This window comes from Electrophorus electricus, chromosome 2, assembly GCF_041902795.1.
Source record: "Electrophorus electricus isolate QZ-2024a chromosome 2, ASM4190279v1, whole genome shotgun sequence".
Taxonomy (NCBI): Eukaryota; Metazoa; Chordata; class Actinopteri; order Gymnotiformes; family Gymnotidae; genus Electrophorus; species Electrophorus electricus.
In genome coordinates, this window is record NC_137498.1 from 6,800,222 (window position 1) to 6,872,310 (window position 72,089).

The window sequence follows — 72,089 nt, forward strand, 5'->3', positions numbered from 1 at the left end:
TGTATAGGTTATATTTACTTTATTTATTTAGATTTTTTAATCTGAGCCTGATAAAATGATAGCATAAAGAGGGGGAAATTATTTTAAAATGTGATGGTGTGATTTCTGATATGAGACTATAATGTCATTTTAGCTGCACTTTTTTCATTGTTCTAAACAAGCACTGAACAGAATTTAGCGCTCGATTATGTCATAATTTGTGTCATTTTATTTCTGACCCCAGATCAGTTTATTGAGTGGATTTGCCGATGACGATCATTTTAGACAAAACATCAACAGAGACTACAAACAATTCTTCACGCATAAGAGGTACTGAGAAGCGAAAACAAAACGTAAGTAGAATTTAATTTTATCTACAAAGGCAGATACTAAATATTTGATAACGGAATCGTATTATAAACAAGTAGCCAATATGCGAATTTAAAATGAGAACACACATTTTAATGATGGAGAACTTTTGACTGAACGGAGAACTAATTAGTGGGCTGATAGTGAGCTCCCCGCCCCACTAGTCACGTGGTACGGCCCGCCGCCTGCAGTGGGAGTTCATGGTCTTGTGTGAAACCACGACTATGTAGTTACGCACACCTGCACCGGGTTATTCTCCTAATGTCTGTGTGTGTTTAAACCCCGGTTGGTGTGTGTATCCCTGTCGGTCTGTGTTCGCTAATGTTCACTTTATGTTTGTAAGCTGTGTTCAACGTTGCTCATGTTCATCTTGCCTGTTTCGTGTGAGCGCCACTGTGTTCGTCTAATAAACGTCTGTCAAGCGAGTTTGTGGGACCTGCGGCACTCGGGCCGTCACAGCTGTTTAATTTAACGGACCGCACAAATATTTTCAAATGCGGAATAAGTGAGTAGAGAATGAACTAACAAAAGGAAACCTTGATAAATAAAAGGGGACGTAGCTGAAAATATTCGGGTAACCGAACTCCATTAGATGAAATACGTTGACTGAGACAAGGGAAAGTGACTTCTGCGCTTGTTTTAGAAAAGCCTCTGTAAGACCACTAGTGTGGCCATTATGCACTGTCGGACAACAGGCAAACCTTGATTCACATTTATTAACATTTGTAGAAGAAATAGAGCTACGGGTGGCCATTTGTATATAAAACAATAAAGTCTACAGGCGTTGATTGCTCCTTTCCATATAGAGATATGAAACTGGGGTACAAACGTAATCCTGTGCACAAATGCAGCATGTAAAATAAGCCTTGTTTTGTAGAAAATTGTGTTGTAATCAAAGCCTAATTTTCAGTTCAAATTCAGTTACTTCTTAGAAATAAATCTTTAATTCTTAAAAATTCAAGTTTTTTTTTAAATGTCCAAAAACACATGCAAACTGTTACGACTTTTTAAAAGAAAGTAAACAGCTTTGTTATCGTTCAGTACAATAGAGCTTTCTTCTGCCCTTTCTAGATGCCAAGGGACAACTTCATTACTAATTTTATTACCAGAAGCCACAAGAGTCATAGAGACCCTGCTCCCATTGCTTGGTTTAAGCAACATTACTGTGCCAGTCTAGGAGAAAGTGTAAGTGTCTACATCTTTTTTACTGCATCCACAGTTTTATTTATTTTGCCTTCACATTTCCCTGACTTGTACACATGGCAATCCAAAATATGCTGTCCATTAGTGAGGTTTCAACTGCCCAGGTGTGGTCAATGGATGATTCATTTCCTTTACAATTCATCACTGATTATTTCTCATTTCTCACCCAAGAAACAGGAGGACTGTAAGGAGGTTCGTACCATCCGGAGCAGAACTGCTGAAGACTTTATGATCACAGAGTCAACGGAAGAGATTTGCTCTTTGGACCACAGCGCCCATGTAGAAGGTGCAGATGTACTTTCTTGCATAAATCTAGCTTTACATTAAGAACACACAGTAGGACATGATGTTTGCGCACTTTAAATATGTGCCTGTACTTTATTATGTAATTGCATTTTTATTGATTTTTTGGGAAAAAAAGCATCTGTAGATGTAAGAGAGGATCTGGGTGGAGTAGGGGAATCTATTAGTGGAGAAGTGGAGAACACCCCAGCTGGTGAGTAGCATCAAAGCACCACATCAATAATCAGAGTTTACATACATCCACTCCATGGACACAAGTTTAAAAATTCTACTTTTATTTCAAATATAAAGGCTCAGAATGCAAGAAGTTGAAGAGAGTACGCATCTTCTTCAGACGAGCATGGCAGGCTATAAAATTCACCTTGTCCTGTGCCAAGCGCTCCAACAAAATTAGTCCTACTCTTTAACTTTTCCCAGCTCTTTTTAGCAATTTATTTTGTATTTCTTTTTTCCCTTCATTTTCCCCAACCTGTCTTTTCATTTTCTGAAATAACATCTTTTGACTTTTTGATTTATTTTTGATTAATAAACTTTAATTCATGCAAAGATATAGTCTGTTTGCATTCTGGACCATTTAATCATCTTTTTCATTCTAAGACCAGCCAGGTTATGATTCTAATTTGGCCAAATAAATCTTGAATGATTCAACTCACTTTAATAACATTTTTAGATTATCACATATATGTACAGTTTCATGTCACTCACCTTTAGTGAGAGGAAGTACAGTAAAGAGAAAACACAAACTGAGCATCCTTGTCTCTATGGAAACACCACTGACCTCCCAGCACACACTGACAACTCTACACCCAGATCTCCACTACCACTGTGGACACACACTGACTCCAGAACTCTCACAGCATTACTTCAGTACTCCAGACCCTAATGTCCACCCAGCAGAGAGGAACTGGGAACAAATGAACTTGACCAGAGCTCTTATGTTTCTTTTCAAGTTCACATCACCAGCTTTACGGAGATATACAAACCCACACACAGTGCCATCATGTCCTTTGACCTGTGAGGACTCTGGTTGTTTCTTCCTTTGTGATGTATCCCACAACCCCACACTGACCAGGATGCTGCATCTGTGAAACCATATAGGAGACACACATGCTCATTATAAAGCAAAGGGGGTGGAGTCTGATCTAGAGGAGAGAAACAAACAGACATATTATCCCCTCACTCTTATTCTCAAACTCTTCTTTATAACTTTATAGTTTTAAAATTCAGTTTATAGAGTTAATCACCTCAAAGTTTGCGCTCATACAAATTTTTGCATTACTTTTTCATGGCTTGATATATTTTATGTTTGCACTGTCTTATGATGTCCTGTGTACTTAATATTTTATTCATTGTATCAAATTTGTTTTATTGGTAAATATACATTGAACTATTATGCACTGTCACTACAGAATGCTGTCTGCTATATGTCTCCAGAGACTATAAGCATGCAAACACACACACACACACACACACACACACACACACACACACACACACACACATTCAAGAATTTCTAGATAGTGAGAGGACCTGCTTTTTGTTTGGTTTTTCAGTTTCCACATCACATTGCTTATGCAGCAAAGTTTTTTAAGATTTTTTGTGAGTAATATGAAGTTCTGGATTTACTGAATGAGTCAAAAACAAACAACAAAAACCTGCCTTACTCACAATAAGAACTCACAGTTTGAACTTTGATAAATTCTATTAATCAGCCTTTGAACATAGACATGGTTTGGTAGTATATGAGCAGTCCCTTTTCTCAGTGAAGTACTGACATCTCTCCTCACAGTACACAATATTATGCAAATTATCAGTAACCATACCAGTCCTACTCATACTAAACCTGTTTTGTACTAAATTAAATTCAAACTGGACCTGCCATTGAGAACACATTGGAGCCTAGTCCTAGTTTTAGTCTGTGTTTAAAACATCATCCTTTATCCCAATTTCACATTAGATTAGACCCAGCAGTCAGAGTTGTGCTGTTTTGATTATTAAACTACACATTACAGAATAAATGTAGTATTTTGTACTATTTCTAACTAGAAACCACTGATAAGCCTGTCATGGCATAAGGCAAGAAATAGACTAGAAGGAAACTGAGCTTGTGAGTGTGTGACCACAGCTCAGCTGCAGAGGTGTCGAAGCAGCACCGTTGTCACTTCTGGTCTAAAATGGGCTTTAGATTCTGATCTGGTATCCGCTGCCCCCTGGTTGGAACTGTGAGAAATGAAACCGCAGCAGACGTCAGACATCCTGAGCTCTCAGACCAGAACAGTCTCCTCCTTTTTCTGGGGTGTTCATAAGGTGTTTTTTGACCAAAATGTTTATTGACTTTAAAAACTGCACATATTCACATTAAGATGCCATACACATATCAAATACTTTTCTACCACAATTTAGTCCACAAACCATATTTTTCTCACACCACTAATAGATTAAGAACACTGCTGTAAAAGTGGAGCCTGTATGTTATATTTGACATATTCACTGAGCTGAGTTATTTCATGACACAAGTATTTACATGAAAGTAGGGTCATACACTGACCATGACTGCAGACATTAGCATTAGGGTGTTTATACAGCAGGAGACAAACAGGGAATATCTGGGAACAATTAGTGGGAGGGGTAAGAGACAAAACTCACATGAGACACATGTCAAGGGGCAGAGCAGAGGAGGAGCTACAAACTAAAACATACAAAAGCACATGGAGACAAAGACATACTAAAGCAATAACATCTAATTGTCTTCTACTCTTTACTACAGATTTGGAAGATATTTGACAAGCCAGTTAAACAGAGCCCGAGTGATCAGTTATGATTAGACTCTGGCTTTGCTATGAGCCTTAAAACCACAAAGACCAAAACCACGACTAACAGCTCGCTCAGACCATTTGTTTCTTTTTAAGAACAGCTCAGCTAGCACAGAGGTTCTAAATCCAGTCATTGTGGCCCCCAGCAACATCATTATTTCTCATGTTCCTGTGCCTCATACACCTTCACTATGTCCCAATCACATTTCACCCCTTGACCCTACCACTTAGCCCTGCCCCTCCATATGCAGTGCTTGTGAGCAGGGGTAGTGTATCTGATAGAGGGCTAGGGTGAAGTGTTACGGCTTCATGTCCCTCTAAACAGAGGGTTTTCAGAGTCTCACTCCAAATTGAGCGTTAAGAGAAATTTCTCAGAATCCCTTGTGAATCATTGACAGAATGGATGCAGAAGCGAGGGGGAAGATTTCACCCACTACACCCACTACTAAGCTCTAAATCTAAGCATATAATGGTTTAAAAACATATTACTTTTAATATGCATAGTTTTAAATATGCCTATCTTTTACCTAATCATAGAGATATGTAATAAGGTTTAGAAATCTGTTACAGGACAAGTGTGTTTTCAGGTCCAGTGCAGACATTAAATCATACAAAATCAAATATACTTGAAAAATTAACTAAAATTCTTACTTTAGAAAGCACCAGCTTTAAAGAAACTAGATCACCTCTAAAATCCTCATTGTCAGACCTAGCTACCATATATTGTACATTCTTATATGGAGTAAAACATTTTGAAGTCTGACTCAGTTGCTCAAATGGACAAACGACAATTGCATACATATTTTTACAAATATGGCCCCTCCACTTACTGGCTTAGAAGCAGTGTTACTGTGATTCTTGTTACGTTCCAATCAGAGGGTTTTCAGTGTCACACTCCAAATGGAGCGTTAGGAGAAGTTTCTCAGAATCCCTTGTGAATCAATGACAAAATGGATGCAGAAGCAAGGGGGAAGAGTTCAATCACTACCCTTTGTAACTCAGATTCTTATTACTTTATTTGACACCAACCCAGAGGCAATACATCTAATTTGGACCCTAACAGACTCAGATGGGCCTGGATATTGCACCAACTGCTGTGATCAGATCATTAAAATGAGTGGACATACAAGACAACACACCGGGAATACACACCTCAGGACAAGACTAGGACCTCTAAAGTTGGACTAGACATTAATTGCTTTTTTTTAAATTTTTTTAAAAATGTATTTTTCTCTTTACATTGTTATTATTGTGGCGACCATTGTTGGCCAGAAGAGGATGTCCCCCTCCTCCCTTTGAGTCTCGGTTGTTCATGCTCTAGGAAGTTTTTCCTTGCCACTGTCACCCTTGGTTTGCTCACTGGGGGCTTGTACTTGGACATTTGTAAAGCTGCTTTTTGATATCATCTACTGTAAAAAGCGTTATATAAATATTGATTTGATTTGATCTGAAACAACTCCAAAACTCAGTCTCCGGTCAGTCAGAGAGTTTGGAGGTTAATGTACATTTGTCACATTGCCATGTCTGTTTTAGAATTATATAGTTCCACATGACTTACGTAATATGTGTATGAAACTGACAAAAATCAGCAACATCCCTAATGTCATAATTGCCCCTGATTTGTGTTAGAGACTGCAATGATTGGTTTGCCAAAACAAATGAAGACCCATTCAAATCTCACTCAAAACGTTTATTACCATTCAGATGAGTTTGTGTACATCTGTGTTCACTGTGCCGTCAGAAATAATCCAGCAGTCTGTTTCTTTTCTCATATCTGGTGTAAGTGAACTGGTCGAACTCTGAAAGCAGCATTTCATTTTTAGTTTGTTTATAGCTAAACAAAGTCCCTTCTGTATGTCTATTGCTGACTAAATTAGCACAACCTTTAGCCTTTAATTTCTTCTAGATAATACAGAGATGTGACTATATTTGTTGCTAATTGATATGAGAGAGAATTCAGTAGCACTCTCATCATACTACTGACTAGACTGTGTGGGAGACGTCTACGACTACACAGTGGGGTTGGTTATCTTTCCCATGAAGAGGATACTCCTGATGTTCTTCTCCACAATGAAGACTAGGAACGGTCTGCTGACTTCTGTTTTGAAAGGCAATGACGTGAAAATGATTTCAACAGTAGTGGCAGCTGCAGCCTGAGTGCCCTGCTCATCCACGCTGAGGACGGCCTTGTGCAGGACCTGTGGGGAAGGACCAATCTGGGCAGTCATTGATTGACACTTTAAAGTATTTAAGCAGTAGATGCATTAGCTTCTGAACATTCCTTAATGGACAGCAGTTGGAATTTGGCTGCGGCATCTCACCAGTGTGTTGACTGAATGTAAAATCATTGTGCAGTGTAAAGCGTCTTTGGGTACTGAGAAAGGCGCTGTATAAGTTTAACTTCATATCGTATCATATCAAGAGAGGCAAACCTAAAAATTCACTTTTTTATTTGAAACTGAGAGTGCAGTCTAAATTCTACTGGATATTTAAGATGGGCAGTCTCTGCCAAGATCCCACCAAATTTCCCATAATGGAAGAGAATGATCACATCAGTGTTCTTTCCAAAACAAACAGACATCAGAAAGCCATTGATTTTTTGCCCCAAAGACCCCCCAGACGTCTACTGAGAAGGTTTTAAACAATATTTCCCAAACTTATAATGTGACACTCTAGACATGACAGCAAATCTCTTAAAGGGTTTACCACATACCTTGGAAACTGCCAATTTGGCCCCTTTACTGATTCCAGAGAAGTCTGCGCTGTCTGAGAATGCATCAACCATTCCCATCTCCTTCAGTGTGTCCCCAAGACAGGAGGAAGCAGACACTGAGAACTTGGGCATATACAAGTCCAAAGTGCTGGAGAACAGAGATGATCAGTCAGGAAAACACACTCTTACATGGAATAGCATAAGCAAAAATATTTATTTAATACTTTTTTGCCATTGGTGACCTTGTCAGGGAGTAAAGGTTCTACTTTGTGGTAGTACTTAACATGTTTAAGTGAAATTCTATTTTTAAAAGCATTTTATGATACATTACGTTTTGTGGACTTTGTCCTTCCAGTACTTGAGGTGATCCTTGCTGATGTGTTTCTCCAACTCCTCCATTTTTCCCTGGTCAGGCAGGATGATCATCATGGAGGCGTTTCCATTATATGGCAGCATGATAACGGACGTAAAGTTGCCCTGGTCATAGTAGAAGTCATATTCACCATTTCTGTTCATCATATCCACAGACACTGTGGTGTTCTCATCCACATGAAAGTCACCTTTGCTGGTGTCCTCCACTTTAAAAGCCTCTTCCCATTTACCTGAGAGAATGAAATCCAAGACTGGTTACTGCAGATCAGGTGAAATACATGAAAAATTATTTTAATCTCTAGTGGGTTCTACTTGTCTACTCTTACCTTTGAAATACATATAGTTGATGAGCATCATCACAGTGGCAGCATCCAGACTCTTGACCATATCAGTGATCATGTCCTTGGTCTTTTTGGCAATTAACTTGTTGATCTCTTGCACAGCGACTTCAGGTGTGGAAAAGTCCACACTGAAGGCTTCACCTTTGTAGAAGTGCTGGATGTCTTTCAGAAACTTGTCTTCAGGCTTGAAGCCTTTTTGTACAGCTGCAGCTCCTCCTATCTCCAACACTAGGGCATCCTGGCTGTGGTCCAGCATGTGAAGAAGGTGCTCATAGCCTTCATTAACCTGATCAGCTGTGAGAGCACTGTAGTCCAGAGTGCTGAAGATTTGTGAGTGGGTATTGCTCTTGGCCCCCAGGGCCAGCATGGATAGAGCCATGGAGATACTTAGAGGAGAGAAAAAGATATTCTTGCCCTGGGTGTCAGGATGGCTGGCCAGCTTCTTGTAGAGGGAGAAGGCAAAGTCTGCATTGTGGGGTGAGAGTTTGTGGCAGGGTTTGTCTTCTCCATCGTGATGGGGGTGGGCTGCATCCTTGCCATGATGGAGATGTTGATGGTGATCTGCTGAATGGTCTTGATCATGATCCTGGTCCTTGATGCCTACAGTCCAGTCCACTGACAGTATGAGGACAACAATCAAACAGCACTGGACCTTTCCCCACATTTTAGCACCTGCAGAAGCACTGCACAGATTTGAAATGTATCACACGCAGGTTCATTTAAACACAACTGTTACATTAGAAAATAGTCAACACATGGATTTTCATAAGAGAGGTATATACGTGATAGCCTGCATGGAGACTACTTCTGAGTCTAGTCTTTCATTCTGTTTTTAGATTTTTAAAGATGTAATAGATCGCTGTTGAAGTGTTTGTCATTTAGTTCAAACAAGATCTGAGGAAAAAATTACTTGTATCTCCAGAATATCAGTCATCTTACAGTACATTTACTTACCATCCACGTCCTGTCAGCAGTAAACTATTGGGATTGAGTTCATACATTTTATAGTCTGTTTGGTGTAATCTGAGGTCAGTCCTTTAAACATTAACCACTGAGGGGCTGTTTCAAATAGAGCAGGAACATTGCACAGCATTTATCCTTTAGTTAACATTACTGATGCCAAAACCCTGTACGCTGGCATCGTTAGCTCTGGTATTGATTCCTGTGAGGCTGTGTAGTCTCATTCCAAACTCGGCTGCTGCGGTCTTCGAATACACTAACTGATCTTTGTACATAAGTGCAGTTCTTTTTATCAGCTATACAGGATGGCAGTCTTTTTTCATATTAGCTAACATGTACTCAGTACTTTCAGAGCTCTTTGTATTCTCGGTACCACTGACCTCTCTGAGAACCTTCACACAGCTTGAACGATTCCTCGGCATCGCAGCCAGTTTTGGAAGCTTTTTGAAAGTGCACATTTAGCCACACAGCACATTTCAGTCTCAGGTGTATGGATTTTTATTTTATTTATTTACCTCATATTTCAATTTAAGCTTGTATCATTAGCTCTGCTGTCATCATTTACCATCAGGGTCATCTGCAAGCTCCATCTCTGAGCCTTTATGTGGTTTAAATGCACAGAGTTAGCCACACTGCTAGCAATAATATCTGACTAAATTAGCTTAGCATTTCTCATCATGACGGTGGAGCAGATTGTGAAACATTTTATGTTTGCCTTTAAAAGTGGGGAAAAAAAACTTTAGATTCTATATTAGGACATTCCCCTGATTATAGGATCAGATTTTCTGTTTTATTAACTCCAAACATCTTTCACTGGTTAATGCTGGTTATTGTTTTTCTTCTTGAATAAAGAGCATAGATCTTGCTGCATTTCTAGAATCATGCAAGGCAGATGCATCATGCACCAAGCCCTCCACTGAGTCACCAATGTAAAGAGAAAGATCGAGACTTTACGGATCCACCTCGTTTGACACGAGGAATTCCTGATACGCCCAACGTAACTTAGCTTGTAAAACATACAGAAGGTTAGAGTGAAAATAGTAAGACATCTTAAATGACATCACATTAATATTAATCCAGATGGGGTGTAAAGGGAGATATGTTTTACAAGGGATTGGTTGTCCGCATGTATTTATTTTTTTTTCACTGGGAGATTTGCATCTCCTCACATCCCTCTTCAAATCAAGCCCAGAATATAGCTCTGGCTTTCAAAATATGACTAAACACATGCAGTCTAGATCCAGGGATGTTAAAATATATAGCACCAAGCAGGACAGACAAGCACTCCAAAGGGTAGTGCGTTCAGCAGAGCGCATCACTCACACGGAACTTCCTGACCTGCAGACCATCTACTACAAGCGGTGCCAGACCAAGGCCAGGAAAATTGTGAAGGACCCCACCCATCCCAACAATAGACTCTTCACTCTGTTGAGGTCAGGGAGGCGCTTCCGCTCCCTGAAGTCCAAGACAGAGAGGCTGAAGAGGAGCTTCTTCCCACAGGCCATTCGGGCCCTGAATGAGGGAAACTGATAAACTGTGGGGACCACCACCACCATGTAACATGACTGTATATCTGTACATCTGTATATATAGATTTATACTCAATTACCCTGTTACACAACTGTAGATATGTTACTATATAAAATGGATCTGTACATTCTGTAGATTGTGTACATATATACCCAACCATATACATTGTACATTGTGTATATAATCATAATATACATATATTGTACATACATTGTTAATATATTTTTGTACATACATAGAATATATATTTTTATCTGCATATATATATTTCTCTCTATGCACCCCTGTTCTTTTCCTCAGTTTGGACAGAGCACTCTCCACCATTTCACTGCACGTTATACTGTGTATGACTATGTATGTGACGAATAAACCGAACTTGAACTTGAACTATTGTGGATTTAATTTTAAAATTGAGAACAGCATTGTACACGCAGTGGTTTCATTTTCATTTCAGTTCCAACTCACATGTAATTAAACCCCTTATATGTTTTATTTAGTACATAATTATATTGATAAGGATATGAGGCTTGTCTCTTCAGTGCCTGACATGCCAGTATTACTGAGATTTCTTATGATCATGTTCTTAGCTAACCTACATACAAAGAGTCAAATGTTCAAATGTTGTGTCCACTGTTCAGTTGATCCCAAAATTAGCTAAAGAGTATTTGTACTTTTTCTGCTATCTTAAAAAGATCAGGCAAGCAGACCTAAGCTTGTGAGATTTTTTTTTTTTTGACTTTGGTTTGGCACAAGTTCAGGACAAGTTCAATAACCTGTTTTGTGAAACCTGATTTGGTCTGAGAGTTGGCACCGACTATTGTGGACCGTCCTTCATGGTCAGCCAGCATGCATGAAGAGCAAACAAACTGGAAGCTTGTGCCATTACATTTGTCTCCTTGCCATGTCTGTTTTGTACATTTTCCAGTTCCACAGGACTCAGTGATACATGTATGAAATGATTGATTAAGAATTTGAGCAGGAATGCTAATGTTACATGTGACTCTAATTTAAATATTACAGACTGTAATAATTATCAAATAATCATTTATTCAGTGGAACACAGTATTAACTGTGGTGAAAACAGCTGCTGCAGTGTCTTGCTCATCAATATCGAGGACCTCCCAGTGGAGCTGAGGACTGCCTGGTGGAGCTGATGCCTACCTGTTGGAGTTAAATTCTGCCTGGTGGAGTTATGGTGTACCTGGTGAAGATGAGGTCTGCCTGTTGGAGGTCCACCTGATGGAGATGAGGTACATATGGTGGATTTGAGGTGTATCTTAATACTACTTAATTGAAGCACACACACAGTGTCACAGCATGTTTATATTTCCCCCTAGGATAATGTAAGAGAGATTATAAACATTAACTTCCTGTCACACACTTCACCATTTAGTTAACTGTTGGAAAATCTACTTACATTGTAAAACATTCCTTGATGACACTAAGTAGGAATTTTTTTTTCCATCATGAAGGTTCACACTGTGAACTGTTTGTCGTTTTTTATAATTCACAGCCACAACCCACAGGAACATTTCCCCAGGACAATTTTAGCTTCAACAGTTTTCTAGGGAAGGATCAATCTGGCATTCTCTTGATTTTTGTTTAAGGTAACATTAGCTAATGTTACTCCCAGAGTGTCCTTTTTAGCAATATGAATCAAAATAATGATAACTCAGGATATGAATTTTATGTAGAATGTAACATATAGAATAAGAACTCTGAGTTGTGTTGATTGTGTAACACTGAATTTAGCTTGTTGAGATGTTGAGAGAGACAACTGGAGATAAATGTTAGCACTGAATATATGTTTAGCACGCATCTTTAGTAAATCCTTCATACAAAACTGGAAACTGAACAGCAACCTCAACAACAAAAAAAGGCTGTCTTTGGTGCTGAAACTAACTATAATTTAAGCACCATGGGCAGCATGCAGGCTGTCTAGGACTTCAGAACTCTCTCAGAAGTGCTTTGCTTTACTTAATAATACCTTTGTGCACAAGGGACTTTTTGTTACAGAGTAACTGTAAGGAGATTGAGGCCTCTGAGTGAGCCCATGGTCACACATAATTTCTTTAGTTCCGCTACACCTTTGTGGTTTCCCTGAATATATATAAATCTTGGCGGCGGTAACAGTACAGTACAATTTACATTAGTGCAATAGATCATTATGCCTTTGTAGGAATAGGCACTGTATTCACTCATAATTAAGAGAATAGAGTCAAAATGTGGGATAATCAACTGAGTTCTTATGAGTTTACATGTAAAAAAAAAAATTCAAACCACCAATTAAGTTACAATCCAGTAAAAACTGCAATTAACGTTTTACCACTAGGTGGACCCATGCTACAATTTTACGTAAATCATATGGCAACACTGGGATTATAAAATTACAAATGTCTTATTAAGACTGATAAATGATTTTTTAAAAGTCCAATTTTCCTTCTATAAAATTGATGTTTTTTATTGACATACATAATCCATACCTTTAGCCTGTGCATTATTGCATGGACGAAGAAAAGGCTTTTGATATGCAGAAGCTGAAAGCAACAGTACATTTGTGGTGTGAGTAGAGTTCACATCTCTAGTGGTGGAGTGACATTCTTACAAAGTGAAGACCAGTTTTTGACCAACAAACACGTTATTCCTGCAAACAAATTCCACATCAAATTTGAAAATGAATCACACAAGCTGAACATGTGCAATTAAAATACACCCTGTTTTATGTTTTATGCACTGTGAGTAAAAAATTAATGCTCTGAAATTAAATGCTCCTTTAAATATCTGTTCAAACAATTTGAAAGTCTCAGGTAGCCAGTACTGTGGCTGCTGTAATTCCACATGCTGTTGTAACAGATACAGTTGTACTGCGCCTTTAAGAGGGAGCTTTATGGTTATGTAGATTGAGTAACTGAGAGAGTGTGTGTGTGTGTGTGAGGGGAGAACTGTCACCTTTCTGTTCGTCTTCTCAACACTCCTTTTTCTTTGGTAACGCTGTACGGTGCTTTGTACTGTTTCCTTTACGTATAAGTACAATGATGGCTTGAAGTGGTCCAGGAGAGAATAAAAGTCTTTCAGATTGCCCACACCAGTGTGTGTGTCACTCCATGTTTACTCCACGCATCGCGGTTACCCCGTAGCACCTGTTTCTCACTCCAGGTAAGAAGCGTTACACTGTTTTCATTAATAAGCCTTTGAAGTACTTTGGGTGTCGTAGTGAAATGAACTGACCAAACAGCACTGAGGGAGGTTATGTTGGGTCTCACCCCCTGAGCTTCTACATCGTGTCTCTATGACAAAGGACGGAGCCACTTAACTAAGAATGAGACCGTCCTCACTGACAATGTGAGAATATCTGATAGATCACTGACTGATAAGGAAGAAAGAGGACGTACCACATGACAACTTACAAAACCTACCGCATTTCTATATTTGGTGTGTGTGTTGTGGTTAGTTTGTCAGTTTCATCTGAATACACTTCCTCTCCACTATAAGTGTTCTTGTGAAGTCATTCAGTAGACCGTATTGAAGAGTGTGTACGGTGTGTATCAGCAGTCCTGCTGTAGCTGTGTGTAGTGTGTGTGTAACTCAGTAAGAATGCAGGTGTGTGTTTATCTGCTCCTTGTGCTCCACGCTGCTGATGGTGAGTGTTACCTTCTCTCTACAGGTGTTGTCATCCTCATACATTCATTTGCACAAAGGTATTTATATCTGGGAGCAGCAGAGAGCAGCAACTCACCACTTATCCCAGATTCTGTCTATCGACCAAGAAATGTTTGAAGTCCAAATTTTGCCTCTTTATTTTAGAACAAAAGCTGTTAAATGCTAACAAACACTGGAGGTCAACAGAAACTCAAATATAGTCTTCGTAAATAGATACCCACAAACTTCTCTCAAGCCGGTCAAACCGCATCCAAGTGTTAATAAATGTCTCCCAGACTAGTCGGTGTGTCGTATAACTCACGGTGAACTAGACAAGTGAAGAAACACGTCACCGGGAAGCGACCTGGATGAGGTTTGAGGACATGTAGCTCGATATCTGACTTATTCACAAATCCTATTAGCTATCGTTGCTGTTGGCTTCCGGTGTTTGTTAGCAATATTAGCAGCGTTTTGTTTTAAAGGAGCGAAATATGGACTCCAAACATGTCTTGTCCACCCGAGTTAAGGGAGAATAAAGTAAATTTGATTCTTCGCCGACTTGTTCCGTTAAGTGGCACTGAAATCTGCGCTGTGGTTCGGTCCGGTAGAGAGGAACCGCTGCTAATTACTTGCTAATTGCTGATTAGTTACTTCAGACCAGCATAAGGTAGGAATTGTAGGGACTTTAGTAAGACTGACAAAATTGAGAAATAAGAAAAGTACAAGAGTATTGTGACTCTTACAAGGATAATTTTGCTCTATAAATCTGTACATTTATAAAAAACGTTTTTTATTATGGTGTGGTATGTGAAATGTGCTCACTTGTTTATTTCTGTTTGTGTTATTTATTCCTCACTTGTTCATTCTGTGTATGATGCAGCTCTTGTCCACTACCCACTTCTGTATCCAGCTGCCTGTGACAGAGGTCACACCTCATTGTAGTTGATTGTATATGTGGTACTGTCCTTTACATGTGGTGTATGATGTATGTGTTTGGTGCTTCTGTGTGTTTTCCCGAGTGTGGGTGGGGTTGGGGGAGAGACTACAGAGGATTCTGATCTCATGAATTTTGACATGCCCATCATATCCCTTATTGAGCTAGCAGTCAAACAAGACAGTACTACTCTATATTACCATGGAGACCAGAGGAGGGGCAGAGCTCACTCCCTGCGGGTTAAAGAGCTGGACTGGTACTGAATAAATCCATTTCAATCAGGAGGTCTGCCCCTCCTCTGGTCTCCATGGTAATATAGAGTAGTACTGACTTGTTTGACTGCTAGCCAGACAGCTGTCTCCCAATGTGAAGACAGTGTTTGTTTGTTTGTTTTAGCCTGTTTATATGGTTTACCCCCATGTTGCTCAGGGACACTTACTATAGTACTTCCTGACACTTCGTACAGTGTAGTGACTCAGATTAGGCTGGACCCCTGCTCAGCTTTCCTGAAACACAGCACATGCTTAACCATATGGTCAACCAAAGTGGCCCAAAGCTCATCTGTGATGGTTGCTCTTCCTCGTCCTCATCCTCTCTTTCCAATATTGGCCTCCATTGATATCCAACCAAGACATTGACCCTGTGGCCTCTTTATAGTGCTCAGGCTCTACAAATAGTGTAGTGCTCCATGTACAAATTAGTCATAATTGTCTTCACCTATGAGTACTGGGTTTGGTTAATTGATAAATGGATGCATCATTTGCATTTGAGGGTTTTCTATAAGAAATGATGTGTCCAATATAGAGAATTGTGTTTAGCGTATTGAAAAAAAATGTGTTTTAGAAATACAAAATGAGTGTAAATCAGAGAAGGTGCTTTTGGTTTAGTATAACAGGTCAGGAGCTGGGCTACATGAGTTAGTGGTTTCAATTATTGTCACATGTCCTTGTTTTTGTGTCTTGCAAAAAACTGTAATATCACAAAAACAGTACAGTTTCCCAGCAAGCACCTCTTCCTCCTAGCAAACTTGGAGCACTGTTTATCAGTTTAACAATACATAACTAATACTGTCTCTCTCTTTCTTTCTTTCTCTCTCTCTCTCTCTCTCTCTCTCTCTCTCTCTCTCTCTCTGGCTCACACACACACACACACACACACACACACACACACACACACACACACACACACACACACACACACACACAAAACATGCACAGCTGTTGCAGGATGGCCAGATCCACATCTGAAGGACTTGGAGAAAGACACTTTTACACACACAGTAAATGTACATTCAAAGTGATACTTGTAGATGCAAAAACACCCCCTCCCCCGCCCTGCCCTGCTCTCTCTCACACTCACACTCACACTCACTCTCTCTCTCTCTCTCTCTCTTTCTCTCTCTCTTCTTGTTGGGTGTTTGGGCTTCAAGTTCTCCTATGTTGTTCTTCTTATCCTAGAGGCTTAGAAAAATTTACAAATAAAAAATGAACAAATAAAAAAAAATTAAAACCATAAAGACAGTACAGTTTCCCAGTATGCACCTCTTCCTTCTCACATATGTATTGCTAAACTTGATGCACTTTAGCAATACATAAATAACACACACACACACACACACACACACACACACACAGACATGCATATGCGCATGCTTCCTTTTTGGGTTGGTGATCTTAAAATTCTGCTGTGCTGTTTCTCAGAGTGGTGTGTGAGCGAAATGTTTACTTCTTTCACTCACCCACGAAGATTGTCAAACAGTCTCCAAATCCTCATCAGTGTCAGTGATCTAGCTCTGGACTTCATGGTTTAATCAGTCACTCACTAACTGACTCTGGCAGCATAAATTCACTCCAGTGACTCCAGTTTAAAGACTTTTCTTATTTAGTCCCAAGTTATTCTGATGCCACCATAGTCATAGCTACCAGTTTACAGATGTGATAATTCCCAGTATGCACCTCTTCCTCCTGACATATTTATTGCTAATCTGGTTGCACTGGGTGCTACGTGGGAAATGTGCTCACTTGTTTATTTCTGTTTGTGTTATTTATTCCTCATTTGTTCATCAATTGGCCAGGAGGCTTAGACAGCCCATGCTGGGGGTTTTGTCTTTTTACAGTTTTAATTTTATTTTGTTGTTGTTGTTGTAACAGTGCAGTGCACACTAGCCTATAGCCTCAATTAGTTACTTTACAGATATCCACCATCATCAAACAGTTGTTAAACAGCTTTTGGCAGCTTTAACAACAAAAAGAACAAAGTAACTAAGAGAAAAGGTGAGAAAATGTTTCTACTTCCTGTGATAACTGTTGGGTTGTGATGACATTGTGCTGTCTACATCCAAAGTGGTCTTTACTTTCGTGACTCCTTTAGTGGTTCTGTGTTAGTGGGTGGATTTCACAGCTTCACTTAAGTAGTTTTTTCTTAATAGTATGAAAACTACAACATGATCATAGACTGCTGCATTTCACCTGTACTTTATGAATAATATGAATATCAGACCATCCTCATGTTTACCTGATTAAATGATCAATGTTTATTTTGATCAGCATGTAGTCTAGAGCTCTTCCTGTCTGATCTGTCTAATATTTGCTAAGCTACATTCAGTGCAGGAGTGAAATGATGTGACCAAACAGTGCTGAGGGGGATCATTGTGTAGCACTACTTCTTACTGCAGGATCACTTTACTGAGGATGGGGACTGAACACTGGGCAGCTCAGGAGGAAGTGATGACACTAGAAAGACACTGTTTCACTGTTAGATTTAGTCTGTATGTGAGAGAGAAAGAACTGGAGGAATAATTTATTTTGCACTTGAACACACGTCCCCTCTACTGTGGATATTAGTGGGTGGTGAATTTCTGTAGAGTTCTACTGAGAGAGTTGTAGAGTTCCAGGTCATAGTTGTGTGGTGATTCCCACAGACAGACTGTAGTCTGGGCTGCAGTTTTCAGAGTGTTCAGTACACTGTAGTTTTGTAGAGTGTATAAGATGTGTAGCAGCGTTACTGCTGTAGCTGTGTGTAGTGTGTTGTGGAATGCAGGTGTGTTTTTATCTGCAGATGTGTTTTTACTTCCTTTTTGGTAATGATGTGCAGACGAAGTCCTGTGAAGCGTTTGAGGTTCTTCCTTATTGTACTGCTGAAGGATTCGAAGCTTTGGAGCATTGAAAGCTGGTGACAAAACAGCGACACCTGGTGGTTCTCAGAAATTATAGCAGCCATGGATTCAAAACTGCGCAATACAACACTCCACCGCCTTCATATTTCATTAAAAAAATAATGATCAGTAATGATGTTTAGTAATTAAATTCTGCAATAATTAGTTTAGAATCATTGTTTCCCTTTTTATGTGAAAACATAATACAAAACTATACTGGGAGACAACAGGTTGACGTTATGAAACATTTACTCTCCCCTTTGGCTTCTATAATTTGCACATTTCCAATTTTTTAGTAAAAAGATAAAGCTTCTAAGTTATAGGAGAGTGCCAAACCTATGAAACAGTCTCAACCTCATCCTGTGTATCTGTGATGTTTGAAGATTCAAACAAGATTAGTCACATGTTATTAGTAACTTTAGTGGTAATGTTAGTGGTTATATTTACTTTAGTGGTTATAGTAACTTTAGTGGTAATAACTTTAGTGGGAGGGGAGAGGGAGAGAAGGAAGGAGGGAGGCAAAGACAATCAATAATCATTATAATCAGACATTTACATCTTATATCTTGATGGTCATGCATCCATCATACCAACATCTATTGGGAAATCTCTTAGTGATTTCCAGTACCATCATCAGTTGGCTGGTACCATCAGTACCATCAGGTGACTGGACCTGGAGCAATTAAGTATGTCATATATAATAGTTAAGTATGTCATATATAATAATAATGGAGTATGTGATATATAATAATAATTAAGTATGTCATATATAATAATAATAACAGAGTATGTCATATATAATAATAATAACCATTTTACATGTACATGTGCGGCCATGTTTAATACTGAAGGCCTTTATCTGGTGTGTTTCTGCAGGCTGCATGCTAGTAGGGAATCGGAGGACAGACTACATCACTGCATACACAGGAGACTCAGTACTGCTGCCCTGCTCCTGTATTGACCCACACGCCAAACCTGAGAATATTACCTGGAGGAAACACAACACAAACAGAAACTCATGGGACGTGATCACCAGTGAGAGTGAACAGTACAGAAACAGAGTTCAGATGGGTACTGCTCACTCTCCAGGAAATCTCTCTCTACTCATATCACACCTGACTGAAGAGGATAAGGGAGACTACAGGTGTTATCTTAACCAGTGGAACTATAAAGACATCAGACTCACTATTAAAGGTAAAACACTGTTTTTGATCCAAATCCAACTGCAAATGATAAATCCAGCTTTAAGGTTTTCTTATGTATCCACACTAGCAAAGTCTTGGTTGTCTGAGTTACTTGTAGACTTTCTGCTGTCATATTTGTTGTTGTGCTGTCATCTGTGCACATAACCAGTAATGTTTAGTTCAGTGATGGTCAAATACTCCTTTAATTGTAACAAATATCTTGTGCAGTTCAAGTAAGAATGTCTCAGGTTTTAACACACATGGCCTGTAAATCGTCACCTAGGCAGGTTTCAGCTCATCTTTCACCATCACCTCCTCCCTGACATCGCGGTTCCCATGGAGATGCTTTCCCGCGTGCTTTGTTTAAGTGTTCCTAGTTCTGTTCGTGCGTGTCCGGTGCTTCTTTGTTTTGGTTTTTCTGTTCCGACCCCTCGTTTGGTTTTCCTGTCACTGTTTTCATCTTTGTCTAGTTTGCATTCGTTAATCTTTGTATAAATATCCCTTGTTTTAGCGTCTTGGCTGTGGGTCTTTGAATGTGCGCTCTCTCGTCCTCCCGTGAGATTATTGTTGTTTGGTAACGTTATTCGCCTGCTCGTTATTCTAGTGTTTACTGTTTAACTTCCTTCTTGGTAATGATGTGCAGACGAAGTCCTGTGAAGCGTTTGAGGTTCTTCCTTATTGTACTGCTAAAGGATTCGAAGCTTTGGAGCATTGAAAGCTGGTGACAAAACAGCGACACCTGGTGGTTCTCAGAATTTATAGCAGCCATAGATTCAAAACTGCGCAGCACCATAAACAATACAACACTCCACCGCCTTCATATTTCATTAAAAAAAAATTGATAATCATTAATGTTTAGTAATTACACTCTGCAATAATTTGTTTAAAATCATTGTTTCCCTTTTTATGTAAAAACAACAGGTTGGCGTTATGAAACGTTTATTCTCCCTTTTGACTTCCACGTTATAGGACAGTGCCAAACTTATGAAACAGTCTCACCCTCATCCTGTGCTTCAATGACGTCTGAAGCTTCCACCATCAGTAGTCACGTGTTATTAGTAACTTTACTGGTAATAGTAACTTTAGTGGTAATAGTAACTTTGATACAAAAAGGGAAAAATGCGGGAAATCTGCTTACGGTAGTGAGTAATTTCATGTTGCACCCACTAATCTATATTATATAGATCTGTCATTTAGATCAATGTTTGTGTCAAATTCATGCAGTTGAAATTCACTAGAGGAAAACTAGAGGACTGGGCTTTACTTGCATCTTTCTGAAAGAAAAAAAAAAAGCTGCTATCTTTATACTCGTTTATAACACAATGTCTGAAAAACCAGACTAGCCAGACTGATTTTGCTCCACCCATGTGAAAACATTAGCGAGGTGGCAGTTAGATGTGACCGAAGTCTTAATAGGAATGTGATGGGAATGTAATTAGAATGCGAATCTAATTGGATCATCTCTGTAAGGTCCCATTTCTGTTAGAATGGATCCTACTCAGACCTTTGCCTGTATAGACAACACCAAACCCCTCACTAAACACAGACACTCAATGAGATGAGGTGGAAAACTGAACAAAGACGAGCACTGCAAGAATGTGATCAGTAGCATGTGTTGTATGTGGCACAATATATATATATATATATATATATATATATATATATATATATATATATATATATATATATATATATATATATATATATATATTGTCTGATCTTTCTGTGACTGGTAGAATGGCGTGGCATTAGAGATCAATCAACATTTTATTAGTAACAAAATAAAACACCTTATTTATAGACCAGGCCAGAACACTTTCAATACAGTGTCAGGACAATCATTGTCAAAGCGTTCATTTATAACAGAGCCATATGGGAGTTTTCATTTCAGCCTCTCCAGCCAGTGTCAAGAACAGGAAGGTACTACGTGGTTTGAGGTGTTCACATCTGCTCAGTTTTCCTAGTAACCTCATGTCCCACAACCGCCTTCAGTCCGTGATTGCAACTCCCGTCTTCCCCGGCACAACCTCACCAGATCCTCATCACCGGTTTACTAGTGCCACCTGTGTCTCATCTTTGCTACGCTATTTATTCTCTCTGGTTCCGTTCTTTCCCTGCCAAGTATTATTGCTGTTCTATTGCGTGTACTGAGCAATTCCCTGGCGTGTGTATATCTGGCCATTACCCACGCCTGTTTCGCTTTACAATTGTTGCTTATTCCGCTACAAATAAAACTCGGCTGTTCGCAAGCATCTGGCCTGTTCTAAGATGACACACCTCACTTGGTAAGCAACATCTAATCATTAATGTTATATGCTGGACATGCCAACCCGTTCTGTCTCTGCGGTCTGACGCTGTGGCGGTATTGATCATCAGCCCCGATTTTCTTCTGGGGGTATTGGGGTGGTTATAGTGGCTGTCCTCATTCCCAGCCAGCTCTGTCTCCTGGGGGGTCCAGTTATGTTATTTTAACTGCAAACATATTTAAAACTTGTAAAAAAAACAAAAACAAAAACAACCCAACAACAACAAAAAACCTATAGCCCTTGAAAGAAGTATGTCACCTAATCAACTGACAGTATTGTGTTGTTTGTGTTGTGAAGAGAAGACTGTATGACAGCTGTCTGTCAGAATCAGCCTTTATAAAAGTGTATTTAGGTTTGTGTTAGCTGTTATGAAGGATTTATGAAGAACACTCTTAAGAAATGTGTTAGTAAATTTGAAATGAAGATTTTGATCAAATATTAAAAAATTGTTACACTGGTACTTAACAAACAAAGCTCAAATTGTTACCTAAATGGAGCAACCAAATTGCTCAGTTATAACTATCATTGTTATAAGGAGAGTGAATGTCATTAGAACAATGCTAAAAATCATATAATATTAAAGTAAATATTTATTAATCTAACAAGCAAATGTGGTGGAGTCTGACAGTGGGGTGTGTTTCTATAGGTTGCGTATTGGAACACAACAGGGAGACAAAACGCATCAATGCACACACAGGAGACTCAGTACTGCTACCCTGCAGCTGCACAGACCTACACGCCAAAGCTGCAAATTTCACCTGGAAGAAATACAGCCCAAAAAGAAAAACATGGGATGTGATCTCCAGTGAGAATGAACAGTACAGAAACAGAGTTCAGCTAGGTACTGCTCACGCTCCAGGAAATCTCTCTCTACTCATATCACACCTGACGGATGAAGATGAGGGAGATTACGATTGTATGCATAAGGAATATGAACAACTATACATCAAACTCACTTTTACAGGTAAGTAACTTAGATCCATATTCTTAGTGCATTGATAGTCTCATAAATAAACTGAACTTTAGCAAACTAGTGTTACATTATACCTGTAGCACCTGTTACACCTAAAGAGCACTCTTAGACCATCAAAGGCTGATATACTGGACATAGTATGAATGCTACAGGTCACTTGGGTAGTGTTTTCTCACTGATGTGGCTTGGTGTGATGGGACAGGTAAGGCCAGATGCTCGCGGATGTAGAGAAAAATTTATTTTGTTTCGACTTTTGATGGGTGAACAGACCAGGGTCAAAACAAGGAAAGCCAAGGCAGGGCTAATCCAAATCATACAGGTAAACAGTCCGAGTCCAACAACCAAAGACCAATAACAAACCAAGCAAACTATACAAAAGGGGTAGGAAAAAAATCAGTAGTCTGGAGAACAAAAAACACAATCGAAACACAGGAAAGCAATCAAGGAAATAACGCTCGGTATGCACAGTCAAAACTAGTGGCAATACCTCGCAATGCTGGTGAGGTCTAAACAGGTTTATATACAGGTGGGAAGTAGAAAACAGGTGCTGTCAATATTCTGGTGATGAGGATCTGAATGAATGTGTATGATTGGATGAGTCCTTGACCTTGCGAGGAATGGCATGTTGGGTGTTGTAGTGTGCTTGGAGTTCGGTCGATGTGACACTTGGTATGTGTTTGTTTGCAAAAGGACAGCTAAAACAAGTCCAGGGTAAATATACATTTCATCCATTTTTATAGGGGTGTATTTGTGGTTAAAGTGCTCTTGTACTTTAAAAATACTTGACTGGGATTTAAATCATGACTTAATCTTCTGGAAACAATCCATAATGTCACTGACCCTCATTTTGTCTTTCATGTTATTTCTAAAGTGCATAGGTGGACTATGACAGTATCAATAAACTGCCAGTGTAAAATTATTTCCCAGCCACACTACATCTTATACACCCAAAGTGACAGAAATGTCATGTTTTTGATTCATTGCTTAGTACTAGATGTGTTCAGTTGTCCAAAGAACTATTTTATCTATTTTACCTCATAATGACATTTTTCTTAAAGAGTCATGCATCCTAACTATGACCATCCACAAACAGTAAGTAGGAACTGTGTGAACTGAAACCTCAAACTACTGAGGTTGGGGAAATACTGTTTTGCACTGGCACTTTGATATTGTCATAGTCAGGACATACAATTTTGATGTAAAATGTTTTACTTCACAATACTTCACAAAATGACAGAAATCCACTGTTTTTGACTTATCACCTTGTACAAGATGTGCTCCCAGTTGTCCAAATGTTTTACCTAAAAATGTTATATTTTTTTATAAACTTTCATGAGTCCAAAATCATGTCTCCTAAGAAAATACCAGCATAAAACTGTGTCTCAGTCACACTAGTTTGACAAAGGCTTTACCCAAAATGATAGAAGTGATCTGTTTTTGACTCCTTCCGTAGTACTAGATGTTTTCCCAATTGTCCAAAGACACATTTTACCTGAAAATGGCATTTTTCTTCATGTGTCCTGACTATGACACTGTCAATAAAATAATAAACTGTATTTCCCAACCACAGAAGTTTAATTACAGGCTATACACCCAAATTGACAGCTTTTTGGTCAACATACACAACAAATTTAAAATATATATTTTAAATACTTTTAATACTGCATTGGGGATTTTATTTTGACATAATTTGATTTGTTTTGTGGCCGTATCACGATGCTCAAGAGGGATAATTTCATTGCATTAGTGCTGACTCTAATAAAACATCATTACTTGGAAAGTCTTCATTATAAAATTAGTTTTTAAATAAACTTTTAAACATGCACTGATGAGCTTGTTCACCTGCCCCCCACTCAGGTGCAGTCACATGTCTACTAGTGTCACGAATGTAAACCACCCTGAATGTTCCTATACACATTTATAATGGGTCAGTACTGTAGCCAAACTTGCACCCACAAGTAGTACTAAAGCAGTACACCATCTTATGCTAACAAACACATCTCCCTCTCCAGGAATCTCAACAACAGAATTTACATCAAGATTTGATGTCAAAACAAGTGCAAAGGCTCCAGCTGACGCTTCCACTACTGACAGTGCAAAGACTCTGACTGACAGTAACATGCATTTACTGCATATCAACATGGTCTCCTAATATCTTAAAAAGCAATTAAAATGCATGCTGTGTAAAAACATAAACACTAACACGCACACAAATACACATAACATTTGTATAACGTTTGCCTTCAGATGTCCAAAACCCTGCTGGTGATCTATTATATATCCTCATGACTACTGCTGTGGGAGCTGTCCTCCTCCTGCTGCTGGGTCTCGTGGGGGTCTTGTACTGGAGATACAAAGGTACACACACACACGCACGCACGCACGCACATGCACACACGCACATGCACATGCACATGCATGCATGCAAGTTGTGGGTCACATAGTCTGGTTTTCTAATGTAGTCCAGAGACATGGACAAACGAGGCTAAGAAAGGGACAAACAGAAGAGAAGAGAGCGCAGGAGACACAGGTGAATGCTCACATACCATCCACTGTAACATAAGAAAAACAACCTCCACATCATTACTGGCACATGTCCTTCAAGGTCAAATCTTCCATGGTGTGTGTGTGTGTGTGTTTACAGGATTGTTCTGCTGTGCTTTGTCCACCTGTTCAAGTGAGTGCTACTTTGTATCTGAATACTGAGGGGGGGGGGGTTCAGATGATACAATGCAATTAGTACAATACAGTTCAAATAAGGGATCACATATCACATACATTACATACATTACACACATCACATACAGCACATACATCACTTTTTTCATTTTTTATTTTTTTTTAAGTTAAACCATCTTTGGGAAAACACAGGTTGTGAAGTTCAGGTTTTGTTGAAGCAGTACCAAATACCTGAGCAGAGGGTTTTATACAGATAGTGTGTGGGGTTCCCTAGTTGTGTGGGGTCCATGTTGAGTTTCTAATATAAAGAGCTCCTGACACACTGATGAATGTTTTTTATGATGGCTGTTGTGATTTCCAGTTTGAAATCAGTGGAGATGGTGGTGTGTAGAAAGCTCAGACTCCACATCACTTACTGTACTGAGTTACAAAGGGAGATGGACAGTTGTCTTATTTCAGAAATGTATCATCCATCTCTACTGTTTTTTGCATGTTGACCTCCAAGTTGTGTTCAGTGCACCACAAAGCCAGACGAGCCACTTGACTCCACTAGCAGTCCCGTCAGTGTTGCTAACGAGTCCTGTTAGGGTCATTTGCTTGATGATAGCTGGAGATGCACTTGTTGGTGTAGCAGGAGAAGAGGAGGGCTGAGAGTGTCCAGCCTTGAGGAACCCCAGTGCTGATGGATAGGGGCTCTGACAGATAAGGTTCCAGGCACACAAGTTACTTTCTATCTGACAGGTAGTTGAAAATGCCCTGACAGACACAGGGTTCCACTCTCAGTTGTGTTGAAAACCGAGCTGAAGTCTACAAACATGACTCTGTCATAGGATCCTAGAAGGTCCAGATGAGTACAGACATAGTGTTGATTGTGACTGTGCATAGTGCAGATTGCTCTGTAAAACTATATCAGTCCAAGGAGGTGGGAGTGATGGACTTGACGTAAAACAGAACCAACTTCTCGAAGCATTTCATGACTACTGATGTTAAAGCTTCTGACCTGTAGGTATTAAGGCTGGTTATATTGTCCTTCTTTGGACAAGGATTATTTACCATTAAATTCTACCTGTGTTTCACTTCACCTGTGTCCTTATGGAGCACAGCTCTTATCACTGCATTCATATGAAAACGGGTCTTCTGGACATGTACCAGTGATTTCACACCACATATAGCATATTGTTGTTGCCTTTTGCATGATGGTCACAGGTGCATAAAGGTTATTGGTGCATTTGAATTGTGCATTTGTGTGCATGTATAGACTCTTATATACAGTATTTTTTCGAAAGTGTGCTTTAGTGTTTACACAAGTTTGCTAATTTTTCATTTCTGTGTTTCTACAGGAAGATTCGAGTGTCCTATACGCAGCTGTAAATCGAAAAGCGAAATGCAAAACAGCACAAGAACAGGTGTGCATCATACTGAATGTGTCTTTTGTAAACGTGTGTGTGTGTGTGTGTGTGTGTGTGTGTGTGTGTGTGTTATAACAATTGTTAATGTGTTATTCCTGCAGGATGATGTCACTTACTCCACTGTAGTACACAGTCAGACAACCAAACCAGCATCCACTCCAATGGATAATGCAGATTATACAGAATATGCCAGCATCAAATTAAATTCAAATTAAGCACACGCTCTCACTCACACACACACACACACACACACACACACACACACACACACACACACACACACACACACACACAAACAAATGCAATCAAGCAAATGGACAAAAAATAAACATACAAAAACATGTACCGCCAGTAAATAGCATGTATTTTATTTGTTTCTTCACTGTAAATGCCTCATTAGAGGTTAATTTGCTGAAAGATGATTTGAATACTTCTGTGAATTATTAGCTTTTTTGCATGTAATTTATTAGTAGTAGTGCTTTTGGCTTTAATGAAAAAAAAAAATATGTGTAAATGGTCACGGTACGGCCCCTCCTCCCAGACGTCTTTCTCTGTGTGGGTCTCTGTGTGTGTGTGTGTGTGTGTGTGTGTGTGTGTGTGTGTATTCATTCATATGGCCACGCCCTCCCTGTGTTTCACACCTGCTCCTCATTTTGTGTCATTACTGTGCGTGTATATAACTCTCCTGTTTAGTAGTGGATGTTGTCGGTGATTGACCATGTATTGGCCTATGTGCTACATTGTCTGTTGTCTGATGTTAATAAACGGAACTTTTGTCGGCTCGTTCGTGCATCCTGCCTAGCCTCTGTCGTTACATAAATGTGTATATCATTTTATGTCAAGTGCTTTATTGTTGACTTTAGCCATTACTTCACTGTGAGAATTTATTTCTGTTTTAAAAATAGAGAGGAAAAGCCACATGAGTGTGGTTTCTATTTTTACCTGCTTAAAATGACACATTACACATTTATAGAGGTGAAGAATTAAAATGAGTTTAGACTGTGTACTGAATTACCAGTCTATAGGTACACCTGCTCCATAGCTATGACTGTAGAATTAGTTTAGGCTATAAGACATGACACTGTTTCATGGGTTTCTAAATTTCTGAAAGTGTAGATGGGATGTTTTTCATCAAGTTACCGAAATTAGTGCAATATCCATCAGCATTAAAATGCCTTGCCACTGGAAATGACAAATCCTTAATTCTGATGGTCCAAAGGTGTTCAACAAAACAATCAGCAAACATTCTCTTGGTTCCTCCAATATACAGATGAATACATCTCTTGCAAAAGATAAAATAGTCCACTCCTGTAGTAATGCATGAGGAGGAAGAGGTGATAAAAATGGATCCTTTTGTTCTAGTTATTTTATAGTCTTTGCTAATAAGGTTTTATGAAGCACATATAGAGCAGGCTACAGTACCAGTTATTATTATTATTATTATTATTATTATTATTATTCAACGGGTCATTTACCTCAGTCTTTAAGGGCATGCCTTTGATATTTATATCCGTTTACTGTTTGTTAGTTTACCAACTGTAATGTGTGTGTGTGTGTGTGTGTGTGTGTGTGTGTGTATATATATATATATATATATATATATACAGAGAAATTTCAGACAGCGACCCTTCATAAGCTGTGCAAGCAAAGTGTTTAAGAACTTGTATATTTTTCTATAGATATCCACTCGACATCTTTAATTACACTACCTTTAATTACACTACCTTGCAGCTGCTTCCCAGGAATCTGCAGGTTACAAGTTTCCAGAATAAATGTATATTAGAAGTATCTAAATAACACTTCGCCTTTGGTCAAACACATGTCACTTATAACAAGCAAGACAATGTAATTTGGTACAGCACCTTTCATACACAATGGCAATTCAAAGTGCTTTGCACAAATGTATAGTAGCAAGAAAGAAAAAAAAAACAGTAAAATAATATGAAAGATGCCAATAAAAAGGACACCGTGTACACAAGGTACAGGACAGCAACACTGTCAGTGAAATGATAGATAGATAGATAGATAGATAGATAGATAGATAGATAGATAGATAGATAGATAGATAGATAGATAGATAGATAGATAGATAGATAGATAGATAGATAGATAGATAGACAGACTTTGGCAATAGTATGTGACTGTGATGCATCACTTTAAGTAGTGTGTTAAGCCATCCAAAATGAGCTAAGCTTTAAAAATACATGATGCAATCTGGTTTATGAGAATACATTAGAATTATTTGGTTCAGTTAACCAACTGCTGTCACGGAACGCTCGCCTTCCCCGAGTCACGTGGGTGGGCCTGCAATGTACAGTGGGAGGGCTGTTCTATTTGTAACCACACCTGCACACACCTGCACCTCGTCTGTCTAAATGTATATAAACCTGTGGCAGAGTGCAAGGTGTTGGTTATTGCTGACGAAGCGTGTGGATGTAACGTGTTGATGTTTCGTGGCAATGTTACATGTTTTCGATATTGTTAACTGTTCGTGTTTGTTTACTGTCAACTGTTTCATGTTCGTATTGACATTTGTAATGCTTGTGAGTGCCGTTATCGTTCCGTGTGTATCTGTAAATAAATGTACGTCCCAGTCGCTGGTGTGGAAATGATCTCCAGTCAGAGTGAACAGTACAGAAACAGAGTTCAGCTGGGTACTGTTCATGCTCCAGGAAATCTCTCTCTCCTCATATCACACCTGACTGAAGGGGATGGGGGAGTGTAAAGGTGTTATCTTAAATGGAGAGAATATAAAGACACCGTACTCACCATTAAATCTCTATCAAGCACAGTGACACTGTCATCATTAGACTGAACCCACAACTTTTGACTGTTCCAGACCTTCTGTGTTAAACTGTGTTTAGAGCAGTACTTTAACCAGATGTTACTCAAATGCACCATTTGTTGTAATGAATGCCATTAGGGTTGCAAGCAGTCAGCACTGAGGTAGTAGATGACAAGGGGCAGATGTGCTGGACTGAACTAATAGCACTTAGCGAGTCATTTTGGGTCCATCCCACTGGGCCGCCACATCTCTGTGACAACGGACCGAGCCAATTTAAGTAAGAATGAGGACATTCTCACTTATGATGTGAGGCTGTTAAGGAAGAAAGAGGACACACCAAATGACTTTTAAAAACTTATAAAACGCTACTGCCTCCCTATATTTGTTGTGTGTGTTGGGGATAGAAGTTTGTCAAAACTTCATTTGAATACACTTCATCTCCACTGTAACTGTAGTTGTCAGAACATTCAGTATACTGTATTTTTGAGTGTGTGTACAGTGTGTATCATCAGTCCTGCTGTAGCTGTGTGTAGTGTGTGTGTAACCCAGTAAGAATGCAGGTGTGTGTTTATCTGCTCCTTGTGCTCCACACTGCTGATGGTGAGTGTTATCTTCTCTCTACTTCTGTAGAACATCAAATATCTACTCAGTAGCTACTTTATAAGAAACACTGGAAACATCTAATATGAGTCCAGTTAGAGGCGACATGTCATATATTTCTGATAACGTATAAGAGGCACTCCATGTTATCTGAACATATAAGGTAGAATTTGAACAATTACGATTTGCTTTTTAGACTGCCATCGGTCGTAAATCTTGAAATCAATGTATTATTGTGGTGCAGTTAAATCTCATGCATATCAGCTGCAGCGCTAGAGCATAATAGAGCAAAGTAAGCAATCGTTATACTGTGATGGAGTAAATCTTACTCTCAACAATCCCTCTACTAGTTAAAGGAAGTAGCAGTATAGTGTAACTTACAAGTATGTAAAAGATAATTAGGCTTTCTGCATATAATAATGTGCTTAAAGCAATTCACTGTGTGCTTGAGATAGTTAAGCCATGTCAAAAAGAAAATCAATGCTGAATTTTTAATTTGAAACACACATGTGCTGAAGACATTAATAGTGAAGGACTTCAACTGGTGTAGCTGAAGGCTGTACACTGGAACATCACAGGATCACAGAGATCACTGTATACGCAGGAGATTCAGTACTGCTGCCCTGTTCCTGCACTGATATACACACCAGACCTGAGAACTTCACCTGGTATAAATACAACACAAACAGAAAAACATGGGAAGTGATCTCCAGTGAGAGTGAACAGTACAGAAACAGAGTTCATACTTATAACTGACCACACTTTTCTATTCTTGCAGAGGCTCCATATTAACCTGTAAATCTTACTCCAGTGGACTCTGACACATCAAGTCCAACAGCTTCAACTAAACCTACTACAACAATGACATCTCCAAATGGTTATAAGTTATTAATTTCATCAACTACTACTGATGGTAAGATTCATTTGTTTAATAGTATTCTCCAATCAACACCATAAAATGATTCCCCACTAAATACTACTACTACTAACAATAATAATAGTAAGTGACATCAACAATTAATTTCTTAATGTAGTTCACTTCATATAGGATACTGTAAGGGTTGGCACCAGGCCAAGGCCCCTCCGGCCACCAGAGGGAGGCCTCGAGTCAACCACGACACTAATCAGGTTTAACACCCCACAGCTGGGTTAGACCTTATAAAAGCCCCGTGACCCCGTCATTCAGTGCTGGGTCTTTGCTAAAGTTTTGATCCAAGCTCCTAGCCACTAGCTTTGGGTATTGAAGTCTGTGAGCCCTCGTGCTACACCTCACTTCTTGTCTGTGAGGGTGTTTATGTTTTTATGTGTTCCCTCCCCTCTCCAGTTTTCCATCTGGAGTCTGTCTCTCTCCCAAGGCTTCCCTTAGCCATTCAAGTTCCTCCCTGTTTTCTGGTTTTGTTTGGGAAGTTTTAGTTTGGTTTTCCTCAGTGCGTCTGCGTTTCCATTTTTTCCTGTCATGTCCTTTGTTCTCCCTTTTTCCACGCTCGGCATGGTGTTTAGTTATTTACCTTTTGTTTTACCTGATCCAAGATCTAACTGTTCTGCACAGGGACCCACCATTGTTAAAAGCATTGTTGCTTACCCAGTAGGCTATTGGTCTCGTTACTTAGGTGACCTGGGTTCAAGCCTGCCTTACAGATATGTTCTTGAACTGCTTTACAGATGATCTTTCCTACAAAGGGCCATATTTATAGATACTTTAGGAATGTTTCCCAGCTTTCATACCTGACTCTTCACTGGCTCCTACTTTTCAAACCCCTATTAATATGATCATTTCATGTTCATTCATGTTGTGTTTATGGCCTGATTATATATAATCTTGCATTCAGAATGTAAGATTGTTTGTGTTTATTTTTAATGATGTGTGATGTTTGGTTGTTAGATTGTAGATTTTTTTTGTGTTGTTTTTTCATGGTGCTTTTATTACCCAGTTTGATTTGTTAAACTACGCTTCAGGAATTTCTGCTCAAGCTTACCGTGGCCTGCACAGTGTTGTATTCCCAAAGCCTGAGGAGCTGAAGACAGACCTGGTAGCTGTGAAAGAAACACACCACCTAATGGTGGCAGGTTATGGTGAGACTGATGAAGACACTGAAGAGCCATATGAGGATGTTGCCACGGATGCCTCAACAGATGATGAATTCTAGACTCCATCCTGTCCACTGCACTCACCACATTAATTTCAAATCTGTATGCCTATATAATACATGTAGTGTTTTTTATCCTTGTCTCTTTGTAGCTAGGTTGTTTGGTTGGGTGTTCTTTATAAGATATAAGAAACATTTTTAAAATGTATGCTAACCTTTTTTTCTTTTCAGCAGTAATTAACCTTTGTGAAGATGAGATCGAAATGTTGTGTTATAAAACACATATTGGAATAGCCCCTGTAAAACCACATGCAGGTTATTTTGGGGCTACAATCCTGCACTTTAAAAAAATATATTTAAAAAAATAAAAAACCATTTGAAGCAGTAATGAACGGAGCATTTAATTCTGTTTGTCTAGTTGTTCAGTTTCATAATATAAGCATATATTATGCAAGAAAGTGTTTGCATAACTGCGTAGCCTTGGTACTGAAACACCAGAATAAAGATAAGCCTTGTTTTGTTGAACATTGTATTGTGACCAATAAGCCTAATTTTCAGTTAAAATGGTATAATTTCTTAAGATTTTATTATTATTGTTGTTGTTTAGGTTGCATTTTGATCCTTAATGAGTGTTCAAATGACTTTGGATTATAACGAATACAGAGTGAGTGAATTGTACCTATGTGGAATGATTACTAATTAATTAATATATAGTTTACATGTATAGGTTATATTTACTTTATTTATTTAGATTTTTTAATCTGAGCCAGATAACAAAATGATAGCGTAAAGAGGGGGAAATGATTTTAAAATGTGATTTATAATATGAGACTATAATGTCATTTCAGCTGCACTTCTGTCATTGTTCTAAACAGCCACTGAACAAAATTTAGCGCTCGATTACGTCATAATTTGTCATTCTATTTCTGACCCCAGATCAGTTTATTGAGTGGATTTGCCGATGACGATCATTTTAGACAAAACATCAACAGAGACTACAAACAATTCTTCACGCATAAGAGGTACTGAGAAACGAAAACAAAACGTAAGTAGAATTTTGTTTTATCTAAAAAGGCAGTTTTTTTTCCCAAATTAGAAGCTAAATATTTGATAAGGGAATCGTATTATAAACAAGTAGCCAATATGCGAATTTAAAATGAGAACACACATTTTAATGATGGAGAACTTTTGACTGAACGAAGAACTAATTAGTGGGCTGATAGTGAGCTCCCCGCCCCACTAGTCACGTGGTACGGCCCGCCGCCTGCAGTGGGAGTTCATGGTCTTGTGTGAAACCACGACTATGTAGTCACACACACCTGCACCGGGTTATTCTCCTAATGTCTGTGTGTATCCCTGTCGGTCTGTGTTCTCGCTAATGTTCACGTACGTGGTGCACTTTATGTTTGTAAGCTGTGTTCAATGTTGCTCATGTTCATCTTGCCTGTTTCGTGTGAGCGCCATTGTGTTCGTTATTCGTGTTCGTCTAATAAACGTCTGCCTACGTCAAGGGAGTTTGTGGGACCTGCGGCACTCGGGCCGTCACAGCTGTTTAACTTCACTGACCGCACAAATATTTTAAAATGCGGAATAAGTGAATAGAGAATGAACTAGCTAAAAGGAAACGTTGATAAATAAAAGGGGAAGTAGCTGAAAATATTCGGGTAACCGAACTCCTTTAGATGAAATACGTTGACTGAGACAAGGGAAAGTGACTGCTGCGCTTGTTTTAGAAAAGCCTCTGTAAGACCACGAGTGTGGCCATTATGCACTGTCGGACAACGGACAACCTTTGTTTCACATTTATTAACATTTGTAGAAGAAATTGAGCTACGGGTGGCCATTTGTTCTGTTACATAATAACTGTATATGAATATATAAAGTCTACAGGCTTTGATTTCTCATTTCCATATAGAGATATGAAACTGGGGTACAAAGGTAATCCTTTGCACAAATGCATGTAAAATAAGCCTTGTTTTGTAGAAAACTGCCTAATTTTCATTTCAAATTTTAATTACTTCTTAGGAATAAATCTTTAATTCTTAAAAATTAAAGTTTTTTTTTTTAATGTCCAAAAATACATGAAAACTGTTACGACTTTTTAAAAGAAAGTAAACAGCTTTATTATCGTTCAGTGCAATAGAGCTTTCTTCTGCCCTTTCTAGATGCCAAGGGACAACTTCATTATTAATATTATTACCAGGAGCCAGAAGAGTCATAGAGACCCTGCTCCCATTGCTTGGTTTAAGCAACATTACTGTGCCAATCTGGGAGAAAGTGTAAGTGTCTACATCTTTTTTACTGCATCCACGGTTTTATTTATTTTGCCTTCACATTTTCCTGACTTGTACAGATGGCAATCCAAAATATGCTGTCCATTAGTGGAGTTTCGACTGCCCAGGTGGGGTCAATGGATGATTCATTTCCGTTACAATTCATCACTGATTATTTCTCATTTCTCACCCAAGAAACAGGAGGACTGTAAGGAGGTTCGTACCATCCGGAGCATAACTGCTGAATGCTTTATGGTCACAGAGTCGACGGAAGATATTTGCTCTTTGGACCACAGTGTACATGTAGAAGGTGCAGATGTACTTTCTTGCATAAATCTAGCTTTACATTAAGAACACACAGTAGGACATGGTTTGCTCACTTTAAATATGTTCCTGTACTTTATTATGTAATTGCATTTTTATTGATTTTTTGGGGAAAAAAACAATATCTGTAGATGTAAGAGAGGATCTGGATGGAGTAGTGGAATCTATTACAGAGGCAGTCAAAGTGGAGAACACCCCAGCTGGTGAGTAGCATCAAAGCACCACATCAATAATCAGAGTTTACATACATCCACTCCATGGACACCAGTTTAAAAATTATACTTTTATTTCAAATATAAAGGCTCAGAATGCAAGAAGTTGAAGAGAGTACGCATCATCTTCAGACGAGCATGGCAGGCTCTAAAAAGCACCTTGTCCTGTGCCAAGCGCTCCAACAAAATTAGCCCTACTCTTTAACTTTTCCCAGCTCTTTTTAGCAATTTATTTTGTATTTCTTTTTTCCCTTCATTTTCCCCAACCTGTCTTTTCATTTTCTGAAAAAAACATCTTTTGACTTTTTGATTTATTTCTGATTAATAAATTTTACTTCATGCAAAGATTTTGTTTGTTTGCATTCTGGACCTTTTAATCATATTTTCATTCTAAAACCAGCCAGGTTATGATTCTAATTCAGCCAAATAAATCTTGAATGATTCAACTCACTTTAATAACATTTTTAGATTATCACATATATGTACAGTTTCATGTCACTCAGCATTAAGAGAAAATTTCACACTCACCTTTAGTGAGAGCAAGTACAGTAAAGAGAAAACACAAACTGAGCATCCTTGTCTCTATGGAAACACCACTGACCTCCCAGCACACACTGACAACTCTACACCCAGATCTCCACTACCACTGTGGACACACACTGACTCCAGAACTCTCACAGCATTACTTCAGTACTCCAGACCCTAATGTCCACCCATCAGAGAGGAACTGGGAACAAATGAACTTGGCCAGAGCTCTTATGTTTCTTTTCAAGTTCACATCACCAGCTTTACGGAGACATACAAAACCACACACAGTGCCCTCATGTCCTTTGACCTGTGAGGTCTCTGGTTGTTTCTTCCTTTGTGATGTATCCTATAACCCCACACTGACCATGATGCTGCATCTGTGAAACCATATAGGAGACACACATGCTCATTATAAAGCAAAGGGGGTGGAGTCTGATGTAGAGGAGAGAAACAAACAGACATATATTATCCCATCGCTCTTATTCTCAAACTCCTCTTTTTAAGTTTATAGTTTTAAAATGCAGTTTATAGAGTTAATCACCTCAAAGCTTGCACATATACAAATTTTTGCATTACTTTTTCATGGCTTGAGATATTTTATGTTTGCATTATCTTATGATGTCCTGTGTACTTAATATGTTATTAATTGTATCAAATTTGATTTATTGGTAAATATACTTTGAACTATTATGCACTGTCACTACAGAATGCTGTCTGCTTTATGTCTCCAGAGACTATAAGCATGCAAACATACATACACACACACACACACACACACACACACATTCAAGAATTTCTAGATAGTGAGAGGACCTGCTTTTTGTTTGGTTTTTCAGTTTCCACATCACAATAATTTGTTGTGGACCATTGCTTATGCAGAAATGTTCTTTAAGATTTTTTGTGAGTGTGATGGAAATTATTATTCGATCATGTATTATCATGTGATTCATATATAATCATGTTAATCCTTTCTCTATGTAATCCTATATGAATAGTTTAGTCTGCACATTCTGTCTTTGTATATTGTGTGAACAAAACGACTGCTGAATCAGCTGCTTCGTGATCTTGCATGTGTCGTGCGACTAATGCTGATAAAGAGGAACTAGCAAACTGTGTCTGTCCTGGTGGAACAGAGCATCCTGGTATGTGCAAAAGTGTTTAGCGCGATAAGGAGCAGGAAATGGGTAAATAGGATGACCAAGCACCCCTCCCTGGGGGAAGTGAAGTTTAGATATAAGGAACAGAGTCAGTCTACCTCTTTAGAGCTTTCGCTTTAGAGCATTAGCTCTCACACAGCTGTGTTTTGTATGTCTTATTTTCTTTATTAAATTATTCTTTTAATCACGTCTGACTTGCTGTTTATTCAAAATTCCACCACATGAGTAATATGAAGTTCTGGATTTACTGAATGAGTCAAAAACAAACAACAGAAACCTGCATTACTCACAATAAGAACTCACAATTTGAACTTTGATGAACTCTATTAATCAGCCTTTGAACATAGACATGGTTTGGTAGTACATGAGCAGTCCCTTTTCTCAGTGAAGTACTGACATCTCTCCTCACAGTACACAATATTACCAAAATTATTAGTAACCATACCAGTCCTACTCATACTAAACCTGTTCTGTACTAAATTAAATTCAAACTGGACCTGCCATTGAGAACACACTGGAGCCTAGTCCTAGTTTTAGTCTGTGTTTAAAACATCATCCTTTATCCAAATTTCACATTAGAATAGACCCAGCAGTCAAAGTTGTGCTGTTTTGATTATTACACTACACTTTACAGAATAAATGTAGTATTTTGTACTATTTCTAGCTAGAAAACACTGATAAGCCTGTCATGGCATAAGGCAAGAAATAGACTAGAAAGAAACTGAGCTTGTGAGTGTGTGACCACAGCTCAGCTGCAGAGGTGCAGAAGCAGGACGGTTGTCACTTCTGGTCTAAAATGGGCTTTAGACTCTGATCTGGCATACACTGCCCACTGGTTGGAACTGTGAGAAATGAAACCACAGCAGACGTTAGACATCCTGAGCTCTCAGACCAGAACAGTCTCCTCCTTTTTCTGGGGTGTTCATAAGGTGTTTTGAGACCAAAATGTTTATTGACTTTAAAAACTGCACATACTCACATTAAAATACATACACATATCTAATACTTTTCTACCACAATTTAGTCCACAAACCATATTTTTCTCACACCACTAATAGATTAAGAACACTGCTGTAAAAGTGGAGCCTGTATGTTATATTTGATGTATTCACTGAGCTGAGTTATTTCATGACACAAGTATTTACATGAAAGTAGAGTCATACACTACCATGACTGCAGACATTAGCATTAGGGTGTTTATACAGCAGGAGACAAACAGGGAATATCTGGGAACAATTACTGGGAGGGGTAAGAGACAAAATTCACATGAGACAAATGTCAAGGGGCAGAGCAGGGGAGAAGCTACGAACCAAAACATTCAAAAGCACATGGAGACAAAGACATACTAAAGCAATAACATGTAATTGTGTTCTACTCTTTACCACAGTGTAGCCTATAGAAACATATACCAGGAAATCTAATATAATTATATTTTAACTATATTAAAAAGTACACAGACTTCATAAGATGGAATCATACGATATGCAGAAATATTTAATAATTATTTGTTAAGAAAAACATTTTTCCAGTTCTACCTGAAAAAAGTCAGCTTGCTTAAATAACATTTTTATATTAACAAATAAATGTACAATTTAATGCAATTCAGCATTAAAAGAGAATTTCACACTCACCTTTAGTGAAGAGAAGACACAAACTCAGCAGCATTGTCACTATGGAAACACTAGCACACACTGACAACTCTACACCCATAACTCCACCACCATTGTGGACACACACTGACTCCAGAGATCAATCCAGAAATCTCTCAGCCGTACTTCATTGAAGTCCACAAGGATGTCACTACAGTAATGTAGTGTCTTGTGAGTCCTGAGAACACCTGAGGTCTGTTTTTTCATTGTGTAGTTTCACAGAGCCCACGGGGCCCCTGGTGCCTCTGTGAACTAGACATGCATGTTGTGGTTTCAGTGTGTGGGGGAAGAAAGACGAGGCTTGAGAAACCACCAGAAGGCTGAAAAAGCCTCCTTGTTGACAACTTGCCATTAAAGCAGCCATGTAACACAGCCAGTCTACTGGTGGACAAAATCTGCATATGCTACTTATAGTGTAGCCATAACACTTTATAAACATAAAATACATAAAATCAGCAATAGAGTGTAAATATAAAGTGTATACACAGCAAACATCACACAGCATAAATACATAAAATCAGCAATAGTGTGGGTTGTTTTTTGGTAATGAATGGTTTTTCAAACTATGGATGTTTATGTCCCCTCCACCACAAATCCTTTTTTCTTGTATTAAAGTGTAAACATTTGTATTATTCTATTTATTGCGTATTTGAAAGATATTTGACAAGCCAGTTAAACAGAGCCTGGGTGATCAGTTATAATTAGACTCTGCCTTTGATATGAGCCGTTACACTTAATACTAAAAATTGCTGGTTAAAACCTCAAGGACCAAAACCACGACTAACAGCTCGCTCAGATCACGTGTTTCTTTTTAAAAACAGCTCAGCTAGCACAGAGGTTTAAATCCAGTCATTGCGGCCCCCAGTAACATCATTATTTATCATGTTCCTGTGTCTCATACACCTTCACTTGGGCCCAATCACATTTCACCCCTTGACCCTACCACTTAGCCCTGGCCCTCCATATGTGGTGTTCATGAGTAGGGGTTGGGTGTCTGATAGAGGGCTAGGGTGAGGTCTTAGGGCTAAATGGCCCTCCAAACTGAGGGATTCAGAGTCTCACTCAAAATTGAGTGTTATGAGAAATTTCTCAGAATTCCTTGTGAATCATTGAAAAAATGGATGCAGAAGCAAGGGGGAAGATTTCAACCACTACCCTTTGTAACTCAGTCCCAAGGGGCAAGATGACACTTGAAAACAAGGGGTAGGAGGAAAAATGAGAGGGGATTGGGCCTTGGCAAAAATCTAAGCACTAAATCTAGGAATAAAATGGTTTTAAAAATATTACTTTTAATATGCATGGTTTTACCTAATCCTAGAGATATATAATAAAGTTAAGATATCTGTTACAGGAAAAGGGGGTTTTCAGATCCAGTACAGACATTAAGTCATATAAGATCAAATACATTTGAAAAAAGAACAAAACTTTTTACTCTCTAATGCAGCAGCTTAAAAAAAAAAAGATCCCCTCTAAAATCCTCAATGTCAGATCTAGCTACCATACATTGTACATTCTTTAAATGGAGAACAGCATTTTGAAGTTTGATTTCTGACTCAGTTACTGTTCAAATGGACAAACTACAACTGTATACATATTTTTACAAAAATGGCCCATCCAGTTACTGGCTTAGACACAGCGTTAGTGTAATTCTTATTCCTTTATCTGACACCAAATCAAAGGTGATAAATCTGATTTTGAACCCTGACAGACTCAGAGGGGCCTGGATGTTGCACCAACTGCTGTGATCAGATCATCATAGCGAATCAACATACAAGACAACACACTGGGAAAGAATTCAAAACTGATTTATAAATGAATCACAGGACAGTTAGAGAGTTTGGAGCTTAATGTATGTTTGTCACATCGCTATGTCTGTTTTAGAATTACATAGCTCCATATGACTTAAGTAATACGTGTATGAAACACTGATACATATGACAAACATCCCTAATGTTATAACTGCCCCTGATTTGTGTGCTACAGACTGCCATGATTGGTTTGTCAAAACAAATGAAGACCCATTCAAATATCACTCAACAACTTTATTTCCATTCAGATGCCTGGGTTTGAATACATCTGTATTCACTGTGCCATCAGCAATAATCCAACAGTCTGTTACTTTTTCTCATATCTGGTGTATGGGAACTGGACTAAGTCTGAAAGGTGCATTTAATTTTAAGTTTAATTATAGCTAAATGAAGTCCCTTCTATTTGTAGCTCACTATACTAGCACAACCTTTAGCCTTTCATTGCTCCGAGATAATACAGAGATGTGACTATATTTGTTGCTAATTGATATGAGAGAGAATTCAGTAGCACTCCCATCGTACTGCTGACTAGACTGTGTGGGAGACGTCTACCACTACACAGTGGGGTCGGTTATCTTTCCCATGAACAGGATACTCCTGGTGTTCTTCTCCACAATGAAGACTAGGAACAGTCTGTTGACTTCTGTTTTGAAAAGCAATGACAAGGGCATGAATTCAAGAGTAGTTGCAGCTGCAGCCTGAGTGCCCAGCTCATCCACACTGAGGATGGCCTTGTGCAGGACCTGTGGGGAAGGACCAGTCTGGGCAGTCATTGAATGACACTTTAATGTATGTAAGCAGTAGATGCATTAACTTCTGAACAGTCCTTGGTGGACAACAGATGGAATTTGCCTGCTGCTTCTCACCAGTGTGTTGACTGGATGTCAAAGCATTGTGCAGTGTGTTGATTGTAAAGTGTCCTTGGGTACTTGAAAGGCACTATACAAATGTAACTTTATATTGTGTCATATCAAGAGAGGCAAACCTAGAAATTCACTTTTTTTTTTTAAATTTGAGGCTCAGAGTGCAGTCAAAATTCTACTGGATATTTAAGATGGGCAGTCTATTAACAATATTTCCCACACTCATAATGTGACACTCTAGACATGACAGCATTTCTCCACATACCTTGGAAACTGCCACCTTGGCCCCTGTACTGATTCCAGAGAAGTCTGCACTGTCTGAGAATGCATCAACCATTCCCATCTCCTTCAGAGTGTCCCCAAGACAGGAGGAAGCAGACACTGAGAACTTGGGCATATACAAGTCCAAAGTGCTGGAGAACAGACATGGTCAGTCATGCAAACGCACTCTTACATGGAATAGCATAAGCAAAAATATTTATTTAATACATTTTTGTCATTGGTAACCTTGTCAGGGAGTAAAGGTTTTACTTTGTGGTAGTACTTAATATGTATAAATGAAAGTATATTTTAAAAAGCATTTCATGATACATTACATTTTGTGGACTTTGTCCTTCCAGTACTTGAGGTGATCCTTGCTGATGTGTTTCTCCAACTCCTCCATTTTTCCCTGGTCAGGCAGAACGATCATCATGGAGGCGTTTCCATTATATGGCAGCATGATAACGGACGTAAAGTTGCCCTGGTCATAGTAGAAGTCATATTCACCATTTCTGTTCATCATATCCACAGACACTGTGGTGTTCTCATCCACATGAAAGTCACCTTTGCTGGTGTCCTCCACTTTAAAAGCCTCTTGCCATTTACCTGACAGAGTGAAATACAAAACTGGTTACTGCAGTTCAGGTGAAATACATGAAAAATTATTTAATCTCTAGTGGGTTCTACTTGTCTACTCTTACCTTTGAAATACATATAGTTGATGAGCATCATCACAGTGGCAGCATCCAGACTCTTGACCATATCAGTGATCATGTCCTTGGTCTTTTTGGCAATTAACTTGTTGATCTCTTGCACAGCAACTTCAGGTGTGGAAAAGTCCACACTGAAGGCTTCACCTTTGTAAAAGTGCTGGATGTCTTTCAGAAACTTGTCTTCAGGCTTGAAGCCTTTTTGTACAGCTGCAGCTTCTCCTATCTCCAACAGTAGGGCATCCTGGTTGTGGTCCAGCATGTAGAGAAGGTGCTCATAGCCTTCATTAACCTGATCAGCTGTGAGAGCACTGTAGTCCAGGGTGCTGAAGATTTGTGAGTGGGTATTGCTCTTGGTCCCCAGGGCCAGCATGGATAGAGCCATGGAGATACTCAGAGGAGAGAAGAAGATATTCTTGCCCTGGGTGTCAGGATGGCTGGCCAGCTTCTTGTAGAGGGAGAAGGCAAAGTCTGCATTGTGGGGTGAGAGTTTGTGGCAGGGTTTGTCTTCTCCATCGTGATGGGGGTGGGCTGCATCCTTGCCATGATGGAGATGTTGATGGTGATCTGCTGAATGGTCTTGATCATGATCCTGGTCCTTGATGCCTACAGTCCAGTCCACTGACAGTATGAGAACAACAATCAAACAGCACTGGACCTTTCCCCACATTTTAACACCTGCAGAAGCACTGCACAGATTTAAAATGTGTCACATGCAGGTTCATTTAAACACAACTCCACATGGATTTTCATAAGAGAGGTATATACGTGATAGCCTGCATGGAGACTACTTCTGAGTCTAGTCTTTAATTCCATTTTTAGATTTTTAAAGATGTAATAGATGGCTGTTGAAGTGTTTGTCATTTAGTTCAAACAAGATCTGAGGAAAAAATTAGTTGTATCTCCAGAATATCAGTCATCTTACAGTACATTTACTTACCATCCACGTCCTGTCAGAAATAAACTATTAGGATTGAGTTCATTCATTTTATAGCTTATTTGATGTAATCTGAGGTCAGTCCTTTAAACATTAACCACTGAGGGGGTGTTTCAAATAGAGCAGGAATATTGTACAGCATTTATCCTTTAGTTAACATTAATGATGCCAAAACCCTGTACGCTGACATCGTTAGCTCTGGTATTGATTCCTGTGAGTCTGTGTAGTCTCACTCCAAACTCAGCTGCTGCAGTCTTCGAACACGCTAACTGATTTGCGTACATAAATGCAGTTATTTTTATCAGCTATACAGGAAGGCAGTCTTTTTTTTCATATTAACTAACTTGTACTTAGTACTTTCAGAGCTCTTTGTACTGTTGGTGCCACTGACCTCTCTGAGAACTTTCACACAGTTTGAGCGATTCCTGGCCGTCACAGCTAGTTTTGAAAGCTTTTTGAAAATGCACATTTGGTTACACAGCACGTTTAAGTCTCAAGTGTTGCACTTTTATTTATTATTTATTTACCTCATATTTCAACATAATACCTTTGTGCACAAGGGACTCAGTCTCTCTTACAGAGTAACTGTAAGGAGAGTGAGCCCTCTGAGTGAGCGCATGGTCACACACACTTTCTTTAGTTCCTCTACATCCTTGTGGTTTCCCTGACCCCTCTGCTGTTCCTCAAGTGCTCCTTTCCTGGACGACAGCCAACTCACTCTTTCCATCACATTTGACAGCTGTAATCACGCACATGGTTCCTGTTATTCAGCTCTTGTATTCTGTCCTCTCAGAGCAAGAGACACACTAAAGTTTAGCAATTATAAAACTCAGACAGATGGATAAAGGGTTCAGGAAAGTGAGAACAGGTTTGTGCTGTGTCAACACTGGGCACAGTGAACTTAAATAAAGCATTGAAATATTATCTTCTGCCCGAGCTGTGATTGATTTCCAGAGTTGCACCACAACCATGAATAGAGATGCATGCGTTCTTTCACAGGTGAAGAATGTACAAAAAAGGGAGGAAGCGTCAGTTTCTGTCTGAAGAGTCAGACAAAGCAAACAAAGAGAAACTAAGAATGGGCACAGAAGACAATGAAAGAAACTCAACGTAACAATAACTGTTGCAGCACTTAAAAAAGGGGGTTTAAAAGGAAAGAAAGAAAGAAAGACATAACGACACAGGTGGCACAGTGACTGAGACGGAGCACACGCGACCTGTGCGTGGCACGGCACAACAGCAAAACACAAAAATTCTTTAAACAAAAGACACAATATAAACAAAAGCCACGTGGTAGCTGCCACCGTAGCCAGACAGAGGGCACCGTTACAGTCTCCCCCACCAAAGACACGCCTCCCAGTGGTCATGGACACAGACTCGGGAGGTGGAGCAGAGAAACACGGCCACGCCAGCACAGTTCACTGAACAGTGCACAGCCACACCATCCTGTGGGAGGGATGCAGCAGAGCCCAGGCACGGTAAACACAGCACCACCAAGAGCCTGGGGCATGTTAAACACCATATTACCCAGGGGCATGGCAGGGTAAACATCGCTCCACCAGGGCGTAGGGCACAATAAATACAGTGCCATGTAGGCCCAGGGCACCGTGAGTCCTCAAGATGACACTGTTTCTCCTGGTGAGGCCAAGGTTTCCGTCAGATAGTGTAGTGGACAACGTTCATTCTACATAGTGCAGCTTTCACTTTATTTGGAGAATTTAGTCCTTGATTATAAACATTTAGTCAATAGTCTATAGACATTTTAGGTCATTTTAGCTTTCACTTTAATTGGACAGTCCAGTCTTTTGCTGTAGATGTTTAGACGACAGTCTATATAACATCAGTTTGTTTCAAGTGCTAATAAACTTTCACTAGTCCAATTGATACATGTACATATTTAAGAGTCAGGTAACATGTAAGACATGATCAGGTGTTGTACTGTTTACCAATTATGAGTTATGACATTAATTTTATTTTATAATTCCCTTTGGATCCATATATAAAACATTAAATAGATGCATTTGTTTTTGTCTACAAACTCACAGACCCTGTGCCCCAGGTCGTCTTTCTATTTCTAGTAAAGTGGGTTGTGAGTATATAAAAGTGTGTGTGTTATTTATAATCCATGCTGTAGCATTAGATATGATCTGAAAATGTATTGTAAAAGTTGATAAATTCGATAATTCTGCCAGTTATTTTTATCAGGTGGATTTTATAGTTATATATATATATATATATATATATCACAGATATCTATGCACTAAGACAAATAATCAAATAATCAGAGTAAGTAATCATTACGTGGTGACAGAGTAAATGTTACTTTAAATAATAAATCTTGGTGGTAACAGTACAGTGCAATTTTTATTAGTGTAATGGATCATTATGCCTTTGTAGGGGGATTAGTCACTGCATTTACTCACCCCTACTCATAATTAAGAGAATAGAGTCAGAATGTAGGAGAATCAACAGACTTCTTATGAGTTTACAAGTAGAAAAAATTCAAACCAACAATTAAGTTACAATCCAGTAAAAACTGCAATTTAACGTTTTACCACTAGGTGGTAAATGCTACAAATTTTACATAAATCATAAGGCAACCCTAGGACTATAAAAATGACAAATTTCTTATTAAGACTGATTTATAAAAAGAAAAATGTCAAACTTTCATTCTACAAGATAAATGTATTTTTTTAAATTTACATAATTCATACCTTTAACCTCAGCATTATTATATGGACCAAGAAAAGGCTTTTGATATGTAGAAGTTGAACGCAACAGTACATTTGTGGTGTGAGTAGAGTTCACATCTCTGGTGGTGGAGTGACATTCTTATAGAGTGAAGACCATCTTTTGACCAGCAAACACATCTCTCCTGCAAACTAATTATCCATCAAATTTGAAATGGAAACACCCTACTCAAGCTGAAAATGTGCAATTAAAATTCACCCTGACTTATGTTTCATGCAATGCATTGTGGGTAAAAATAATGCTCTGAAATTAAATGCTCCTTTAAACATCTGTTCACACTTTTTTTAATGTCTCAGGTAGCCAGTTCTGTGGCTGCTGTAATTCCACCTGCTATTTTCTTTAATAATCATTTGAAGTACTTTGGGTGTCAGTGAAATGAACTGACCAAACAGCAGTGAGGGAGGTTATGTTGGGTCTCACCCCCTGAGCTTCTACATCGTGTCTCTATGACAAAGGACGGAGCCGCTTAACTAAGAATGAGACCGCCCTCACTGACAATGTGAGAATATCTGATAGATCACTGACTGATAAGGAAGAAAGAGTACATACCACACGACAACTTACAAAACCTCCTGCATCTCTATATTTAGTGTGTGTGTTGTGTTGAGGTTAGTTTGTCAGAACTTCATTTGAATACACTTCCTCTCCACTGTAAGTCTAGTTGTCAGATCATTCAGTAGACTGTATTGAAGAGTGTGTGTACGGTGTGTATCAGAAGTCCTGCTGTAGCTGTGTGTAGTGTGGTTGGAACTCAGTAAAAATGCAGGTGTGTGTTTATCTGCTTCTTGTGCTCCATGCTGTTGATGGTAAGTGTGACTTTCTCTCTAATTCTGTAGATGATCAAATATCTACTAAGTAGCTACTTTATAAGTAACACATGGCCGTATTAAATATATTTATTTATTTCGTTCCATTGGGGGTGTCAGTGATGACCTCTCAACCCTGGCCTGGTAGCAGAGGCCTGACACATGTGGCCTCAGATTCTGTTCTGCTGACACTGTTTTCATATTTGTGTTACATACCGTTCTATCTCTGACTCTTCACTCTGTGTGTGTGTGTGTGTGTGTGTGTGTGTGTGTGTGTGTGTGTCAGAAGGTCCTGCGTTCAGTCTCCACCACTGCCAAGTTGCCATTGTTGGGCACTTCAGCAAGACCCTTAGCCCTCATTTGCTCAAGTTGTACTCAGTCATAAGTATAAGTTGCTTTAGATAAAAGTGTCACATAAATGTAAAACTCACTCTTTAGATTTTGCATGAATTCATAGTGCTTATTTGCTCCTGTGAACTTGAATATTCAGCATGGAGACAAACTGCATGTTTGAACAAGTTAGAATACCACAGACCAAAGGAGGGAGGGAGGACAAATTTGAACAAGTGAAAGTAGGAAGAGGGAAGTGTGTGTGAGCTGAAGTGTTTGTCTCGGTTTCAGTTCTCATGTGTTCACTCACTCACTCACGCCACAGTCCTAAAAACAGTGTGTGTAGGTATGACAGGCTTCGTTGAGGAGCAGTCAGATAGTTCTTCATGTAGTCAGTGATGTCTCACTCCTGCTGCAGGGACATCACACGTACAGTAAGACAGTCACAGATCAGCACTAGAGAGGATAGTGGAGGACAGCACACACCATATACACACGTACAACAGATGAGTGTGTGTGGGGGTACTCAAGGCAAATATACACATGCACTGCAGACCTGTGTGTGTGTGTGTGTGTGTGTGTGTGTGTGTGTGTGTGTGTGTGTGTAGACGTGTGTGGACATCTGTGACTGGGTGCACAAAGGATAATTCAGGTTGTATATTAACCAGTAAAACAAAATAACAAAATAAAAGCACAGGACAGATGGAGAGTGTAAAGGTTTATGAGCCATGGAAAAGCATGTTGCTGTGGAGTATGTATGTTTACATGTGAATGTGAGGTGATTAATGGCGGCAGACGTGTGATATCTCTTTAGCCACTTTGTATCTAGTATTATTTGTGTGTCTTTCAGATGTTTTCATGATGCAGTCACATGGTCAGTGTGGGTGTTTGTACCACAAAACATCGTGGAAGAGAACAGGAAATGACAGCAAGAGTTCTCAGCAGTCAGAGGATGACATAGCACCATGTGTGTTTGGGGAAGTCTAAAAAGAACCGCTAATCATAAAATGAAAAGAAGAAATAAGAGCTCTGGCCAAGTTCATTTGTTCTCAGTTCCTCTCTGCTGGGTGGACATTAGGGTCTGGTGGACTGAAGTACTGCTGAGAGACTGCTGGAGTCAGTGTGTGTCCACAGTGGTAGTGGAGTTCTGGGTGTATAGTGGTCAGTGTGTGCTGCGAGGTCAGTGGTGTTTCCATAGTGACAATGCTGCTGAGTTTGTGTCTTTTCTTCACTGTGCTTCATCTCACTGTACTTCAGCTGGGTATTGTTGACTCTCCAGGAGATCTGTGTACTCATATCACACCTGAATGAGGAGGATGAGGGAGACTTCAGGTGTAATATTAATGGGGGTGAATACACAGACATGAAACTCACTGTTACAGGTAAAATACATCAGATCAGACTTAAAAAAAATCCTCACCTGTATGTCGCTTTTTTAAGCATACATTAAGCATACATTTCACTCACTATGACAAAGGACAGAGCCGCTTAACTAAGAATGAGACCGTCCTCACTGACAATGTGAGAATATCTGATAGATCACTGAATGATAAAGAAGAAAGAGGACATACCACACGACAACTTACAAAACCTCCTGCATCTCTATATTTGGTGTGTGTGTTGTGTTGAGGTTAGTTAGTCAAAGTTTCATTTGAATGCATTTCCACTCCACTATACGTGTAACTGGCAGATCATTCAGTAGACCGTATTGAAGAGTGTGTATGGTGTGTATCAGCAGTCCTGCTGTAGCTGTGTGTAGCGTGTGTGTAACTCAGTAAGAATGCAGGTGTGTGTTTATCTGCTCCTTGTGCTCCACGCTGCTGATGGTGAGTGTTACCTTCTCTCTACAGGTGTTGTCATCCTCATACATTCATTTACACAAAGGTATTTATATCTGGGAGCAGCAGAGAGCAGCAGCTCACCACTTACCCCAGATTCGGTCTATCGACCAAGAAATGTTTCAAGTCCAAATTTTGCCTCTTTAGAACAAAAGCTGTTAAATGCTAACGTTGCTAACAAACACTGGAGGTCAACAGCAGCTCAAATATAGCCTTCATAAATACAAGCCCACAAGCCAATCTCAAGCCAGTCAAACGGCATCCAAGTGTTAATAAATGTCTCCCAGACTAGTCGGTGTGTCGTATAACTCACTGTGAACTAGACAAGTGAAGAAACACGTCACCGGGAAGCGACCTGGATGAGGTTTGAGGACATGTAGCTCGATATCTGACTTATTTACAAATCCTATTGGTTATCGTTGCTGTTGGCTTCCAGTGTTTGTTAGCAATGTTAGTAGCTTTTGTTCTAAACTAAAGGAGCAAAATATGGACTCCAAATATGTCTTGTCCACCCGGGTTAAGGGAGAATAAAGTAAATTTGTTGACTTTATTTGTTAAGTGCCACTGAAATCTGCGCTGTGGTTCGGTCCGGTAGAGAGTAACCAGTGCTAATTACTTGCTAATTGCTAATTAGTTACTTCAGACCAGCATAAGGTAGGAATTGTAGGAACATTACTAAGACTGACAACATTAAGAAACAGAGTATTGTGACTAACTAGGAAATTTCGGTCTATAAGTTTTAACTTTTATAAAACTTTAATATATATATATATATATATATATATATATATATATATATATATATATATATATATATATATATATATAGAGCATCTATACAAATATAAAATACATCTATACAATTATATGGCTTTTTCTGCCTGACAACTACACACTGATATGATAAATGGAAAACACTACTAGCTTGTGTTTTTTAAGTTTCCACTGTGCAGAGCACAGCATTCTGCTGTAAAGGTCTGTCATAGTACTCAGACGTATGTATATATATGTATGTATATTCAGTACATACACACCATAAAGTAAAACACAATTACAAGTGGAAAGTTAATTTTTTTTGCATGAACATTACTGCAACACACATGCTGTATATACTGTAATATATAGAAGATAACAAAATAGACTTGTCTCCTGCAAGGGTTTGGCTACAAGATCTTATCAACATCACAGGTGATGTTATCTCTGGTCAGGCAGTGAGGGAAGTACCACCTGGAGTGACATATCCACCCCTGACATGCTTCATCATCAATGTCACCACAAGCTTCCTCCATCACCTGGAGAAGGTGTATGTGTAGGTGGGGCTGGTGATCATGGACCTTCCACCTCCATGCTGAAAAGAACTCCTCAACAAGATTTAGGAAGTGGTGGAAGGTGAAGCACAACACATCATGGGTGTTCAGTGTGTACCAGAGCAGCCTGGCAGAAACCTATTGCAGACAACAACAAACCAGGACTGCTCTGGTCCAGTCCCCTGGTGATGGGGAATGAGTGTGTTGTGTAGTGTATGGAGGAAGGTGATGACATGGGCAGTGTTGTAGAGACCAAGAGTGACATGATGATGAATGACATCATCCTGGCTAATGGCTGCACACATTGTGACATCACTCCTGTGCTGCTCAGGGACACTGACTATAGTGTAGTGACTTAGATTAGGCTGGACCCCTGCTCAGCTTTTCTGAAACACAACCCATGCTTAACTATTTGGTCAACCAAAGTAGCCCAGATCTCATCTGTGATGGTTGCTCTTCCTCATCCTCTCCCTCTTTGGATGCTGTAATACACACAATGTTTGGTGCCAAAAGGCACCATACCAACAGTGAGGTTTGGAGGTGGGAACATCATGGCGTGGGGCTGTTTTTCAATATATGGCACTAGCACGCTTCATATAATTGAAGGAAGAATGAATGGACAAATGTACCGAGACATTCTTGATAAAAATCTGCTGCCATTTAGATGAAAGGAGGGTGGACATTTCAGCAAGACAATGATCCCAAAGACACAGCCAAGGAAACTCTCAATTGGTTTCAGAGAAAGAAAATAAAGCCGGTAGAATGACCCAGCCATCACCTGACCTGAATCTAATTGAAAATCTATGGAAGGAACTAAAGCTCAGAGTTCATAGAAGGAGCCCACGGAACCATCAGGATTTGAAGAGTGTTTGTGTGGAAGAATGGGCCAAAATGACACCTGAGCAATGCATGCGACTAGTTTCTCCATACAGGTGTCTTGAAGCTGTCATCACCAACAAAGGCTTTTGTACGAAGTATTAAATAAATTTCAATAAGTGTGTTTCTATAGGCTACACTGTAGTAAAGAGTAGAAGACAATTACATGTTATTGCTTTAGTACGTCTTTGTCTCCATGTGCTTTTGTATGTTTTAGTTTGTAGCTCCTCCCCTGCTCTGCCCCTTGACATGTGTTTCATGTGAGTTTTGTCTCTTACCCCTCCCAGTAATTGTTCCCAGATATTCCCTGTTTGTCTACTGTTGTATAAATACCCTAATGCTAATATCTGCAGTCATGGTAGTGTATGACCCTACTTTCATGTAGATACTTGTGTCATGAAATAACTCAGCTTAGTGAATGCTCCACTTTTACAGCAGTGTTTTTAATCTATTAGTGGTGTGAGAAAAATATGGTTTGTGGACTAAATTGTGGTAGAAAAGTATTTGATAAGTGTATGGCATCTTAATGTGAATATGTGCAGTTTTTAAAGTCAATAAATATTTTGCTCTCAAAACACCTTATGAACGCCCCAGAAGAAGGAGGAGACTGTTCTGGTCTGAGAGCTCAGGATGTCTGATGTCTGCTGTGGTTTCATTTCTCACAGTTCCAATCAGTGGGCAGTGGATACCAGATCAGAATCTAAAGCCCATTTTAGACCAGAAGTGACAACCGTGCTGCTTCAACACCTCTGCAGCTGAGCTATGGTCACACACTCACAAGCTCAGTTTCCTTCTAGATTTATTTCTTGCCTTATGCCATGACAGGCTTATCAGTGGTTTCTAGCTAGAAATAGTACAAAATACTACATTTATTCTGTAATGTGTAGTGTAATAATCAAAACAGCACAACTCTGACTGCTGGGTCTATTCTAATGTGAAATTGGGATAAAGGATGATGTTTTAAACACAGACTAAAACTGGGACTAGGCTCCAGTGTGTTCTCAATGGTAGGTCCAGTTTGAATTTAATTTAGTACAAAACAGGTTTAGTATGAGGAGGACTGGTATGGTTACTGATAATTTGGGTAATATTGTGTACTGTGAGGAGAGATGTCAGTACTTCACTGAGAAAAGGGACTGCTCATGTACTACCCAAACCATGTCCATGTTCAAAGGCTGATTAATAGAGTTTATCAAAGTTCAAATAGGTTCTTATTGTGAGTAATGCAGGTTTTTGTTGTTTGTTTTTGACTCATTCAATAAATCCAAAACTTCATATTACTCACAAAAAATCTTAAAGAACCTTTCTGCATAAGCAATGGTCCACAACAAATTATTGTGATGTGGAAACTGAAAAAGCAAACAAAAAGCAGGTCCTCTCACTATCTAGAAATTCTTGAATATGGGTGTGGGTGTGTGTGTGTGTGGGTGTGTTTGCATGCTTATAGTCTCTGGAGACATAAAGCAGACAGCATTCTGTAGTGACAGTGCATAATAGTTCAAAGTATATTTACCAATAAAACAAATTTGATACAATTAATAAAATATTAAGTATACAGGACATCATAAGATAGTGCAAACATAAAATATATCAAGCCATGAAAAAGTAAAGCAAAAATTTGTATATGCGCAAGCTTTGAGGTGATTAACTCTATAAACTGCATTTTAAAACTATAAATTTAGAAAGAGGAGTTTGAGAATAAGAGTGAGGGGATAATATGTCTGTTTGTTTCTCTCCTCTACATCAGACTCCACCCCCTTTGCTTTATAATGAGCACGTGTGTCTCCTATATGGTTTCACAGATGCAGCATCATGGTCAGTGTGGGGTTGTGGGATACGTCACAAAGGAAGAAACAACCAGAGTGCTCACAGGTCAAAGAACATGATGGCACTGTGTGTGGTTTTGTATGTCTCTGTAAAGGTGGTGATGTGAACTTGAAAAGAAACATAAGAGCTCTGGCCAAGTTCATTTGTTCCCAGTTCCTCTCTGCTGGGTGGACATTAGGGTCTGGAGTACTGAAGTAATGCTGTGAGAGTTCTGGAGTCACTACGTGTCCACAGTGGTAGTAGAGATCTGGGTGTAGAGTTGTCAGTGTGTGCTGGGAAGTCAGTGGTGTTTCCATAGAGACAAGGATGCTCAGTTTGTGTTTTCTCTTTACTGTACTTCCTTTCACTAAAGGTGAGTGACATGAAACTGTACATATATGTGCTAATCTAAAAAAGTTATTAAAGTGAGTTGAATCATTCAAGATTTATTTGGCCAAATTAGAATTATAACCTGGTTGGTCTTAGAATGAAAAATATGATTTAAAGGTCCAGAATGCAAACAGACTATATCTTTGCATGAAGTAAAGTTTATTAATCAAAAATAAATCAAAAAGTCAAAAGATGTTATTTCAGAAAATGAAAAGATAGGTTGGGGAAAATGAACGGAAAAAAGAAATACAAAATAAATTGGTAAAAAGAGCTGGGAAAAGTTAAAGAGTAGGGCTAATTTTGTTGGAGCAATTGGCACAGGACAAGGTGCTTTTTATAGCCTGCCATGCTCGTCTGAAGAAGATGCGTACTCTCTTCAACTTCTTGCATTCTGAGCCTTTATATTTGAAGTAAAAGTATAATTTTTAAACTGGTGTCCATGGAGTGGATGTATGTAAACTCTGATTATTGATGTGGTGCTTTGATGCTACTCACCAGCTGGGGTGTTCTCCACTTTGACTGCCTCTGTAATAGATTCCCCTACTCCACCCAGATCCTCTCTTACATCTACAGATGTTTTTTTTTCCCCAAAAAAATCAATAAAAATGAAATTACATAATAAAGTATAGGCACATATTTAAAGTGAACAAACATCATGTCCTACTGTGTGTTCTTAATGGAAAGCTAGATTTATGCAAGAAAGTACATCTGCACCTTCTACATGGGCGCTGTGGTCCAAAGAGCAAATATCTCCCGTTGACTCTGTGATCATAAAGTGTTCAGCAGTTCTGCTCCGGATGGTACAAACCTCCTTACAGTCCTCCTGTTTCTTGGGTGAGAAATGAGAAATAATCAGTGATTAATTGTAAAGGAAATGAATCATCCATTGACCACACCTGGGCAGTGGAAACTCCACTAATGGACAGAATATTTTGTACTACTATCTGTACTAGTCAGGAAAGTGTGAAGGCTAAATAAATAAAACTGCGGATACAGTCTATATAAATCATTAAAATTATAGTATAAAATGATGTAGACACTTACACTTTCTTCCAGATTGGCTGAGTAATGCTGCTTAAGCCCAGCAATGGGAGCAGGGTCTCTATGACTTGTGTCTTCTGGTAATGATATTAGTAATGAAGTTGTCCCTTGGCATCTAGAAAGTGCAGAAGAAAGCTCTATTGTATTGAACGATAATAAAGCCGTTTTATTTCTTTTAAAAAGTCAACAGTTTGTATCTGTTTTTGAACAACTAAAAAAAAAAACATTTTTAAAAATTAAAGATTTATTCCTAAGAAGTAATTGAATTTGAACTGAAAATTAGGCTTTGATTACAACACAATTTTCTATAAACAAGGCTTATTTTACATGCATTTGTGGACAGGATTCCTTTTGTAGCCTAGTTTCATAACTCAATGGAATTGAGAAATCAAAGCCTATAGACTTTATTGTTTTATATAGTTATATAACTGAACAAATGGCCAACCTTAGCTCAATTTCTTCTACAAATGTTAAAAATGTGAATCAAAGTTTGCCTGTTGTCCGACAGTGCATAATGGCCACACTCGTGGTCTTACAGAGGCTTTTCTAAAACAAGCGCAGAAGTCACTTTTCCTTGTCTCAGTCAACGCATTTCATCTAATGGAGTTCAGTTACGCGAATATTTTCAGCTACTTCCCCTTTTATTTATCAACGTTCATTCTCTACTCACTTATGCCGCATTTTAAAATATTTGTGCGGTCCGTTAAATTAAACAGCTGAGATGTCCCCACAAACTCCCTTGACGTAGACAGACGTTTATTAGACGAACACGAATAACGAACACAGTGGCGCTCACACGAAACAGGCAAGATGAACATGAGCAACATTGAACACAGCTTACAAACATAAAGTGCACCACGTACGTGAACATTAGCGACAACACAGACCGACAGGGATGCACACACCAACCGGGCTTTAAACACACACAGACATTAGGAGAATAACCCGGTGCAGGTGTGTGTGACTACATAGTCGTGGTTTCACACAAGACCATGAACTCCCACTGCAGGCGGCGGGCCGTACCACGTGACTAGTGGGGCGGGGAGCTCACTATCAGCCCACTAATTAGTTCTCCATTCAGTCAAAAGTTCTCTATCATTAAAATGTGTGTTCTCATTTTCAATTCGCATATTGGCTACTTGTTTATAATACGATTCCCTTATCAAATATTTAGTATCTGCCTTTGTAGATAAAACTAAATTCTATTTACGTTTTGTTTTCGTTTCTCAGTACCTCTTATGCGTGAAGAATTGTTTGTAGTCTCTGTTGATGTTTTGTCTAAAATGATCGTCATCGGCAAATCCACTCAATAAACTGATCTGGGGTCAGAAATAGAATGACACAAATTATGACATAATGGAGCGCTAAATTCTGTTCAGTGGCTGTTTAGAACAATGACAGAAGTGAGCTGAAATGACATTATAGTCTCATATTATAAATCACATTTTAACATCATTTCCCCCTCTTTACGCTATCATTTTGTTATCAGGCTCAGATTAAAAAATCTAAATAAAGTAAATATAACCTATACATGTAAACTATATATGAATTAATTAGTAATCATTCCACATAGGTACAATTCACTCACTCTGTATTCGTTATAATCCAAAGTCATTTGAACACTCATTAAGGATCAAAATGCAACCTAAACAACAACACTAATAAATTCTTAAGACATTATACAATTTTAACTGAAAATTAGGCTAATTGATCATATAACAATGTTCAACAAAACAAGGCTTAGCTTTACTCGGGTGTTTCAGTACTAAGGCTACGCAGTTATGCAAGCACTTTCTTGCATAATATATGCTTATATTATGAAATTGACCAACTAGACAAACAGAATTGAATGCTCCGTTCATTACTGCTTCAAATGGTTTATTATTTTTTAAAAGTGCCGGATTGTAGCCCCAAAATATATCCTATATGAAGTGACCTGCATTAAGAAATTAATTGTTGATGTCACTTACTATTATTATTGTTAGTAGTAGTAGTATTTAGTGGGGAATCATTTTATGGTGTTGATTGGAGAATACTATTAAACAGATTAATCTTACCATCAGTAGTAGTTGATGAAATTAATAACTTATAACCATTTGGAGATGTCATTGTTGTAGTAGGTTTAGTTGAAGCTGTTGGACTTGATGTGTCAGAGTCCACTGGAGTAAGAGTTATAGGTTTATATGGAGCCTCTGCAAGAATAGAAAAGTGTGGTCAGTTCTAAGTATGAACTCTGTTTCTGTACTGTTCACTCTCACTGGAGATCACTTCCCATGTGTTTCTGTTTGTGTTGTATTTATACCAGGTGAAGCTCTCAGGTCTGGTGTGTATATCAGTGCAGGAACAGGGCAGCAGCCTGAGTGCTGCAGCTGATATGCATGAGATTTAACTGCACCACAATAATACATTGATTTCAAGATTTGGTTTTATGACTGATGGCAGTCTAAAAAGCAAATCGTAATTGTTCAAATTCTACCTTATATGTTCAGATAACATGGAGTGCCTCTTATACGTTATCAGAAATATATGAGATGTCGTCTCTAACTGGACTCCTACTAGATGTTTTCAGTGTTTCTTATAAAGTAGCTACTGAGTAGATATTTGATGATCAACAGATGTAGAGAGAAAGTTACACTCACCATCAGCAGCACAGAGCAGATAAACACACACCTGCATTCTTACTGAGTTCCACACACACTACACACGGCTACAGCAGGACTGCTGATACACACCATACACACTCTTCAATACAGTCTACTGAATGTTCTGACAACAACAGTTACAGTGGAGATGAAGTGTATTCAAATGAAGCTTTGACAAACTTCTATCCCCAACACACACAACAAATATAGGGAGGCAGTAGGGTTTTATAAGTTTTTAAAAGTCATTTGGTGTGTCCTCTTTCTTCCTCTCACAGTCTCACATCTCACATGAGAATGTCAGAATTCTTACTTAAGTTGGCTCGGAATGTCATCATTCTTACTAAGTTGTCACAGAGATGTGGAGGCCCAGTGGGATGGACCCAAAATGACTCCCTAAGTGCTGTTAGTTCAGTCCAGCACATCTGCCCCTTTGTACATGCATCATTTATGAACGTATTTAAACCCATCTGTCACTGGAGTGGTTGTAGGTCTTTGTTCGTACTCAGGTTGGTGTTAATGGTCGTTTAATAAATGCATGTCTTCGTCAAGAGATGTCTGCGCTTCCTGCGCCTTGCCTTGTGGCACTTCGGCTGTCACAACAAACAAAATATTTGTATTTTCTTATACCTGCATGCGGGGGGTGGCATAACGTGAATAAGTGAATAAATCATATAAAAGCAGACATTGTGTTCACTTTGTTTTCAGTAGGCTACACCAAAAGTGAGGAGGAGGCCTTCAGTATTTTGAGGAGTTCCCTTCAGTATTCTGGGAAGAGTCTCATATATAGTCAGGGCCATTGGAACTGGACTTCACCGTCTCTCACACCAATCTTATTCCCACTTCCTAAAAAAAGAGAGAAGCCTGCAGCCAAGGGATCAGTTAAGATGAGGCAAAAAGCAAAAGTAAAAATAATGTATATGTAACATGCTGCAACCGTCCCTGATCTGGGCTGAGACCGTCCCCAAGGTCGGGGTCAGTTGCAACATCTGACTTCTTCTATTCAATAAATAAGTGGATGTCATGTGTAATCATTTAGCATTTTTTCTTCACAAACTCAAATATTTATTGTATAAACTGAAAAATCTTTAGGATTTAGCATTGTTGTGAATCACTAAACTAATATTTAGTTGTATAACTACTGTTTTGGGGAACTGCTTTACATCTGTGTTGCATGGAGTCAACCAACTTCTGGCCGCTGTAAACAGGTATTCCAGCCCAGGATGCTTTGACAACTTTCCACAGTTCCTCTCCATTTCTTGGTTTTGCCTCAGAAACAGAATTTTTGATGTCGCCCCTGAAGTTTTCTATCGGATTAAAGTCCGGGGATTGGGCTGGCCACTCCGTAACTTTAATTTTGTTGTTCTGGAACCAAGATGCTGCTCGCTTACTGGTGCATTTGGGGTTGTTGTCTTGTTGAAACATCCACTTCAAGGGCATTTCCTCTTCAGCATAAGGCAACATGACCTCTTCAAGTATTTTGAGATATGCAAACTGATCCATGATCCCTGGTATGCGATAAATAGGCCCGACACCATAATAAGAGAAACATCCCCATATCATGATGCCTGCACCACCATGCTTTACTGTCTTCAGAGTGTACTGTGGCTTGAATTCAGTGTTTGGGGGTCATCTGACAAACTGTCTGCGGCTCTTGGATCCAAAAAGAACAATCTTACTTTCATCAGTCCACAAAACGTTTCTTCATTTCTCTTTAGGCCAGTCCAGGTGTTCTTTGGCAAATTGTAAGCTCTTCAGCACATGTCTTTTTTTTAACAGTGGGACTTTGCGGGGGCTTCTTGCTGATAGATTAGCTTCACACAGGCGTCTTCTAATTGTCACAGTACTCACAGGTAACTTCAGATCGTCTTTGATCACCCTGGAGCTGATCGTTGGCTGAGTCTTTGCCATTCTGGCTATTCTTCAATCCATTCAAATGGTAGTCTTCCGTTTTCTTCCACATCTCTCTGGTTTTGTTTTCTATTTTTAAAGCATTGGGGATCATTTTTGCTGAGCAGCCTAACATTTTCTGCACTTCTTTATATGTTCTCCCCTCTCCAATCAAAGTTTTAATCAAAGTACACTGTTCTTCTGAACAAAGTCTGGAACGACCCATTTTTCTCAGATTTTCAGAGAGAAATGCATGTACAACATGTGTTGGCTTCATCTGTAAATAAAGGCCACCTGATTGACATCTGTTTTTTCACAGAAGGAATGACCTCACTAATTGAACTCCACACTGATATTATTCTGAACACGCCCATTTCAATTAATTATTCAATTACACAAACTCAGGAGCATACATATCATGAATGTTGGGTCTGATGGTTTTCTATGACTCTGCTACACCTACTGGTAAATTATTTACCGTGTAGTAATATAATTTCTACCAAAAACAGTGATTGATCTGATTAGTCATGTTGGACTGCTATTATTTTGAACACAACTAATATATATATATATATATATATATATTAGTTGTGTTCAAAATAATATATATATATATATATTATTCCAAGTGTTGCTTGTTGACATTTATTTTGAATTTGTCTTATTTTCTCTTAAGTTGCAGTGTATTCATTTATAGTTTTATTAAAACTCCTCAGGAACTGCAGTGTCTCATTTATAGCTTTACAATGTAATATAACTGAATTTTTATTGAACCTAAATAAAAATTAATTGAACAGTTGTTCATCTATACAGTGCAGGCTATACAACTCTAGGTAGGAGGCTAGGCAGGACGCATGAACGAGCCGACAAAAGTTACGTTTATTAACACCAGACAACAGACAATGTAGCACATAGGCTAATACATGGTCAATCACCGACAACATCCACTACTAAACAGGAAAGTTATATACACGCACAGTAACAACACAAAACAAGGAGCAGGTATGAAACACGAGGAAGGCATGGCCATATGAATGAACACACACCCACACACATACACACACACACCCACACCCACACACACACACACCCACACACACACACACACATCTGGGAGGAGAGGCTGTACTGTGAAAATTTACACATCATTTTTTATTTCATTAAAACCAAAAGCACTACTACTAAATAAATTACATGCAAAAAAGCTAACAATTCACAGAAGTATTCAAATTACCTTTCAGCAGATTAACCCCTAATGAGGCATTTACAGTGATGAAACAAATAAAATACTTGCCATTTACTGGCTACCATACATGTTTTTGTATGTTTGTTTTTTGTCCATTTGCTTGATTCCATTTGTGTGTGTGTGTGTGTGTGTGTGTGTGTGTGTGTGTGTGTGTGTGCGTGTGTGCTTAATTTGAATTTAATTTTGATGCTGGCATATTCTGTATAATCTGCATTATCCATTGGAGTGGATGCTGGTTTGGTTTTCTGACTGTGTACTACAGTGGAGTAAGTAACATCATCCTGTAGGAATAACACATTAACAATTGTTACATAACACACATGTTTACAAAACACACATTCAGTATGATACACACCTGTTCCTGTGCTGTTTTGCATTTTGCTTTTGGATTTACAGTTGCGTATAAGACACACGAATCTTCCTGTAGAAACACAGAAATGAAAAATTAGCAAACTTGTGTAAACACTAAAACACACTTTCACAAAAATACTGTATATAGGAGTCTATACATGCACACAAATGCACAATTGAAATGCACCAATTACCTTTATGCACCTGTGACCATCATGCAAAAGGCAACAACAATATCCTATATGTGGTGTGAAATCACTGGTACATGTCCAGAACATGTCTACGTTTTCCTATGAATGCAGTGATAAGAGCTGTGCTCCATAAGGGCACAGGTGAAGTGAAACACAGGTAGAATTTAGTGGTAAATCATCCTTGTTCAAAGAAGGACAATATAACCAGCCTTAATACCTACAGGTCATAAGCTTTAACATCAGTAGTCATGAAATGCTTCAAGAAGCTGGTTCTGTCAAGTCTATCACTCCAACTTCTTTGGACTGATATAGTTTTGCAGAGCAATCTGCACTATGCACAGTCACAATCAACACTATGTCTGTACTCATCTGGACCTTCTAGGATCCTATGACAGAGTCATATTTGTAGACTTCAGCTCAGCTTTCAACACAACTGAGAGTGGAACACTGTGTCTGTCAGGGTATTTTCAACTACCTGTCAGATAGAAGGTAGCTTGTGTGCCTGGAACCTTATCTGTCAGAGCCCCTATCCATCAGCACTGGGGTTCCTCAAGGCTGGACACTCTCAGCCCTCCTCTTCTCCTGCTACACCAACAAGTGCATCTCCAGCTATCATCAAGCAAATGACCCTAACAGGACTCGTTAGCAACACTGATGAGACTGCTAGTGGAGTCAAGTGGCTCGTCTGGCTTTGTGGTGCACTGAAAACGACTTGGAGGTCAACATGCAAAAAACAGTAGAGATGGATGATACATTTCTGAAATAAGACAACTGTCCATCTCCCTTTGTAACCCAGTACAATAAGTGATGTGGAGTCTGAGCTTCCTACACACCACCATCTCCACTGATTTCAAACTGGAGATCACAATCGTTCATCAGTGTATCAGGAGCTGCTTTGTATCAGAAACTCAACATGGACCCCAAACATCTAGGGAACCCTACACACTATCTGTATAAAACCCTCTGCTCAGGTATTTGGTACTGCTTCAACAAAACCTGAACTTCACAACCTGTGTTTTCTCAAAGATGATTTTCCTTTAAAAAATAAAAAAAAAAACATTAAAAAAGTGCTGTATGTGATATATGTGATCCCTTATTTGAACTGTATTGTACTAATTGCATTGTATCATCTGAACCCCCCCCCCCAGTATTCAGATACAAAGTAGCACAGTAGAACAATCCTGTAAACACACACACACACACACACACACACACACACACACACACACCATGGAAGATTTGACCTTGAAGGACATGTGCCAGTAATGATGTGGAGGTTGTTTTTCCTATGTTACAGTGGATGGTATGTGAGCATTCACCTGTGTCTCCTGCTCTCTCTTCTCTTCTGTTTGCCCCTTTCTTAGCCTCGTTTGTCTATGTCTCTGGACTACATTAGAAAACCAGACAGTGTGACCCACAACTTGTATGCATGCATGCATGCGTGTGTGTGTGTATATATGTGTGTGTGTGTGTGTGTGTGTGTGTGTGTGTGTGTGTGTGTGTGTGTGTGTGTGAGTGTGTGTAGGTGTACCTTTGGCTCTCCAGTACAAGACCCCCACGAGACCCAGCAGCAGGAGGAGGACAGCTCCCACAGCAGTAGTCATGAGGATATATAATAGATCACCAGCAGGGTTTTGGACATCTGAAGGCAAACATTATACAAATGTTATGTGTATTTGTGTGCGTGTTAGTGTTTGTGTTTTTACACAGCATGCATTTTAATTGCTTTTTAAGATATTAGGAGACCATGTTGATATGCAGTAAATGCATGTTACCGTCAGTCAGAGTCTTTGCACTGTCAGTAGTGGAAGCGTCAGCTGGAGCCTTTGCACTTGTTTTGACATCAAACCTTGATGTAAAATCTGTTGTTGAGATTCCTGGAGCCGAACGTGTTTGTTAGCATAAGATGGTGAACTGCTTTAGTACTACTTGTGTTTGCAAGTTTGGTTACAGTACTGACCCATTATAAATGTGTATAGGAACATTCAGGGTGGTTTACATTCGTGACACTAGTAGACATGTGATTGCACCTGACTGGGGGGGCAGGTGAACAAGCTCATCAGTGCATGTTTAAAAGTTGTTTAAATCTAATTATAATGAAGTGTTGACTTTTCAAGTAATGATGTTATATTAGAGTTAGCACTAATGAAATGGAATTATCCCTCTTGAGCATTGTGATACGGCCACAAAACAAATGAAATTATGTCAAAATAAAATCCCCAGTGAAGTATTAAAAGTATTTAAAATATATATTTTAAATTTGTTTTATATGTTGATCAAAAAGCTGTCAATTTAGGTATATAGCCTGTAATTAGACTTATGTGGTTGGGAAATACAGTTTATTACTTTATTGACAGTGCCATAGTCAGGACACATGAAGAAAAATGCCATTTTCAGGTAAAATGTGTCTTTGGACAATTGGGAAAACATCTAGTACTAGGTAAGGAGCCAAAAACAGATCACTTCTATCATTTTGGGTATAGCCTTTGTCAAACTAGTGTGACTGTACCAGTTTTATTCTTAGGAGACATGATTTTGGACTCATGAAAATGTATAAAAAAATAACATTTTTAGGTAAAACATATGTATTTGGACAACTGGGAGCACATCTTGTACAAGGTGATAAGTCAAAAACAGTGGATTTCTGTCATTTTGTGAAGTATTGTGAAGTAAAACATTTTACATCAAAATTGTATGTCCTGACTATGACAATATCAAAGTGCCAGTGCAAAAAAGTATTTCCCCAACCACAGTAGTTTGAGGTTTCAGTTCACACGGTTCCTACTTACTGTTTGTGGATGGTCATAGTTAGGACACATGACTATTTAATCAAAATGTCAATATGAGGTAAAATAGATAAAATAGTTATTTGGACAACTGAACACATCTAGTACTAAGCAATGAATCAAAAACACGACATTTCTCTCTTTGGGTGTATAAGATGTAGTGTGGCTGGGAAACAATTTTACACTGGCAGTTTATTGATACTGTCATGGTCCAACTATATACTTTAGAAATAACATGAAAGACAAAATGAAGGTCAGTGACATTATTGATTGTTTCCAGAAGATTAAGTCATAATTTAAATCCCAGTCAAGTATTTTTAAAGTTGACAGTGCGTGTTTGTGTGTGTGTGCGTGTGTGCATGCATGTATGAGAGCATGTATTTGTGAGTGTGGGTGCATGTGTGTGTGTTTTGGAGTGGGCAGGGGTGTATCACTTTTGCAGGTTTATCACTTTGTACATTTACTATGTTTGTAAAATTGTCTTTCTCCAAGTCCTTCAAATGTGGTTCTGGCCATCACACACAGCAGTGTGTGTGTGTGTGTGTTGCGGATAGAAATTCGTCAGTTTCATTTGAATACACTTCCTCTCCACTATAAGTGTACTTGTGAAGTCATTCAGTAGACTGTATTGAAGAGTGTGTACGGTGTGGATCAGCAGTCCTGCTGTAGCTGTGTGTAGTGTGTGTGTAACTCAGTAAGAATGCAGGTGTGTGTTTATCTGCTCCTTGTGCTCCACACTGCTGATGGTGAGTATTACCTTCTCTCTACAGGTGTTGTTATCCTCATACATTCATTTGCACAAAGGTATTTATATCTGGGATCAGCAGAGAGCAGGGCTCACCACTTATCCCAGATTCTGTCTATCGACCAAGAAATGTTTGAAGTCCAAATTTTGCCTCTTTAGTTTAGAACAAAAGCTGTTAAATGCTAACGTTGCTAACAAACACTGGAGGTCAACAGAAACTCAAATATAGCCTTCGTAAATCCATGCCCACAAACTTCTCTCAAGCCGGTCAAACCGCATCTAAGTGTTAATAAATGTCTCCCAGTCGGTGTGTCGTATGACTCACTGTGAACTAGACAAGTGAAGAAACACGTCACCCGGAAGCGACCTGGATGAGGTTTGAGGACATGTAGCTCGATATCTGACTTATTTACAAATCCTATTAGCTATCGTTGCTGTTGGCTTCCAGTGTTTGTTAGCAATGTTAGCAGCTTTTTGTTCTAAAGGAGCGAAATATGGACTCCAAACATGTCTTGTCCACCCGGGTTAAGGGAAAATAAAGTAAATTTGTTGACTTTATTTGTTAAGTTGCACTGAAATCTGCGCTGTGGTTCGGTCCGGTAGAGAGTAACCGGTGCTAATTACTTGCTAATTGCTAATTAGTTACTTCAGACCAGCATAAGGTAGGAATTGTAGGGACATTACTAAGACTGATGAAATTAAGAAAAAGAGTATTGTGACTCTTACAAGCATCATTTTTGCCCATTTTTGTCTATACATTTACAAAAACAATTTATGGTTTTTTTTTGTTTTTGTTTTTTATCATGGTGTGGTATGTGAAATGTGCTCACTTGTTTATTTCTGTGTTTGTTATTTATTCCTCTTGCTCATTCTGTGTATGATGCAGTTCTTGTCCACTACCCACTTCTGTATCCAGCTGCCTGTGACAGAGGTCACACCTCATTGTGGTTGATTGTATATGTGGTGCAGTCCTTTACATGTGGTGTGTGATGTATGTGTTTGGTGCTTCTGTGTGTTTGCCCAAGTGGGGAGTGTGGGTGGGTTTGGGGGAGAGACTAAAGAGAATTCTGATCTCATGAATTTTGACGTACCAATAATATCCCTTATTGAGCTAGCAGTCAAACAAGTTGGTATTACTCTATTTTACTGTGGAGACCAGAGGAGGGGCAGAGCTCACTACCTGCAGGTTAAAGAGTTGGACTGGTACTGAATAAATCCATTTCCATTAGGAGGTCTCAGCTATCAGGACTTCCCAGAGGGTTTCAGCCAGACAGCTGTCTCCCACTGTGAAGACAAGTTTTTTACTTGTTATGGTTTAACAAGTAAAATGGTTTATTATGGTTTACCCCCGTGCTGCTCAGGGACACTGACTATAGTACTTGCTGACACTTCCTACAGTGTAGTGACTCCAATTAGGCTAGAGCCCTACTCAGCTTTCCTGAAACACAACCTATGCTTAACGACATGGTCAACTAAAGTGGCCCAGATCTCATCCGTGATGGTTGCTCTTCCTCCCCCTCATCCTCTTCCTCATCCTCGCTCTCCAATACTGACCTCCATTGATATCCAACCAAGATATCGAGCCTGTGGCCTCTTTATAGTGCTCAGGTTCTGATTTCTAAGTGTCATTAGTAAAATTTGTCAAGTGTCTTCACCTATGAGTACTGGGTTTGGTTAATTGATAAATGGATGCATCATTTGCATTTGAGGGTTTTCCATAAGAAACACACGTATTTCTGTTGAATGATGTGTCCAATATAGAGAATTGTGTTTAACGTATTGAAAAAGAAATGTGTTTTAGAAATACAAAATGAGTGTAAATCAAGGAAGGTGCTTTTGGTTTAGTATAACAGGTCAGGAGATGGGCTACATGAGTTAGTGGTTTCAATTATTGTCACATGTCCCCGTTTTTGTGTCTTCCAAAAAACTAATATAACAAAAACAGTACAGTTTCCCAGCAAGCACCTCTTCCTCCTAGCAAACTTGGAGCACTGTTTAACAATTTAACAATACATAACTAAATAACTAACACTCTCTCTCTCTCTCTCACTCACACACACACACACACACACATACACACGCACACACACACACACAAAACATGCACAGCTGCTGCAGGATGGCCAGACCCACAACTGAAGTATTTGGAGAAAGACAATTTTACACACACAGTAAATGTACATTCAAAGTGATACTTGTAGATGCAAAAACACCCCCCTCCCCCACCCTGCACACTCACACACACACACACACTCTCTCTCTCTCTCTCTCTCTCTCTCTCTCTCTCTCTCTCTCTCTCTCTCTCTCTCTCTCTCTCCTTGTTGGGTGCTTGGGCTTCGAGTTCTCCTATGTTGTTCCTCTTATCTTAGATGCTTAGAAAAATTATAAATAAAAAATGAAGAAATGAGAAAAAAACTAAAACCATAAAGACAGTACAGTTTCCCAGCATGCACCGCTTCCTCCTCACATATGTATTGCTAATCTGGGTGCACTGGGTGCTATGTGTGAAATGTGCTCATTTGTTTATTTCTGGTTGTGTTATTTATTGCTCATTTGTTCATCAATTGGTCAGGAGGCTTGGACAGCCCATGCTGCTGCGCGCACACACACACACACACACACACACACACACACACACACACACTGTTTATGTTAGTGGTATTTATTCCTCACTTGTTCATTCTGTGTATGATGCAGCTCTTGTCCACTACCCACTTCTGTATCCAGCTGCCTGTGACAGAGGTCACACCTCATTGTGGTTGATTGTATATGTGGTACAGTCCTTTACGTGTGGTGTATGATGTATGTGTTTGGTGCGTCTGTGTGTTTTACTAAGTGAGGAGTGGGGGTGGGTTTCAGGGAGAGGCTACAGTGAGTTCTGATCTCATGAATTCTGACAAGCTCATCATATCCAAGATGATACTACTCTGTGTTACCATGGAGACCTGAGGAGGGGCAGAGCTCACTACCTACAGGATAAAGAGTTGGACTAGTGATGAATAAATACATTTGGCAAGACAAGTGAGGTATCCACGTCCAGCTCTATGGTGGGTGTGAAGACCCATTGTGCAGAAAATGTAAAAATAAAAAAAGCAAATTCATTAGAATGGAAATATGTGCGCTACAGTTCCGAAATGCAGAGCAACTTCAGAAATGCTGCAAACTCAGTCACAACACAACAGAACTGTTTTCTGAAGTTGCATCACATTATTCAAAATGATGTGTGCTATATTTTGGAAAAGTGTTTTCTGAATTTGTATAACGTTCATGAATTTGCATCGAGTTTGTAAACTGTAGCACATGTGTTTACCTTCTGTGTTCTTGAAAAGAAACAGTAAATCAAACATAATGTGGAATACAAGTGTGGCAACAAGACTGAAGGGGAAGTAGGTGAGATGCTGATTCAGAGATGGAACTGCAGCTTGACAACCACAGCACCACAAAAGATACCAAATACAAACAGTGCAGACTGACTCTGCTTATTGGTTTTGCCAAAGTCATATCTGGGCCCCTACCATGAAAAACTGAATGTCACTCACTTTATTGAAATAAATAATTTAAGTAATATGTAAATATTGTTACATTTTCAAAACACATTGTTTACTCTCCCATTCCTTACAGTCTATATATGAAATCTAATCTGTAAAAATAGCCTGTTTTGAAATCACTGTTTCTCTGATGTCATGAGAACCAGCTCATTTACTTATCTCTGCCTCTGGCCTACAGCAGTTTAACCCCTAACACCTACATTGCAGTTCTCAGGCATATTTCAGCTCTTAGTGCTTTTTAAATGAAGCACAATACATGGCAGCCAATCAGAACAGAGCTCATTTATCTTCCATCTTAAAGGCACAGCAACAGAAACTGCCTGTTTAATTCCAAGGGATAAAGAGAGGTTGGAAAATAGCTGTGTAAAACTGAATTATGGCTCTTTTTGGAAGATAACGCCACAAAAACATTGTAAGAGGACACCAAAGAAAATTGTAAAATAAAGGATAAATGTGGGATATGTGCCCTCTAAAGACCTTATCGTGTATTTGGTGAGATGGGAAGGTGAGTGGCTACAGCTACAGCTGAGGAAGCACCAGGGGTTTCTGTCTGGGTCCCACTGGGCAGCCATATACAGGGCAGCTGTGTACAGCACAGGTTCTGAACTTGGCTGAAGGGTGCAGTTTCAGCACCTTGGACAGCAGTCAGGCTGCCTTGGAGATGAAAGATATTTGGTCTGTGGTATTGGTCTACAACTCTAAACACGTTTTACTAAAGTCCGTCCTTATTTGGTCCTTTTAATGAAATCTACATCTCTAAGTAAAACTATCATCATCTCTTGGAAACATTGAAATAAAAAATGAAAAAAATAAATAAATAGCAAAGCATTAGTCATTAGATTACAACATATTATTCCATCACTGATACAACCTGATCAAACTGGATTTTTCAGAGAAGACACTCAGCCATTAACAGGGTAGACTACTTAACCTAATACTGTGACGTTGGCAGTTCAGAGGGAGCGAGAGGCAAGGTTGCGCCAAAGTGCTCTTTATTTTCCATTGTCAATATGTAACAATACCACTACTAACGACAAACACTACTCTGTTCCAGTAGTCCTTGTAGCGATGTACACGTTGTGAGTGAGCAGTCCGACAGGCCACTAATGTGCTGCACTCTCTCGTGACCTGTGAGTTTAAATGGAGAGAATGAACAAGGAACAGGTGAAGGTGATTAGTAGGCAGGAGACTGGGAATGAGGCAGGTGTTTAGTGTGATCCCTAGCAGGAGTGGGTGTGTCCCTCCCTCTGGCTGCCTGGCCAACCGTGACAAATACGTCACACCTCACTCCACATATTAGAAACTGCTATGCAGAGAAGGCCTTCAATAAAGAAAACTGGAAGTTTTTCTCCTCACATTTTATCTTTAACACCACACCTAAGGCCACAGTCAGTACTAATGTAATAACATCACAAAATGTGCAAAGAGGTACTAGGCAGGGAAGCCCACTCTCTCTATTGCTGTTCTCAGTTCTTATATTTAGACATTTATTTGTTACTATTTTTGCCTTTTAGGGGGTTTGTCTTTGTACAGTTTTTATTTTATTTTGTTGTTGTTGTTGTTGTTGTTGTTGTTACAGTGCAGTGCACACTAGCCTACAGCCTCAATTAGTTACTTTACAGATATTCACCATTTAGCAAACAGTTGTTAAATGGCCTTTGACAGCTTTAACAACAAAAAGAACAAAGTAACAAAGAGAAAATGTGAGAGAAAATGTTTCTACTTCCTGTGATAACTGTTGGGTTGTGATGACATTGTACTGTCTACATCCAAAGTGGTCTTTACTTTGGTGACTCCTTTAGTGGTTCTGTGTCAGTGGGTGGATTTCACAACTTCTCTTAAGAATTTTTTCCTAATAGTATGAAAACTACAACATGATCATAGACTGCTGCATTCCACCTGTACTCTATGAATAATATGAATGTTATCAGACCATCCTCATGTTTACCTGATTAAATGATCATTGTTTCTATTTTGATCAGCATGAATTCTAGAGCTCTTCCTGTCTGATCTGTCTAATATTTGCTAAGCTACACATTCAGTTTGGTCCTCTGATCACTAAGTGCAGGAGTGAAATGATGTGACCAAACAGTGCTGAGGGGGATCACTGTGTAGCACTACTTCTTACTGCAGGATCACTTTACTGAGGATGGGGACTGAACACTGGGAAGCTCAGGAGGAAGTGATGACACTAGAAAGACACTGTTTCACTGTTATATTTAGTCTGTATGTGGGAGAGAAAGAAGTGGAGGAATAATTTATTTTGCATTTGAACACACATCCCCTCTACTGTGGATATTAGTGGGTGGTGAATTTCAGTGGAGTTCTACTGAGAGAGTTGTAGAGTTCCAGGTCATAGTTGTGTGGTGGTTTCACTAGACAGACTGTAGTCTGGGCAGCAGTTTTCAGTGTTCAGTACACTGTAGTTTTGTGGAGTGTATAAGATGTGTAGCAGCGTTACTGCTGTAGCTGTGTGTAGTGTGTTGTGGAATGCAGGTGTGTTTTTATCTGCAGATGTGTTTTTACCTCCTTTTTGGTCATGATGTGCAGACGAAGTCCTGTGAAGCGTTTGAGGTTCTTCCTTATTGTACTGCTGAAGGATTCGAAGCTTTGGAGCATTGAAAGCTGGTGACAAAACAGCGACACCTGGTGGGTTTCAGAAATTATAGCAGCCATAGATTCAAAACTGCGCAGCATTATAAACAATACAACACTGCACCGCCTTCATATGTCATAAAAAAAATGGATGATCAGTAATGATGTTTAGTAATTAAATTCTGAAATAATCTGTGTAAAATCATTGTTTCCCTTTTATGTAAAAACAACAGGTTGGCGTTATGCAATGTTTACTCTCACTTTTGACTTCTATAATTAGCACATTTCCAATTTTTTTTAGTAAAAAGAAAAAGCTTCCAAGTTATAGGACAGTGCCAAACTTATGAAACAGTCTCACCCTCATCCTGTGCTTCAGTGACGTCTGAAGCTTTGACGAAGCTTCCACGTGTTGTTAGTAACTTTAGTGGTAATATTAATGGTAATATTAACTTTAATGGTAATAGTAACTGATACAAGCTTTGGTACACAGTGTGATACGAGCTTCGATGCCTTAGTATTAAATGTTACATAACTATTTTATTGTTTCTGCACAGTTCCTGTATTGTTTTTCTCCCTTTTTGGTGTTCCATTTAGTCAGTGCTTAGTTTGCATCATTTGGTTAATTTTGCCGTTGTGTCCACCTGTTTTGCAAATGAAGAACTTTCGTTTACACATGTGCGTAAAGTCCTGTCTGCCTCTGCATTACATTATCGTTCTGAAAACTGCATAGTGTGCAGATCATTAATGTAGGTGGACCAGCTGGATCAAAATCACTAGTGTGTTCTTATTTTAGATTTTTGATTTGAAACATCTAAAATAAGAGGCAAGGCTTTGCTATGACAAGTTGTCAGTATTGATGTCAGTTTGACATTACAAGTGACATATTTGGAGCTTCTGTTACTGTAATTATTTACCCCTATCCCACTTACCTACAACCAAAGGCAGAGGTGCAGGCAAAGGTTTAATGCACATACAACTACAAAATGTATCTGATTCCAAATTATGCCTGTAATTATGATTTATATTAAGAAGAGAATGCTCTACTACATTGTCTTGCCTGTAATTATAATTTATATTAAGAAGAGAATGCTCTACTACATTGTCTAGCATGTGTTATGAGAATATGCATATCCACCTTTCTAAAATTCCTCAGTCTTAATACATCCTGCTTTGTCAGCGGTTCTGTCAACCTAACATAGGATTTGACCTACTAAACGTGCAGTGCAGAGATTGGATACTTTACAGGAAACTGGTGTCAGCACTCTAAATATATAGAAAAATATAGCTGGCTCTTCACTCGCCTCAATCTACCAGTGTAGAGAATTTTGACTACACCTTTGGATTTCCTCTCTCTTAATAAATTATCAAGTGATTAACATCATCTGCGAGTGTCTGGACTCCATCAGTCTCATTACAAATACAACACGGAGAGCCGAGCTTCCTGAGTTCAATGTAGCAAAGAGTTAATTAGCATAACAGAAGAGAACTAGATACACAATAGAATAGAATAGATATTATAATGAAACCAATTAGAATAAAATAGATATTATAATGAAACTCTGTAAATAAGTTACAGAAATGTGGCACAGAAAATACTTTCTAAATGTTACCTAAGTGCCAGATTGAGAGAAAGACAACATGGACATTAAAGAAGGTGAAGTGGGTGGCCAGGCCAGGAACAGTAGAGCATGTCTGCTGGGGCTTCCAGGCAGAAAAAAGAGAGAGAAGGAGAGACAGAAAGAGAATGTGACTGAGAGAGAGCATGACAGAGAGAGAGAGGGAGAGAGAGAGAGCACAAGCCCAAGGGAGAGATTTCTCCAAATATACGTCTTCAGTCCACCAACTCTGCTCCAGCTCCACTCTCAGCTCTGCTCCAGCATTAACTCCATATGGTTCAG

General features: G+C 39.0%; 3 protein-coding genes and 3 long non-coding RNA genes across 6 annotated transcripts; 3 read left to right on the forward strand and 3 right to left on the reverse strand.

Moving 5' to 3' along the window:
• The first annotated feature begins 1,752 nt into the window (after positions 1 to 1,752).
• Positions 1,753 to 2,390, forward strand: LOC145660007 (uncharacterized). The gene is made up of 3 exons (XR_014126224.1): positions 1,753 to 1,837; positions 1,973 to 2,047; positions 2,146 to 2,390. It is a non-coding gene; the product is annotated as an uncharacterized LOC145660007 (long non-coding RNA).
• Positions 2,391 to 6,342: 3,952 nt separating this feature from the next.
• Positions 6,343 to 8,797, reverse strand: LOC145647321 (alpha-1-antitrypsin homolog). Its single transcript, XM_081695461.1, has 4 exons — positions 8,079 to 8,797; positions 7,712 to 7,982; positions 7,381 to 7,528; positions 6,343 to 6,865 (listed from the first exon to the last, which is right to left on the reverse strand). The coding sequence occupies exons 1-4, from the start codon at positions 8,755 to 8,757 to the stop codon at positions 6,677 to 6,679; spliced, it is 1,287 nt and encodes a 428-aa protein (XP_081551587.1). The 5' UTR covers positions 8,758 to 8,797; the 3' UTR covers positions 6,343 to 6,676.
• A 2,361-nt stretch (positions 8,798 to 11,158) lies between these two features.
• On the reverse strand, positions 11,159 to 13,735 carry LOC145647337 (uncharacterized). The gene is made up of 3 exons (XR_014116321.1): positions 13,533 to 13,735; positions 13,067 to 13,227; positions 11,159 to 11,819 (listed from the first exon to the last, which is right to left on the reverse strand). It is a non-coding gene; the product is annotated as an uncharacterized LOC145647337 (long non-coding RNA).
• A 281-nt stretch (positions 13,736 to 14,016) lies between these two features.
• On the forward strand, positions 14,017 to 25,336 carry LOC145643418 (matrix remodeling-associated protein 8-like). Its single transcript, XM_081694606.1, has 6 exons — positions 14,017 to 14,223; positions 19,187 to 19,504; positions 22,447 to 22,764; positions 24,786 to 24,887; positions 25,021 to 25,131; positions 25,236 to 25,336. Exons 1-6 carry the CDS (start codon positions 14,178 to 14,180, stop codon positions 25,334 to 25,336), a joined length of 996 nt encoding a protein of 331 aa, XP_081550732.1. The 5' UTR covers positions 14,017 to 14,177.
• A 1,453-nt stretch (positions 25,337 to 26,789) lies between these two features.
• On the forward strand, positions 26,790 to 27,644 carry LOC145660008 (uncharacterized). The gene is made up of 2 exons (XR_014126227.1): positions 26,790 to 26,858; positions 26,963 to 27,644. It is a non-coding gene; the product is annotated as an uncharacterized LOC145660008 (long non-coding RNA).
• A 13,194-nt stretch (positions 27,645 to 40,838) lies between these two features.
• On the reverse strand, positions 40,839 to 42,788 carry LOC145660012 (alpha-1-antitrypsin homolog). Its single transcript, XM_081723999.1, has 4 exons — positions 42,110 to 42,788; positions 41,744 to 42,014; positions 41,413 to 41,560; positions 40,839 to 41,027 (listed from the first exon to the last, which is right to left on the reverse strand). Exons 1-4 carry the CDS (start codon positions 42,786 to 42,788, stop codon positions 40,839 to 40,841), a joined length of 1,287 nt encoding a protein of 428 aa, XP_081580125.1.
• Between the last annotated feature and the right edge of the window lie 29,301 nt (positions 42,789 to 72,089).

Bases quoted from the DNA above. Each gene is read 5' to 3' on its own strand.
- LOC145643418 (XM_081694606.1), top strand. From the start codon at position 14,178: ATGCAGGTGTGTGTTTATCTGCTCCTTGTGCTCCACGCTGCTGATG. The intron at 22,765-24,785 runs GTAAGTAACTTA...CTCCCTCTCCAG, and splicing joins CATCAAACTCACTTTTACAG to GAATCTCAACAACAGAATTT. The intron at 25,132-25,235 runs GTACACACACAC...TTTCTAATGTAG, and splicing joins CTTGTACTGGAGATACAAAG to TCCAGAGACATGGACAAACG.
- LOC145660012 (XM_081723999.1), bottom strand. From the start codon at position 42,788: ATGTGGGGAAAGGTCCAGTGCTGTTTGATTGTTGTTCTCATACTGTCA. The intron at 41,561-41,743 runs GTAATGTATCAT...TCTGTTCTCCAG, and splicing joins AAGGACAAAGTCCACAAAAT to CACTTTGGACTTGTATATGC. The intron at 41,028-41,412 runs GTATGTGGAGAA...CCTTCCCCACAG, and splicing joins CCAAGGTGGCAGTTTCCAAG to GTCCTGCACAAGGCCATCCT.
- LOC145647321 (XM_081695461.1), bottom strand. From the start codon at position 8,757: ATGTGGGGAAAGGTCCAGTGCTGTTTGATTGTTGTCCTCATACTGTCA. The intron at 7,529-7,711 runs GTAATGTATCAT...TCTGTTCTCCAG, and splicing joins AAGGACAAAGTCCACAAAAC to CACTTTGGACTTGTATATGC. The intron at 6,866-7,380 runs GTATGTGGTAAA...CCTTCCCCACAG, and splicing joins CCAAATTGGCAGTTTCCAAG to GTCCTGCACAAGGCCGTCCT.